This window comes from Dermochelys coriacea, chromosome 24 (assembly GCF_009764565.3).
Source record: "Dermochelys coriacea isolate rDerCor1 chromosome 24, rDerCor1.pri.v4, whole genome shotgun sequence".
NCBI classification, from domain to species: Eukaryota; Metazoa; Chordata; order Testudines; family Dermochelyidae; genus Dermochelys; species Dermochelys coriacea.
Genome location: NC_050091.1, coordinates 11,643,812 through 11,704,759, shown reverse-complemented (window position 1 = coordinate 11,704,759; position 60,948 = coordinate 11,643,812). Strand labels below are relative to the sequence as shown.

Below are 60,948 nucleotides of genomic sequence, written 5' to 3'. Positions count from 1 at the left end.
TTGGAGGCCTTATGTGGGCTACCGAGCCTTGGGCTGGTGGATTTGACATGCCAAATGCCTATTTATCGCTTCCAGCCCATGTTGAAGGTTTAGTTGCACTGGGTGAATTTCACCCAAATGGCATAGGAAGCAGGTTGTGCCCTGAACTATATTTAGCCCCGGTTCCATCCTCTGCAGCAAACCCCTCCACAAGGGAATGCAGCAGGTGGAGCAGACAGTTTTTTACCTGGGGAGACAGATGTGGTTTTGTTTCTAAATTCAGTCCCTAATCACTGACAGTTGTTGGATCATGTGAACAGTTCAGCTTGTATAAATCCACCCCCTCCTTGTGTCCAGCTCAGCCTGGCACCATGGAGATCTTCTTGTTCGCTCTTCTGCTGAGCGCCGCAGGTAACTGCTCTCCCCACTGGCCTCTCCTTTCTCCTTGTTCTAACCCCCCCAGGCTAATTCCCATCCATCCCGTTTGCCTTTCAGCTGCCTCACAGCTGGAGGATGATGATAAGATAATAGGTGGATATGAATGCTTGCCCCACTCCCAGCCCTGGCAGGTCTATTTCACGTATGGCTCAGACTACCGCTGGTGCGGGGGGTCTCTCATCAGTGAGTGGTGGATCATCTCGGCAGCTCATTGCTACAAAACGTGAGTAGACTGGTGCATCAGTAGAGCAGTTCGGGAGAATTCATCCCTGTCCTAGCACAAGGCACAGGCCCCTTTAGGGATGAAGCAAATCTCGGTGGGACCCAGGCCTTGTGGGTGTTACATGGGGGCCTAGGTTGTATTTCCCAAGCAACTGAACCATGGGAAACACTGTGATGCAGTTGCAAAAAAGGCTAATATAATTCTAAGGTGTATTAGCAGGAGTGTTGCATATCAGACAAAGGAGGTCATGGGCCACTTGACTTGGAACTGGGGAGGCCTCAGCTAATGTAATAGGTCCAAAGCTGGGTGCCACACTTTAGGAAAGATGTGGACAAGCTGGAGAGAGTCCAGAGGACAGCAACAAAAATTATTAAAGATTTAGAAAACCTGACTTCTGAGGACAGGCTAAAACAACTGGGCATGTTTAGGTTTGAGAAAAGAAGACTAAGGGAGGAACCTGATAACAGTCTTCAAATATGAAAAGGGGTGTTATAAAGAAGCCAGTGATGAGTTGTTTTTGCTGTCCACTGAAGGTAGGACAAGAAGCAATAGGTGTAATCAGCAGCAAGGTAGATTTATCTTAGATATTATGAAAACCTAACTCTCGGGGCACTGAAACAGGCTCCAAGGGGTGGTGTGGAGTCCCCATCACTGGAAAGTTTAAGAACAGGCCGAACAAACATGTGTCAGGGCTGGTCTAGGGTTACTTGGTCTTGCCTTGGTGCAGGGGGCTGGATGTGATAACTTCTCGAGGTCTCTCCCAGCCCTGCATTTCTATACTCTGTGGCTGTTCCCTGCAGGCCCAGGACCCTGGTGGCTCATCTCGGGGAGCATGACACCAGTGCAGACGAGGGCACTGAGCAGCATATCCAGGTGGCCAAAGCCTTCCGGGTCCCCCAGTACAACCAACACACCATGAATAATGACATCATGCTGGTGAAGTTAGCCCAACCGGCCCGGTTCAGTGCCTACGTGCAGCCCATCCCCATCTCCAGCAGGTGCCCTGTGCCAGGGACGGAGTGCCTGGTTTCTGGCTGGGGGAATCTCCTCACGTCTGGGGGTAAGATACAGTGGAGACAACTTCAGCTCAGGGAGCATCTGCAAGGGGGTGGGGGCCATCAGCAATAATCCTGATTTATACCGTCTCCAATGGGGCTACTCCTGATTTACACTGGCATGGGTGATGGGGGAATCAGGCCCCATCTGACGAGTGCTTCTCTGCCTTTGAATAGTCTGTGCCATTAGATCCCCATTTATCCCCATTCTCTCTCCTCCCCAGTTCAGTACCCAGATGCCCTACAGTGTCTGAATGTGCCCATCCTCTCTGACTCTGCGTGCCGTGCTGCCTACCCTGGTCGCATCACCACAAACATGTTCTGTGCTGGCTACATAGAGGGGGGCAAGGACTCTTGCCAGGTATGGAGGGAGCGGCTGGTTAGGGTTGGGGTGTGTGAGGAGGTTGCCTTTCATTCAGCTACACTGGGGTTCAAAGCGAATGCTGTTTCCTCAGTAATGGCAGGAAATCACTATGCTTGGGATTTGCAAGTGCAAGGATGATGAGCTCTAGGCACGTGTCCGGGGGTATCAGGATTGGGTGATCATGATGTCGTTGGCGTAATTATAGGGTGCACTTGCACGTTTCTGGGATATTTCCTCTCAGTGCAGCCAGGTGTCTGTGTGTGTGGGCGCACGCGAGTGATAGGGTGTTCACATGTGCAGAGGAATATGGCTGCGTTTGTGCAGATAGGTGTGTATGTCAAGGGGTTTGTACACATTACTATTTACAGAAGTGTGTTAGTGTGTGTGCACAGGGGTGTCTGTGTGCTAGTATACATATATGTATTATTAGTGCCTGCAGAAGAGGGTGTTAGTGCATGCACAGGAATATGTATGTGCATGAATATGCATAGGAGGTTATGTCCGTTCCAAAGAGGACACCTTACCCGAGCTTGCAACTCTGCAGAGAGAGGTCACTATCTCTTGCTAGACAATAAATCCACACCAATAGCAATATCTGACCTACAGTTTCTAGGCAAAGCCCTGAAATTCTACTCCAGCCCAGGACCTAGGCACCAAAGAACTCCGACTAACTAACCCCCTAATGTACACAGCCCCTGGGCTGTGTGCTGGCCCCTGTGCCTCAGGCAAGTTGATTCAGTCTCCTAAGCTGCTTTGACTCTGTACGTTCCTGTGATATGATCTGGCACTTCCCACCTTAGCACTTTGCTGGTGCTGGGATGTCCCAGCAAGGGCATGTGTGAAGGAGAAGGATGGGGGGCCTGGGATGGGCAGGTCTTTCCACTGTTACCAACATCACCTGGACCTGGGCTGATAGCCACATCCAGCCCTAGGCGGTGACTCCTACTCACTTGGGCACAGTTCTCTTGACAGATTCTAATGCCATGAAGGAAACTGCACAACACTTTGTTCCCTTCAGGGAGATTCCGGTGGGCCAGTGGTCTGTAATGGAGAGCTGACGGGGGTGGTGTCCTGGGGCATGAAGTGTGCCCAGAAGAACTACCCTGGTGTCTATACCACAGTATGTAACTACGTGTCCTGGATTGAGGAGGTCATTGCCAACAACTGACATGTGCAATCGCAGAATACCTCTCCTGGCAGAGAGGCAGTGTTCAGACCTCCCCTGTCCCGCTTTCCCTGCTGCATAGATAAAAGTGATTGAAACCTTCTCAGTAAAACAAGGGGGCTGCTGTGACGCCAAGAAACCCAGTAAGGAAGACACAAGATGCTTAGGAGAGAAGCATCAGATGCGGATCTGAAATCCCAACTCATCAATAAAACTCAGTTCCTACATCCTGCTGTATTCTTGGCATTTTTAGCCCAGATCAGCGCTTGAATCCCATACTGATATTGTTGTAATTAGATGAATATTATGATAGCAAGCGGATATCTCAGGAGGCCCCTGCTGGGCTCAGTGCTGCACAGACACACAGCGAGTGACACACCCAGCCCAAAAGAGCTTCCAGAGGAAACTGACAAAGCTAGGTCCCCATTCTATAGCTGGGGAATTGAGCTGCAGAGAGATTCAGAAACTTGCCCAAGGGCACACAGGAGCTCTGAGCTATGAATTGGCTGCAGATAGCTGTAGTCCCAGCAGATGCCCCTGCTGCATTGTATGGGGTGAGGGGCTGGGACTCATGGCAAGCAGCCTAGGAGGCTGGCAATCTATAGCATGTCCCTAGTGTGGAAGTCACTGAGAATCTCATCCACTTCAGTAAGACTTTTGCCTGGGTTTTGCCAGGACTCCTGGGTTCTATCCCGTTTCCTCGAGGAGTCATCAGCTCTTCCTTGCAGGAAAAGTGTTGTAAAAGCATTTTACAAATATCAGTCACCACAGATGGCAACCGGGTGTGATGGGTTGGATCACAGAAACCCCCTTGGAGGCTGCCAGTTGATATGCCAAGACTACTTCTGCTCCTGCTTTCCTGCCCTGTCAGCTCAGGACTTCAGTGCCCTGCCTAGTTTGAGCCAGACCCGCTAGCCTGCTGCAAACCTGACCCAGGTCTGAACCACATCCCCTAACAGCTGTAGGCTTAACTGAAAGCAGCTCACAGAAGTGTTCCCTGTCTTTAACACTCAGATACTCACCTCCCAATGGGGTACAAACCCTAAATAAATCCGTTCGCCCTCATAAATTGTTTGCCCTCTATAACACTGACAGAGAGATATGCACAGCTGTTTCCCACCGCCCCGCCCCCCAGGTATTAATACATACTCTGGGTTAATTAATAAGTAAAAAGTGATTTTATTAATACAGAAAGTAGGATTTAAGTGATTCCAAGTAGTAACAGACAGAACAAAGTGAATTACCAAGCAAAATAAAATAAAACACACAAGTCTAAGTCTAATACAGTAATAAAACTGAATACAGATAAAATCTCACCCTTAGAGATGTTTCAATAAGTTTCTTTCACAGACTGGGCACCTTCCTAGTCTGGGCACAATCCTTTTCCCTGGTACAGCCCTTGTTCCAGCTCAGTTGATAGCTAGGGGATTCCTCATGTGGCTCTCCTTTGGTCTGTTCCACCCACTTATATATCTTTTGCATAAGGCAGGAATCCTTTGTCCCTCTGGAGTCCCACCCCTCCTTCTCAATGGAAGATCACCAGGTTAAAGATGGATTCCAGTTCAGGTGACATGATCACATGTCCTGTGAGACCCCAAGCCTTCATTCCTCCCAGCCTGACTCACAGGAAGGCCTGCCTGCAAACAGAGCCATCCACAGTCAATTGTCCTGGTTGATCGGAGCCATCAAGATTCTAAACCACCATTAATGGCCCACGTTTTGCATAATTACAATAGGCCCTCAGAGTTATATTTCATATTTCTAGTTTCAGATACAAGAGTGATCCATTTATACAAATATGATGACCATGCTCAGTAGATTATAAGCTTTGTAATGATACCTTGCAAGAGACCTTTTGCATGAAGCATATTTTAGTTACATTATATTCACACTCATCAGCATACTTTCTTAAAATCATATAGAGTACAACGTCACACTGAGGACAGGTGCATTCAAGAGGGGAGGTGTGTGGAGGAGTGGAGACCCCTAGTGGAGGTGTGAAGTCCCATGCCACAGAACTGCAGCAGCTATGAAAGGTGGCCTTCCCGCAGCTACAGCTCCTGGCTGAGTGCTCCATGAGTATTCACATGCAGACTGTGAGCTCTCAGGGCAGGGACTACCTTGTTATCATACAGCAGGGGCTGGCATAGCAGGGCCTTGTCCCCAGACTAGGGCTTCTTGGCCCTATTGCAAAGCACCTGAAAATAAATGGCTCTGCAGCCGTGGAAGGTGTCCTATGAACACATGGGCATCGCGGTTCCCAGTCTGAATTTCTCCCATGTCCACATGGAGTATTGCCCAACAAGTCTAGGGGAGCCAGAGTGGCTGCACAGGTACATCCGAACCTGAGCACGTTAGTTATGCTGGGGGTCGATGCCCACAACGTCAGCCCATAGACCCTCCCCCCTACGGGAATTCCACCTTCTTCCTCTGCAACAAGACAGAATCCTTCCCCTCTCCCTGCTCACATCTCATCCACACCCTGCTCCAATCACACACCAAGCTCTCTGCCTCTTAGCTGTCTCCACTGCAGTTTCCCACCAATCCTCTGCCCCCCTCCATCCCCTGGGGGGTCAAAGACAGTAGCTGGGCTGTGGAGCAGGCTGAGGGCCGGGAAGATTGGCTGGCATCAGACAGGCTGGGCAGATTGGGTTTATTCATAGATTCATAGATACTAAGGTCAGAAGGGACCATTCTGATCATCTAGTCCGACCTCCTGCACAGCGCAGGCCACAGAATCTCACCCACCCCCCCTACGAAAAACCTCACCTATGTCTGAGCTATTGAAGTCCTCAAATCATGGTTTAAAGACTTCAAGGAGCAGAGAAGCCTCCCTCAAGTGACCCGTGCCCCATGCTACAGAGGAAGGCGAAAAACCTCCAGGGCCTCTCCAATCTGCCCTGGAGGAAAATTCCTTCCCGACCCCAAATATGGCAATCAGCTAAACCCTGAGCATATGGGCAAGATTCACCAGCCAGAAACTACAGAAAATTCTTTCCTGGGTAACTTAGATCCAATCCATCTAATATCCCATCTCAGGGGATTAGTCCTATTTACCCTGAATATTTAAAGATCAATTACTTACCAAAATCCCATTATCCCATCATACCATCTCCCCCATAAACTTATCGAGTAGAATCTTAAAACCAGAGAGATCTTTTGCCCCCACTGCTTCCCTTGGAAGGCTATTCCAAAACTTCACTCCTCTGATGGTTAGAAACCTTCGTCTAATTTCAAGTCTAAACTTCCTGGTGATCAGTATATACCCATTTGTTCTTGTGTCCACATTGGTGCTGAGCTTAAATAATTCCTCTCCCTCTCCTGTATTTATCCCTCTGATATATTTATAGAGAGCAATCATATCTCCCCTCAACCTTCTTTTAGTTAGGCTAAACAAGCCAAGCTCCTTAAGTCTCCTTTCATAAGACAAGTTTTCCATTCCTCGGATCATCCTAGTAGCCCTTCTCTGTACCTGCTCCAGTTTGAATTCATCCTTTTTAAACATGGGAGACCAGAACTGCACACAGTATTCTAGGTGAGGTCTCACCAGTGCCTTGTATAATGGTACTAAAACCTCCTTATCCCTACTGGAAATGCCTCTCCTGATGCATCCCAAAACTGCATTAGCTTTTTTCACAGCCATATCACATTGGCAGTTCATAGTCATCCTATGATCAACCAATACTCCAAGGTCCTTCTCCTCTTCCGTTACTTCTAATTGATGCGTCCCCAACTTATAACTAAAATTCTTGTTATTAATCCCTAAATGCATAACCTTACACTTCTCACTATTAAATTTCATCCTATTACCATTACTCCAGTTTACAAGATCATCCAGATCCTCCTGTATAATATCCCGATCCTTCTCTGAATTGGCAATACCTCCCAGCTTTGTATCATCTGCAAACTTTATTAGCACACTCCCACTTTTTGTGCCAAGGACAGTAATAAAAAGATTAAATAAGATTGGTCCCAAAACCGATCCCTGAGGAACTCCACTGGTAACCTCCCTCCAGCCTGACAGTTCGCCTTTCAGTAGGACCCGTTGCAGTCTCCCCTTTAACCAATTCCTTATCCACCTTTTGATGTTGATATTGATCCCCATCTTCTCCAATTTAACTAATAATTCCCCATGTGGCACGGTATCAAATGCCTTACTGAAATCTAGGTAAATTAGATCCACTGCATTTCCTTTATCTAAAAAATCTGTTACTTTTTCAAAAAAGGAGATTAGGTTGGTTTGGCACGATCTACCTTTTGTAAAACCATGTTGTATTTTGTCCCATTTACCATTGACTTCAATGTCCTTAACTAATTTCTCCTTCAGAATTTTTTCCAGGACCTTGCATACTACAGATGTCAAACTAACTGGCCTGTAGTTACCCGGATCACTTTTTTTTCCTTTCTTAAAAATAGGAACTATATTAGCAATTCTCCAATCATTCGGTACTACTCCTGAGTTTACAGAGTCATTAAAAATTCTTGCTAATGGGCTTGCAATTTCAGGTGCCAATTCCTTTAATATTCTTGGATGAAGATTATCTGGGCCCCCCGATTTAGTCCCATTAAGCTGTTTGAGTTTCGCTTCTACCTCAGATATGGTAATATCTACCTCCATATCCTCATTCCCATTTGTCATGCTACCATTGTCCCTAAGATCCTCTTTAGCCTTATTAAAGACTGAGGCAAAATATTTGTTTAGATATTGGGCCATGCCTAGATTATCCTTAACCTCCGCTCCATCCCCAGTGTTTAGCGGCCTCACTTCTTCTTTCTTAGTTTTCTTCTTATTTATATGGCTATAGAACCTTTTACTATTGGTTTTAATTCCCTTTGCAAGGTCCAACTCTACTCGACTTTTAGCCTGTCTCACTTTATCCCTACATGTTCTGACCTCAATTAGGTAGCTTTCCTTGCTGACCCCTCCCATCTTCCAATCCCTGTATGCTTTCTGCTTCTTCTTAATCACCTCTCTAAGATGCTTGCTCGTCCAACTTGGTCTACAACTCCTTCCTATGAATTTTTTCCCCTTTCTTGGGATACAGGCTTCCGATAGCTTCTGCAACTTTGATTTAAAGTAATCCCAGGCCTCCTCTACCTTTAGATCCATAAGTTCTTCAGTCCAATCCACCTCCCTAACTAATTTCCTTAATTTTTGAAAGTCAGCCCTTTTGAAATCAAAAACTCTAGTTGCAGATTTATTTTTGTTAATCCTTCCATTCAGTTTGAACTGAATTAGCTCATGATCACTTGAGCAAAGATTATGCCCTACAACCATTTCTACTATGAGGTCCTCACTACTCACCAAAATTAAATCTAAAATGGCATCCCCTCTAGTCGGTTCATCAACTACTTGATGAAGGAATCCATCAACTATCACATCTAGGAAAATCTGAGCCCTATTATTATTACTAGCACTGGTCCTCCAGTCTATATCTGGGAAGTTAAAGTCTCCCATGATCATGCAGTTTCCATTAGTATTTACTTTATTAAAAACATTAAAAAGGGCTCTATCCATATCCAAATTAGATCCCGGAGGTCTATAGCACACCCCAAGCACTATCGTAGGAGAGGCTTTACTAGTTTTCTTCCCCAATGTAATTTTTGCCCAGACGGACTCTGTCTTATCCATTGCATCGCTTCTTATTTCTTTACATTCTACCTCATTATTGATATACAATGCTACTCCACCACCTTTACCTTTATTTCTATCTTTCCTAAACAGCACATACGCTTCAATACCTGTAATCTAGTCATGACTACTATTCCACCATGTTTCTGTTATCCCTATAATATCTGGTTTCACTTCTTGCACCAGTAGCTCTAGTTCCTCCGTTTTGTTACCTAGGCTCCTCGCATTGGTGTACAAACATCTTAATTTTTGCTGTTTGGCCTCACTCACATTTTGTACCCTATTAGGCACAGTCATTCTACAGCCAGTATAACCTATTAGACTAGTATCCACACTGCCCTCGCTCCTTATATACATTCTCCTACCCACGGCTGTATCCTTTCTTATTTCGTCTTCTTCCCTCTCAATGCTAAAATCTGACGTGGAGATTACCTGGACATCTCCCAACCATCTCCCCCAAATTCCTAGTTTAAAGCTCTCTTTATCAGTTGTGCCAGCCTTGATCCTAGAAGTCTATTTCCTTCCCTACTCAGATGAAGTCCATCCCGAGAGAACTGTCCTCTGTCCATGAATGCCTCCCAGTGGCCATACATCCCAAAGCCCTCCTTATAGCACCACTGCCTAAGCCATCTGTTGACAGTCAAGATCTCTATCATGCATTCCTACAACTACAATACCCACCTGCTGAAGTGAAGAAACAGATTGACAGAGCCAGAAGAGTACCCAGAAGTCACCTACTACAGGACAGGCCCAACAAAGAAAACAACAGAACGCCACTAGCCATCACCTTCAGCCCCCAACTAAAACCTCTCCAACGCATCATCAAGGATCTACAACCTATCCTGAAGGACGACCCATCACTCTCACAGATCTTGGGAGACAGACCAGTCCTTGCTTACAGACAGCCCCCCAACCTGAAGCAAATACTCACCAGCAACCACACACCACACAACAGAACCACTAACCCAGGAACCTATCCTTGCAACAAAGCCCGTTGCCAACTCTGTCCACATATCTATTCAGGGGATACCATCATAGGGCCTAATCACATCAGCCACACTATCAGAGGCTCCTTCACCTGCGCATCTACCAATGTGATATATGCCATCATGTGCCAGCAATGCCCCTCTGCCATGTACATTGGCCAAACTGGACAGTCTCTACGTAAAAGAATGAATGGACACAAATCAGACGTCAAGAATTATAACATTCAAAAACCAGTTGGAGAACACTTCAATCTCTCTGGTCACTCAATCACAGACCTAAGAGTGGCTATACTTCAACAAAAAAGCTTCAAAAACAGACTCCAATGAGAGACTGCTGAATTGGAATTAATTTGCAAACTGGATACCATTAACTTAGGCTTGAATAGAGACTGGGAATGGATGAGTCATTACACAAAGTAAAACTATTTCCCCATGGTATTTCTCCCTCCCACTCCACCCCCCACTGTTCCTCTGATATTCTTGTTAACTGCTGGAATTAGCCTACCTTGCTTGTGGCACCTTAGAGACTAACAAATTTATTAGAGCATAAGCTTTCGTGAGCTACAGCTCACTTCATCGGATGCATTTAACACAGCTGCTACTCTGAAACCTACCTTGCTTGTCACCATGAAAGGTTTTCCTCCTTTCCCCCCCCGCTGCTGGTGATGGCTTATCTTAAGTGATCACTCTCCTTACAGTGTGTATGATAAACCCATTGTTTCATGTTCTCTGTGTGTGTGTATATAAATCTCTCCTCTGTTTTTTCCACCAAATGCATCCGATGAAGTGAGCTGTAGCTCACGAAAGCTTATGCTCTAATAAATTTGTTAGTCTCTAAGGTGCCACAAGTACTCCTTTTCTTTTTGTTGACAGTCGTAATCTTGTCACACCTTTGTTGCCCTTCTCTAGGAACAGGCAGGATCCCACTAAAAATCACCTGAGCCTCAATTTCCTTAAGCGTCTTCCCCAGCCTAGCATAGTCTCCCTTAATACTTTCCAGCGAGAATCTAGCCGTATCATTTGTTCCCACATGAAGGATAATTAGGGGATTCTTTCCCGCTCCCTTTAGGATCCTTTTCAACCTCAGGTCTACATCCCGTATCTTAGCACCTGGAAGACAGCACACCCTTCTATTCTTTGGATTAGCTCTAGTTACAGGCCTGTCTATTCTTCTCAATAAAGAGTCCCCTATCACATAGACCTGCCTTTTCCTGGTGACAGTGCTATGCTCCAGTCTCTCCCCTGTTCCCTCTGGCTGCAAGTTCTTTCCATTCCTATTTTCCCTTATAATCCTCTTCAACCCATCCTGTATCCTTCCATGGAGAAGTTCTCAGCAGATGGTTATCTTGGTGCAGTCCCCCCTCTGGCACCTCCTCGGTAAACCTGAGAAACCAGCCAGCTGCCACATGACTTCATCCTGAGGGGTTACTTCCCTCTGCACTCTCATGCACTGACCTCAGAGTCAGACTCAGTGCTCACTACATTTGGGGGAGGGGACAGGTTCACAATGGGCCTGAGAATCCCAGCAGGGCAGGGTTCTTCCCACTGCTGGGTAAGAGGAGACTGTTACCAGATTTGCCCGTTACTTTGGGGTATGCTCATTTATTAGGGTTACTCTTCTGGGGTGGGGGGTGTTCTGTAATTCTATTAATGTACTGCTTGTGTCACTTGTGTTTTCATTTGGAGCTCTACTCCCTTCTGCAAGTCCCCTCCCAATGGAGCTATTCTGCAGGACCTAGGGCTGGGTTCCTACACACACACACACACACACACACACACCCCAAGTTTGAATGGACTAGGTCAATCAGCACTTTCAAGCTGACCCTTATATGTCCCTGGACTCAGTGGGATAGGTTGAGCAGCACTTTCAAGCTGCCATCATCATATGTCACAAGTTCAGCACGTCCCTATCCCCACTTTCATGTTACAATTGTACTGGTAATAACCCACTTGATGAGCAAACCCCACAGTATTTTTGGGCGCTACAGGGATCTTTAGCTTAAGAGTAGGTAAGGGAAGCATTGCTGCAGAGTAAATGGGGAAGCTAAAAACACAAAAGAGTAAAAAGAAAAGGAGTACTTGTGGCACCTTAGAGACTAACAAATTTATTAGTCTCTAAGGTGCCACAAGTACTCCTTTTCTTTTTGCAAATACAGACTAACATGGCTGCTACTCTGAAACAAAAGAGTAAAGTTCAGAGAGAGAGAGAGAGAAGCAACCAGCTTAACCATAAAAGTTATTTATTGAATAATAGTGATAACTACACAAGGAGAGCCTAAACAAACAGAACAGTTACATCATTAAAGATTACAAAAGTCATATATAGAAAACTATACCAGATCAAACAAGTCAGGGTTAGAAAGTTATACCTGAGGTAGAAAAGAAAACAGAGAGAGAGAGAAAGACAGGGATCTCACCACTCCATGAAGCTTGAACTGGTCAGGGTTCCCAGGTGATGGTGGTAGCTCAGGGTCCTGAGTGCTGGAGACAGGCAGAGCCCCCAGTACAATCAGTCAGGAGAAGATGAAATCCCAGTGGAACTGATACAGAGTTTGGGTCCATGCATCAGAACACTTACTTGAGCATGGATAGGGTTTTTTGTAGGGAAACAACAACGGTTCAAGGGAGAACACTAGATTTGTTTATGGGTAAACTGATGACTCAAGGGTTTTCTTTAGGCTAGACAATAGGAGCTGATCACTCTTGGCTATGGGTGGTGTTCCTTCCAGGGAGCTCACAATGAAATTAGGCAGCTTCAGTATTTTGGTTATCAATCAAGGATTCATTACTAGAATTGGTCTGATAACTGCTGAGCTGGGTTTGTGCAGGTGTAGGTTCATTAACATCTAAAGCAGAGATCCCCATGATGCAATGCTTCCCTGCTTTTCTGGTCCCAGAGTTCAGTGCAGTTCTTGCGTTGGAATCTCCGTTCTCCATTCTGTATGCTAATGGAGATGCCTCCTTTTCCCATCTTTGATGCAGATGAGGCTAGGGGAGTTGCCTTAATCCTATCACTCTTGTCAGGAGGGGTCTAGGTGTGTCTCCCACCACCCTTCACTGCCCTCTGTAAATCTTTTCACCGATCAGTTTTGGTTCAAGCAGAGGCTGGGGAGGGGGTGTCCTTCATGAGTCAGACAGGCTGGATACTGCGCCCTGGTTCCCCAAGAACACAGATCTGACTGGCCTTGGTGCAGTCCCCCCTCTGGCACCTCCCTGGCACCTCCCTGGTAACCTTGAGAAACCAGCCAGCTGCCACATGCCTCATCCTGGGGTGAAACAGCTGAGAGGTTACTTCCCTCTGCGCTCTCATGCACTGGCCTCAGAGTCAGACCCAGTGCTCACTGCATTTGGGAAAGGAGACAGGTTCACAACGGGCCTGAGAATCCCAGTGCAGCTGGGTTCTTCCCACTGCTGGGTGAGAGGGAGACGGGAATGAGGCAACCTGGCTGGGAACAGCCAGCTATTGTGGGGGAAGCATAGGAGTGAGGAAATACCCAGAAAGCATGATGCAGCTCTGCACCCCTCAAGCATCCGCAGACCTCATATGCAACAGCAACAGACTGACCCTGCTACCCCCACTCCCCAGTGATGCTGATGGGGCCCATGGAGCTAGGGAAGCAGGAGAGTGCACTCAAAAGCTGGCAGACCCAGTGAGGCACCCACAGATCCAGCACCTCTGCCCCTCACACCCAGGTGAGAGCATGGTGAACCTCCCCTCAACAGAGATTAGCCCCAGTTTAGTACTCAAGTGTCAGCCCCAGGATTTGGCAGGGACACAGGCCCTGGTAACCAAGGCCCAGGGACTCGGGTTATTAGCAGACACTTAGGGACCAGGGTTAGTAACTGGTGTGATGTTGTTGACATAATCTGTGAACGTATAGATCATTGTTGCAACCACGGTCTTGTAGTGGCACCAAATCTTGTATAAAGGGGGTCAAATAAGGTGTCTAAGACAAGGTTATGGTTTGCTGGTTATGATTATGCTATCTGTATGTGTGTATCATTTTTGTAGTTAAAGTTATGAATATTGGCTCTATACTGTCTGTATTTCAAACTTATGCTATGCTTCTGGGTGACACCCCAGACAAGTTGGTGTCAGCTCTGTCTAGCCTGCTGGATGGCCCATTAAGGACCATCAGCTATACCATTGACCCACTGAGAGAAGGCAGATAGGCCTTGTGACTCAACAAAGTATGCAGGGACTTGCCCATGTGACTCCAAACTCCATTTTGCTGTAATTTTCCACAGTCAGAACAAAGAGGGGTTCTTATACCTGGAAAAGACTATAAAAGGCTGATGCCTCATCTCCATCTGGTCTTCAATCTTGCTTCTTGCCTCTGGAAGGATTTTGCTACAAATGGAAGCTCTGCACAAAGGACTGATGACCCATCCCAGCTGTGGATGCACTCCAGAGACTTGATTTGAACCTGCAGTTTATTCCATCACTGCAGTCCTTTGGGATCGAGAGAAACTTTTTTCTTTTACTGGGGTATTGGTTTTCATCACCATTTGTCCCCATAACAAGTGGCACTGGTGGTGATACTGGGAAACTGGAGTGTCTAAGGGAATTGCTTGTGTGACTTCTGGTTAGTCAGTGGGGTGAGACCAAAGTCTGCTCCGTTTGGCTCGTTTGATTTGCCTTAAAGGTGGAAAAACCCCAGCCTTGGGCTGTAACTGCCCTGCTTGAAGCAATTTGTCCTGAATTGGCACTCTCGGTTGGGTCCCATCAGAACCAGCATCGTTACAGTGGCATAGTTGGCAGGATCCACAGAACCAGGTCAATTAAGCTTTGGGTCAGAACCCCACGCTATCGAAATTTGAATTTTGATATTGAAAGTTTGGTTGGTTAAAGAGCAGTTGCAATGGGTGAGCAAAGAGCATATGAGGGTCTTGGCAAAAAAGCCCTGGAAGATCTGTGTCCAGAAAAGGGGATAAGCTTTAGAAAGAAAGCTACAGATCAAGAACTGAGAAATCTGTTAATGGCCAGTGATCAGAAGGCAGGAGCACAGCTCTTACCTGATGCTTCAGAAGCTGCAGAAGCAATTGGAATGCAAAAGGCAGCAAGTAAACTGCAACTTGACCATGAACAAAGACTGGCAGAAATTAGATTGCAGGAACTAGAAGCTAAGGCAAAAGAGGAAAGACTTCAACTCCAAGTCAAAAAAGCAATGGAAGAACAGCAGAAATTGTATCCTCTTGAAAGTCCAGTATACAACAATGTTGTTATGTTGTATAACTCTGAGCAGTTGTCTGGGTGTAACCAAATGTATCCCAACACTGCCACCTTTTATGTAAATGCTGTTACTGTGAGTTCAGTAGAGGGTGTCCCATTAAATTGTGCCAATGCTATGTATGGAAGTGGTAGTGGAAACTTCATAGAGAGTGTAAAAGTTAATGGTAAAAGCTGTTTAGGGCAAATTATGGCTTCTAACGTCATTATTGTTAAAGCAGATCTAGTCAAAGAGGAAGACTACTTACCAAATCAGAGTGTGAATGTTGTTGTCCTCTGTGAGTTTACTGTAAATGTGCCTTTAGCCAGAATCCACCTTGAATGGAATGGTACTAAGCATGAAGTTATAGCTGGTGTAAGGAAGTTATTGCCTAAGGATCTTTTGATTGGGGAAAATATTAAAGCTTTGTTCAGTCCAGGTAGCCAGTCACAGGAAAGGAATGATCTTAAACCTGTGTCTATTATGGGCAATGATTTGCCTGGGGAGGGTTTCTCCAAATGTTTGTCTGAGGAAAAGAGCTGTTTGTCTGTGAATGAAGTTTCTGAATGTCTGTCTAATGTCTCTGAAGTGAATCTGGAATTAGATGAAGTACAGAAAGAACTCATTGGTCAGGACAGGTTTCAGAGTAGCAGCCGTGTTAGTCTGTATTCGCAAAAAGAAAAGGAGTACTTGTGGCACCTTAGAGACTAACAAATTTATTAGAGCATAAGCTTTCGTGAGCTACAGCTCACTTCATCGGATGCATTTGGTGGAAAAAACAGAGGAGAGATTTATATACACACACACAAAGAACATGAAACAATGGGTTTATCATACACACTGTAAGGAGAGTGATCACTTAAGATAAGCCATCACCAGCAGCAGGGGGGGGAAAGGAGGAAAACCTTTCATGGTGACAAACAAGGTAGGCTAATTCCAGCAGTTAACAAGAATATCAGAGGAACAGTGGGGGGTGGGGTGGGAGGGAGAAATACCATGGGGAAATAGTTTTACTTTGTGTAATGACTTATCCAGTTTGCAAATTAAGCTATAAATTTGCAAACTGGATACAATTAACTTAGGCTTGAATAGAGACTGGGAATGGATGAGTCATTACACAAAGTAAAACTATTTCCCCATGGTATTTCTCCCTCCCACCCCACCCCCCACTGTTCTTCTGATATTCTTGTTAACTGCTGGAATTAGCCTACCTTGTTTGTCACCATGAAAGGTTTTCCTCCCCCCCCCCCCCTGCTGGTGATGGCTTATCTTAAGTGATCACTCTCCTTACAGTGTGTATGATAAACCCATTGTTTCATGTTCTCTCTGTGTGTGTATATAAATCTCTCCTCTGTTTTTTCCACCAAATGCATCCGATGAAGTGAGCTGTAGCTCACGAAAGCTTATGCTCTAATAAATTTGTTAGTCTCTAAGGTGCCACAAGTACTCCTTTTCTTATTAGTCAGGACAATGTTTCTCAGGAGCAGATTAAAGTGGATGGTCAGTTAAAGCCCTAACTGAGAAAGGAAAGGGTAGATTTTTGATGGGTGATGGATTGTTGGCTAGTACAGTTTGTAAAAGTGAACCTGGAAAGGGTAACTGTGATTTGCTGGAAGTAGCTCAAGGTAGTGAGAAGAGCAGCAGTCTATCTGTGGGGAATGGCAAAGTCCCTCCAGAGGTAAGAAGCAGGATTGAAGACTAGATGGAGATGAGGCATCAGCCTTTTATAGTCTTTTCCAGGTATAAGAATCCCTCTTTGTTCTGACTGTGGAAAATTACAGCAAAATGGAGTTTGGAGTCACATGGGCAAGTCCCTGCATACTTTGCTGAGTCACAAGGCCTAAATCTGCCTTCTCTCAGTGGGTCAATGGTATAGCTGATGGTCCTTAATGGGCCATCGAGCAGGCTAGGCAGAGCTGACACCAATTTGTCTGGAGTGTCACCCAGAAGCATAGCATAAGTTTGAAATACAGACAGTATAGAGCCAATATTCATAACTTTAACTACAAAAATGATACACACATATAGACAGCATAATCATAACAAGCAAACCATAACCTTGTCTTAGATACCTTAATTGATCCACTTTATACAAGATTTGGTGCCACTACAGGACCTTGGTTGCAACAATGATCTATACAGTTCCAGATTATGTCGATAATGTCACACCCCGAACGCAAAATTGATGCAGGAAGGGATGACACAAACATCACTGACTGCATCCCAAGATCTCCCCATCCTTGGTTCTGTCTTACTACAGCTAGTATTGGGTTAGAAGCCGTATCAGTGTATAACAGAAATGGTTTATCAAAGTCAAGTTCAATAACATGAATGAATCTCTTTACAAACTCAAGGTAAAACTTGGTTAGAACAATAGTGGATTGGATCTGCTCTTGCAGCGTGGTTCTTGTATGTCTCATGTGATCTTGCCAAGAGCTAAAGAACATAGCCTGGTGGCCTTAGCTGGGTTGATCTGGAGCTAAGGTGTGAGCTAGACCTCTCCGAGCAAAGGCTACTCTGCTGTTGTTTTTTTAGCCAATGATGCAGCCCCCCAGCCTCTGACCAATCCCAGGAGCACACAAAGTGCTTCAGCAACTCAGATAAATCTAACTTCAATACCTGTGCAAATAGGGGAACAAAGGATTAGGAAATCCATTGGAAAGCCTCTAGAGAATATCAGGATGATAAGCAAAAAGAAAAGGAGTACTTGTGGCACCTTAGAGACTAACACATTTATTAGAGCATAAGCTTTTGTGAGCTACAGCTCACTTCATTGGATGTAGCTCACGAAAGCTTATGCTCTAATAAATTTGTTAGTTTCTAAGGTGCCACAAGTACTCCTTTTCTTTTTGTGAATACAGACTAACACGGCTGCTACTCTGAAACTGTCAGGATGATAAGCAATAGCCAACCGCTTACCAAGGTAAGCCTTGTCATGGAGGTTTTAAGATCAGGCTGGACAAACATTTGCCAAGGAGATCTTGATACACTTAATCCTGCCAGCGTGGGGGATGAACTGGCTCAGTTGTTCTCAACCAGGGGTACCTGTACCAATGTGGGTACCCACAGAGGTCTTCCAGGGGGTACATCAACTCATCTAGATATTTGCCTAGTTTTACAACAGGCTACACATAAAGCACTAGTAAAGTCAGCACAAATTACAATTTCATACAGATGATATATATACACACTATACACTGAAATGTAAGTACAATATTTATATTCCAATTGATTTATTTTGTATGATAAAAATGAGAAAGTAGCCATTTTTCAGTAATAGTGTTCTGTGACACTTTTGCATTTTTATGTCTGATTTTGTAAGCAAGTAGTTTTTAAGTTAAGTGAAACCTGGGAGGTACACAAGACAAATCAGACTCAAATAAGACCCCTAAAAGGGGTACAGTAATCTGGAAAGGTTGAGAGTCACAGGACTAGATGACCTCGAGGTCCCTTTCCAGCCCTACCTTTCTAGGGGTATGTCTACACTACAAAATTAGGTCGAATTTATAGAAGTTGGTTTTGTAGAAAGCGTTTTTATACAGTCGAGTGTGTGTGCCCCCACACAAATGCTCTAAGTGCATGTAGTCGGCGTAGTGTGTCCACAGTACTGAGGCAACCGTTGACTTCCGGAGCTTTGCACTGTGGGTAGCTATCCCACAGTTCCCACAGTCTCTGCCACCCATTTGAATTCTGGGTAGAAATCCCAGTGCCTGATGGGGCTAAAACATTGTCGCGGGTGGTTCTGGGTACATATGGTCAGGTCCCCGTTCCCTACCTACCTCCATAAAAGCAAGGGCAGACAATCATTTTGTGCCTTTTTTCTTGAGTTACCTGTACAGATGCCATACCACGGCAAGCATGGAGCCCACTCAGCTAACCGTCACCGTATGTCTCCTGGGTGCTGGCGGACGTGGTACTGCATTGCTACACAGCAGCAGTTTATTGCCTTTTGGCAGCAGACAGTGCAGTATGACTAGTAGCCATTGTCGACGTAGTCCTGGATGCTCTTTTAACCGGGCGCCTGGGCAAACATGGGAGAGACTCAGCCAGGTCATTTCCCTTGTTTCGTCTCATGGCGATTGAGTCCTACCGGCAGTGCACTGTCTTTTAATCTACAGCCAGCAGAAGATGATGGCCAGCAGTCATACTGCACCGTCTTCTGCTGAGCACCCAGGAGGTGACGATGGCTAGTGGTCGTACTGCACAGTCTGCTGCCAGCAAGATGTATAGATGAAGTGGCTCAAAACAAGAAATAGACCAGATTTGTTTTGTATTCATTTTCTCCTCCCTCCCTCCATCTGTGAAATCAACAGCCTGCTAAACCCAGTTTTGAGTTCTATCCTTGAGGTTTTGAGTTCTATCCTTGAGGCAGCCATTCAGTTTCTCACAAAGCCACCCCCTTTGTTGATTTTAATTCCCTGTAAGCCATGTCATCAGTTGCCCTTCCCTCCGTCAGGGCAACAGCATACAATCATTCTGCGCTTTTTTTCTGTGCAGACGCCATACCATGGCAAGCATGGAGCCCGCTCAGATCACTTTTGCAATTTGGAGCACATTAAACACCACACGCATTATCCAGCATTATATGCAGCACCAGAACCTGGCAAAGCGAAACCGGGGAGTGTGCGATGTCAGCGCGGTTACGAGAGTGATGAGGACATGGACACAGACTTCTCTCAAAGCATGTGCCCTGGCAATGTGGGCATCATGGTGCTAATGGGGCAGGCTCATGCGGTGGAACGCTGATTCTGGGCCCGGGAAACAAGCACAGACTGGTGGGACCGCATAGTGTTGCAGGTCTGGGACGATTCCCAGTGGTTGCAAAACTTTCACATGCGTAAGGGCACTTTCATGGAACTTTGTGACTTGCTTTCCCCTGTCCTGAAGCACAGGAGTACCAAGATGAGAGCAGCCCTCACAGTTGAGAAGCGAGTGGCAATAGCCCTATGGAAGCTTGCAACGCCAGACAGTTACCGGTCAGTCGGGAATCAATTTGGAGTGGGCAAATCTACTGTGGGGGCTGCTGTGATGCAATTAGCCAACGCAATCAAAGATCTGCTGATATCAAGGGTAGTGACCCTGGGAAATGTGCAGGTCATAGTGGATGGCTTTGCTGCAATGGGATTCCCTAACTGTGGTGGGGCCATAGACAGAACCCATATCCCTATCTTGGCACTGGAGCACCAAGCCAGCGAGTACATAAACCGCAAGGGGTACTTTTCAATAGTGCTGCAAGCACTGGTGGATCACAAGGGACGTTTCATCAACATCAACGTGGGATGGCCGGGAAAGGTACATGACGCTCGCATCTTCAGGAACTCTGGTCTGTTTCAAAAGCTGCAGGAAGGGACTTTCTTCCCAGACCAGAAAATAACCGTTGGGGATGTTGAAATGCCTATAGGTATCCTTGGGGAACCAGCCTACCCCTCAATGCCATGGCTCATGAAGCCATACATAGGCAGCCTGGAGAGTAGTCAGGAGCTGTTCAACTACAGGCTGAGCAAGTGCAGAATGGTGGCAGAATGTGCATTTGGACATTTAAAAGCACGCTGGCACAGTTTACTGACTCAGTTAGACCTCAGCAAAACCAATATTCCCACTGTTATTACTGCTTGCTGTGTGCTCCACAATATTTGTAAGAATAAGGGGGAGATGTTTATGGCGGGGTGAGAGGTTGAGGCAAATTGCCTGGCTGCTGGTTACGCACAGCCAGACACCAGGGCGATTAGAAGAGCACAGGAGGGTGCAGTGCGCATCAGAGAAGCTTTCAAAACCAGTTTGATGACTGGCCAGGCTACGGTGTGAAAGTTCTGTTTGTTTCTCCTTGATGAACCCCCCCCCCCGCCCCTTGGTTCACTCTACTTCCCTGTAAGCTAACCACCCTCCCAACCTCCCTTCGATCACCACTTGCAGAGGCAATAAAGTCATTGTTGCTTCACATTCATGCATTCTTTATTAATTCATCACACAAATAGGGGGCTAATTACCAGGGTAGCCCAGGAGGGGTGGTGGAGGAGGGAAGGACAAGGCCACACAGCACTTTAAAAGTTTAAAACTTTAAAACTTATTGAATGCCAGCCTTCTGTTACTTGGGCAATCCTCTGGGGTGGAGTGGCTGGGTGGATGAAAGCCCCTGCACCACATTCTTGGGCGTCTGGGTGAGGAGGCTATGAAACTTGGGGAGGAGGGCGGTTGGTTGCACAGGGGCTGTAGCGGTGGTCTGTGCTCCTGCTGCCTTTCCTGCAGCTCACCCATACACTGGAGCATATTAGTTTGATCCTCCAGCAGCCTCAGCATTGAATCCTGCCTCCTCTCATCATGCTGCCGCCACCTTTCAGCTTCAGCCCTCTCTTCAGCCCGCCACTTACTCTCTTCAGCCCGCCACCTCTCCTCCTGGTCATTTTGTGCTTTCCTGCACTCTGACATTGTCTGCCTCCATGCATTCGTCTGTGCTCTGTCAGTGTGGGAGGACAGCATGAGCTCAGAGAACATTTCATGGCGAGTGCGTTTTTTTCGCCTTCTAATCTTCACTAGCCTCTGGAAAGGAGAAGAGCCTGTGATCCTTGAAACACATGCAGCTGGTGGAGAAAAAAAAAGGAACAGTGGTATTTAAAAAGACACATTTTATAGAACAATGGGTACACTCTTTCACGGTAAACCTTACTGTTAACATTACATACATAGCACATGTGCTTTCATTACAAGGTCACATTTTGCCTCCCCCCACCGCGTGGCTAACAGTGGGGAACATTTCTGTTCAGCCATAGGCAAACAGCCCAGCAGGAATGGGCACCTCTGAATGTCCCCTTAAGAAAAGCACCCTGTTTCAAACAGGTGACCATGAAGGATATCACTGTCCTGAGGATAACACAGAGAGATAAAGAACGGACGTTGTTTGAAAGCCAGCAAATATACACTGCAATGCTTTGTTCTACAGTGATTCCCGAGTATGTGCTACTGGCCTGGAGTGGTAAAGTGTCCTACCATGGTGGATGGAATAAGGCTGCCCTCCCCAGAAACCTTTTGCAAAGGCTTTGGGAGTATATCCAGGAGAGCCACAAATGCCAGGGCAAATTAATCATTAAACATGCTGGCTTTTAAACCTTGTATAGTATTTTAAAAGGTACACTCACCAGAGGTCCCTTCTCCGCCTGGCGGGTCTGGGAGGCAGCCTTGGGTGGGTTCTGGGGGTACTGGCTCCATGTCCAGGGTGAGAAACAGTTCCTGGCTGTCGGGAAAACTGGTTTCTCCGCATGTTTGCTGTGAGCTATCTACAACCTCATCATCATCATCTTCCTCGTCCCCAAAACTTGCTACCGTGTTGCCTCCATCTCCATTGAAGGAGTCAAACAACACGGCTGGGGTAGTGGTGGCTGAACCCCCTAAAATGGCATGCAGCTCATCATATAAGCGGCATGTTTGGGGCTCTGACCCGGAGCGGCCGTTCGCCTCTCTGGTTTTCTGGTAGGCTTGCCTCAGCTCCTTAAGTTTCATGCGGCACTGCTTCAGGTCCCTGTTATGGCCTCTGTCCTTCATGCCCTGGGAGATTTTCACAAATGTTTTGGCATTTCGAAAACTGGAACGTAGCTCTGATAGCATGGATTCCTCTCCCCATACAGTGATCAGATCCTATACCTCCCATTCGGTCCATGCTGGAGCTCTTTTGCTATTCTGGGACTCCATCATGGTCACCTCTGCTGATGAACTCTGCATGGTCACCTGCAGCTTGCCACACTGGCCAAACAGGAAATTGAAATTCAAAAGTTCGCGGGCCTTTTCCTGTCTACCTGGTCAGTACATCTGAGTTGAGAGTGCTGTCCAGAGCGGTCACAATGGAGCACTCTGGGATAGGCCAATACGGTCTAATTGCATCCACAGTACCCCAAATTTGACCTAGCAAAACCGATTTCAGCGCTAATCCCCTTGTCGAGGGTGGAGTAAGGAAATCAATTTTAAGAGCCCTTTAAGTCGAAAAAAAGGGCTTCGTCATGTGACGGGTACAGGGTTAAATTGATTTAATGCTGCTAAATTCGACCTCAACGCCTAGTGTAGACCAGGGCTAGGAGATGTCTGTGTGTGGTTCATGCCCCTACCTCTCTGTGCGACAGGTGAAACCACATTGAGATCTGCATATTCAGTTATGCAAGAACAGCAGTGATACAGGAAAGCAAACAGCATAAGCAAGGAAATAGCATGGCCGAGAGCAGCAGTTCTCAAACTTCATGGCACAATGACCCCCTTCTGACAACAAAAATTACTACACAACCCCATGAGGTGGGGGGACCAAAGCCTGAGCCTGCCTGAGCCCCACTCCCCTGGGTGGGAGGGCCAGAGCGGAATCCCAAGGGCTTCAGCCCCAGGCAGGGGGCCTGTAACCTGAACCCTGCCACCCTTGGCTGAAGGCTTTTGCCCTGGGCGATAGTGCTTGGGCTTTGGCCCCAGCATGCCTAAGCCAGCCTTGGCCACCCCATTAAAATAGGGTCACAACCCACTTTGGGGTCCCGACCCACAGTTTGAGACCCGCTGGCCTAGAGCATTGACTTTCGCACTTTAGCAAGTACAAAACCAGTGCAACATGTCTCAGCACCAAAATGGTACCTCCCGTAGCCCAGTGCCCCCTAATGCCATGCCAGGGTCCTGGGGTCAGCCCTAGCTGCAAGGAGAGAGTGTCCCCGACTCAGACCCACCTTGCTCCCTGCAGTACAGCATCCCGGAGCTCTGGGTGGAGGAATGGGGTCAGCTCCAGGAGGAGAGAGTGCCCCCCTATTGAGCTCCCACCACCCCTAGCACTGAACTTGGGCATTAGTATCGACACTGACTGTGAGAGGAGAGTGCCCCCCTACTGAGGTCCCATCCCACTCCCTGAAGACAGCTGTTAAGAGAGGTCCCTGGAATGCCTGCCATTGTACTGCTCTTATGGTGCATATTGAGGGGTCTGGTATTAGAAAAATAAATCTGGCTAAGAATCAGAAATAAAGAGGTCAGTTGTATTTTAAGGCATTATTCATTGCCCTGTCAGTGGCTCATGTGAAAGTTGCAACTGCTGCCCACATGGAGAAATCCCCAGCAAACAGATTAGTAATAAACTTTCCATAACAGCTCCCCTATAAATACCTGAGGGCTGGGGCTTGTTCTTTCATGTCCAACAGCCTGGATAGAAGTATGACAATGTGGCTTGTGCTGGCGTTGCTTGCGGTGGCAGGTAATTATGTTGTATGCAGCCAGGCTAGCTTGTGGAGCTCGGTAGTGATGAGGGGCTGGGACATAGCTGCAAAATCAGAGTGAAATTAAACAGGCTCCAGCTAAGGGTTAGAATGAAATAAAGTGTAATTTCTGCAGGAGCTAATGCATTAGTAATGGAGCAGCTGAAAGCTCTGGGTTCGCTTGGGCATCTCTGCATTAGGGATGGATGAAGGGCCAGGTCCTCTGTTGTGTCCTGGCTCTGCCCAGCAGGAGTGGAGGCATGTGTTGATTAATATATGCTGGGCTAGTGTTTATATATCTCCCATTATCAATAGATATATATCAGTAAGTATGAAGCACATAAGAATAATATAACAGTAGTTACATAGCCTAGAGTGGCCTATACTTGTTATAGAACCCTGCTCACTTATGCTGAGTGTCCCATAACCCCTTGCATTTACTAAAGAAAGTTTTGGCTTAAGCAAATAGGGAAGCTGTCAAGCCCAGGACAGAAGACAGCTTTACCATAGCACCAGATAGAGAGTTGCTCTTACAGGTCTATACTGGAATGTCCCTAAGGAAAAGGACAAGACATGATCGTTCTACCCTCGTTCAGACCCAGGAGGTGCCTTCATGCCCTTTGGTCCCTGGAATGCAAGTCTTCAGAACAAAGAGATATGGGTAGGACATGGTACCAAGAAAACAAGGTAGAAAGCTGATTAGTTAAATCTAGCTTCAGATGACACACACAGTACCTTGTACTTGTAAACAGGCAGGATATAAAAAGATGGCTTTAGGGGCATAACTTTGTGAGCATACCTTCCGTGTCAGGTAAATGTAACAATGCTGAATGAGATGGCTTCCTGAAGACTGGTATCATATAGAACCTTTTCCCTGTACTATCTTATTACTGGCTTTCAGCAATAAACCTCACTGATCCTAGTTATTTGGTCACTTGAATCTACCTCATAACAAACCAAAGTGTAGTCAAGCAACTGCCTATGCAATTTAACAATCAATGCAGATAAATGGGAACAGAGCAGTGGCCCATTTCCGCACAGGAGAGAACCCTGTCTATCTAACAGTGGTATTTAAAATGACTGTTACCAAAATAAGGCCCCTAATTCAGCAGCATATAGTGCGCAAACCCAATGGGCTGACTCACCTGAGTAAGGTCATATGTATGTACGAGAGTTTGCAGGATCAGGGCCTAAGCAATGAATCCCACAAGCCAAATGGGCATCCTAGACTCGCATGTACACAGTCTGTGCCACCTTGCCAATGCTCACAAGAGTTTAAAGCTCCTGACAACAGACACCTTCCCTCCCCTGCAGATTGTAAACAAGGCTCTTTATCTCTCTAAAAGTTTATCCAAATGACATTGGAGTGTCATTTTCAATGTCTAAAATGCTCCCATGTCACTGGTCATGGCAGAGACTGGTGCAAAAGCCTGGGTTCTATTCACCTGTATGGGATTTATTCACCTTCTGCATTTTGCTCGTCTCAGGCAAGTGGAACAAGGCTCAGCAGTTTCAGTACCTGGCTTCAGTCTGCATGAGTCAAGGCTCTTGTGGTGTGTTTCCAACACAGCAAGAAAATGTAAAAAACCCAAGGAGAGATAGCAGCAGTCCCCCGATCCCACAGTCCGACCTGTATGGAGAGCACTAGCCCACTGGAGTCCCACTGAGAGAAAGTCTGTGTGGATCCCACAGCAGGAGTGGGCCCGTGGGCCCATTAAAGCAACACTCCTGGTTTTAAGAAAAGGAGTACTTGTGGCACCTTAGAGACTAACAAATTTATTAGAGCTGTAGCTCATGAAAGCTTATGCTCTAATAAATTTGTTAGTCTCTAAGGTGCCACAAGTACTCCTTTTCTTTTTGCGAATACAGACTAACACGGCTGCTACTCTGACTCCTGGTTTTAGGTTCTCTAAAGTCCTCCACTTATAAAATTGACACCTGAAGGATTCGACACACTAACAGCATCCACCCTGGTCAGCGCCAGAACTCACCACCAGCTCATCAGACCCAAAGCAGGGACAGGAACAAGAGTCCAGAGCTTTCCCAGCCCCGCAGCATGCATTGCTGCTTCATTACAGATGTCACCCATGTAATCCAGTCAACGCTTTCTCCCCACAGCTGCTGCACCACATGGAGGAGACAAGATTGTCGGGGGATATGAGTGCACCCCCCATTCACAGCCCTGGCAGGTCTCCCTTAACGTTGGGTACCATTTCTGTGGTGGATCCCTCATTACGGACCAGTGGGTGGTGTCAGCTGCCCACTGCTGGTACTAGTAAGTGAGGAACTCAGCGTCTGCGTGTGTGTGTCACTGCGTCTTTATTGCAGTACCAGGGGGGTGGGAGATGGCTGAGATTAGAGGGGCTGGTGGGGCCTGTCCAGAGGGGCTCTGAGCCACCGTTTGTTTCCCAGCCCCAACTCCATGCAGGTGATCCTGGGAGATCACAACATTCAGGTCTTTGAACATACCGAGCACCTGATGCGCATCGAGACCATTGTGTGGCACCCCAGCTATGACTACCAGACAATGGACCACGACATCATGCTCATCAAGTTGGCCCACCCTGTCCAGACTGATGCCTATGTCCAGCCCGTTCCCCTGCCAACCGCCTGCCCAGCTGCTGGCACTTCCTGTGTGGTGTCAGGATGGGGCAATATCCTCAGTGACGGTGGTGAGTTTAGCCCTCTCTCTGTCTCAGGGGCTCCCAGGCTGCTCAACACCATCATCTGCTGATAACATGGTACACAATGTTGCCAAGCATTTGTGGACGTCCCTGCCCAGAGAACTCCTAGTCCAAGCACAGACATGGAGAGGCAGGGTTGGGGGGAGGTACAGCAAACAGGGATTTTATACAAGTGGGGCACCGTGACCTGGCCTGCCAAACCCCACTGGAGCTCCCTTCCACAACCCTAGTGATGAGCTCTGAGCCCATCTCTGTGCACCCTCCGCCCTTATTGACACTGTCCGGACCTGGCCAGCTGGCACAGCCCAGAGGTTAATGTCCGCTGAGGCTGGCTGAGAACTGGTGCTTGAAATGGCGACAGGTGCATGGAGTTAGCACAAGGCACTTGTTCACATACCTGAGAAAACAAAGGCCGGACACAAGGCTATGGGTATTGCCAACAGTAACTAAACCATCCTCACATGTGCCCCTTCCCCAGCCCACAGGGAACCCAACCCCATTTGATAGAGGGGGAACTAAGCCAGAGCCCCTCCAGAGCTGTGGAGAGAGCCCAGGAGTCCTGACTCCCCTGCCCCACACACACCCTACTCTAACACACTAGCCCCTATTCCTCTTTCAGAGCCAGGATAGGACCCAGGAGTCCTGGTTCCCAGCCCCCCTGCTCTAATCCACTAGACCCCACACCCTCCCAGAGTTGGGGAGGGAACCCAGAAGTCCTGACTCCCAGGCCCACCCTGCTCTAACCCACTAGCCCCTACTCCCCTCCCAGAGCCAGGGAGAGAATCCAGGCACGCTCACGCCCACTTTCACATTCAGAGTATTCTGCCTCCCTGACTAGTGTTGAGGATAGCGATTTTATCCCTCCAGGGTGCAGCATGGGAAGGAGGAGAATGCCTAGTGCTAACAAATCCCCTCTACCTTTCAGTGTTTAGCCCATACAACCTGCAGTGCGTCAACATCCCCATCCTCAGCAACGCGGAGTGCGAGGGCTCCTACCCTGGGATGATCACCAGCACCATGCTGTGCGCTGGCTACCTGGAGGGAGGCAAGGATGCATGCCAGGTGAGGGCTAATGGCCACGGCCCTGTCAGGCTGTTAGAGAGACTCTAGCCCTCCTGCCAGCAAACAGGGGGAAGGACCTGGGGAATGCATGCAGTATAAGGGACTGGGGAGGTACGGTGACTTTAACTGCCCGTTAATTTGCTGGCATCTCCCTCCTCTCAACTTACACACAGGGAGACTCTGGTGGTCCACTGGTTTGCAACGGGGAGCTGCAGGGCATTGTGTCCTGGGGGATCGGCTGTGCCCAGAAGGACCAACCCGGTGTCTACACCAAAGTCTGCTCCCTGCTGTCCTGGATCGAAAGCACCATGGCTGCCAACTAGTTCAGACAGAATGCTTCATGTCTGGGAACATGTACACTCTCACTGCTCCACTGGACCCAGACGAGAGGAAGAGGGAGGGCATCTCAATGTGGGTTGGTGCAATACCACTGTAATGCATAGCCAGGGCAAGTGCAAGAGGTGGTAATAAATCCAGCTGACCCCACAAGTTATTCCTGTTTGTGTTGTGCTCTGGGTCCCGACGATTACAGGCTCAGCTAATTAATAATAATTAACATAGCAACTAGCCGTTTTAATGCCAGAAGAGACCTAGTCCGATCCCTGGAACAGCACAAGCCAGAGAATCTTTCCCAGCGACTCCTGCACTATAGGGAAATGTTCTGCCCTCTTTGTGCCCCCTTTTTATTCAGTGCTTCTCAAACAGTCCCCGAACCTGCAATCAGATCCGAAGGCACAGAAGGTCATCAGGGCCTGACCACACAGATCTTGCTGCACATTCAGTGCCACACAGTCACATCAGTAACTCACCCAGCGCCGCATGTTTGCACCGTCTGTATTAAAGGGCACTGGTTTAAAAGTGTGCTGGGGCTGGGTGCTAGGTGCCGACCCCCACCCTCAGACACTGCACACATATACCCTGAGAGGTAAATTTCAGAGTGGTCCTTGTGGCACCTTAGAGACTAACAAATTTATTTGGGCAGAAGTTAAGTTCCTTTCCACCAGCCCCCATCAGAGTATTAAGGCTTTCAAGACAGATTGTGGAAACACAGGAAAGGCGCTTAGTGGGGTTGGGTGTTTCTGTGCGGTGCACCACTGTACAATTTTGGGTTTACACTCCCGAGGGGATGTGCACTTGAATACTGGGCAATTCCCGAGCTGAGTCTTCCCACGCAGAGCTGATTTCAGTGTCTGTCTTTCTGAAGCTGGGTGTGTCCCTACCTGGCTGGAGGAGGCTTGAGGGCCTGGCTCAGCAGGAAAGGGTGAGGGAGCTGAGGCTGGTGGAACAGGAGGGCTCAGTTGTATCCCAGTATATCAGGTAGCACCCTGGAAGGTGGGGGGCTACCTGTCACAACAACAGCATAAGAATGGCCATAATGGGTGTGACCATGTCTCAGTGGGTCACAACTGAGGATGCCAAATTCAGGACGAACTGCTGAGAAATAGGGCAGATACACCCCAAGACTGGTGGCTATTCCCCCATAGGATATACCAAACCAGCAACAAAAGTAAACTTCTGTTTCACCACATGGGCTAACACGAAGTAATAAAAGCAGATTCCTTGGGCATCCCAGTCCTTGTATTAGCACTGAAAACACTGGATTTAAACGTGAATGGTTCCTTTCAACTAGTCTAATCAATTAAAGGCTCCACTGATCCCAAAGGACCAGCCATAAACCCAGGTCAATATATAACTTAGATCTTACCCAAAAATCACATTGTTGCCAATTCTTTAGTCTCTAAAACTAAAGGTTCATTCATATAAAGAAAGAAAGAAAGAAAGTAAGGTGAGAGTTAAAATTGGTTAAAGGAATCAAATACATACAGTAATTGCAAAGTTCTTGGTTCAGGCCTGTAGCAGTGATGGAATAAACTGCTGGCTTAGGTCAAGTCTCTGGCTGATTCCAAATCATTGGAAGGTCCTCAGTCCATTGGTTAGAATGCTACCATTAGTATAAATTCATAGTCCAGGGGCTGGAGCATGATAGAGGCAAAATGGAGGGGTTTCCAGGACATTTATATCCTCTGCCATGTGGAGGGAAACCTACTGTTTAAAAAAAAAACCTCAGCATTGCTAGTGGAGAATCACAGGTGACCAGATAGTGTTTTGAGTCACATGGACAAGTCACATGTTCATGCCCAGTTTTGCTCAGTCATTGCAGGAAACCATTACTTATACTCCAGATAGCATGTTTGCTGACCAGCCACTCAGTGTCGATGGGCATCTCCCATGGTCCATTGTGAGATAAGTGTCCTTTTGATGGGCCACTCAATTTGCATAGTCTCTCAAAGATGGACTGGCTAACTACCTTGTTAGTTATCCCAGGAACAAACATTTGAAATACAGGTATAGAGTGAATATTCATAACTTCAAAAACAAAAATGATACATGTATATAGATAGCATAATCATAACCAGCAAATCATAACCTTGTCATAGACATCTTACATGCCACATTTTCTACAAGATTTGCTGAAAATATATAATAGCGGTTGCAACAATGATCTATATAGTGTGACAGGGTCAGGCTAGATGGCTACAAGAGAGTGGTTGAAGGTAGATACATTAGTCAGATTAAGCAAGTCCCTTTTCTCTGGTTAAGATAACAGGGACTATTCCAGAACACTCAGGAACTTGCTAGAACCAATTAAGGACACCTGGAGCCAATTGGGAAGCTGCTAGAATCTATTAAGGCTAATCAGGGCACCTGGTTTAAAAAGGACCTCACTTCAGTCAGTGAGGTGTGTGTGTGAGGAGCTGGGAGCAAGAGGTACTAGGAGCTGAGAGTGAGAAGGTGTACTGCTGGAGGACTGAGGAGTACAAGCATTATCAGACATGAGGAGGAAGGTCCTGTGGTGAGGATAAAGAAGGTGTTGGGAGGAGGCCATGGGGAAGTAGCCCAGGGAGTTGTAGCTGTCACACAGCTGTTATAGGAGACTGTCTAGATAGCTGCGATCCACAGGGCCCTGGGCTGGAACCCAGAGTAGAGGGCGGGCCCGGGTTCCCCCCAACTCCTGATTCAACATAGGAGGTGTTGACCTGGACTGTGGGTTCCACCAGAGAACTCTGGCCTGTTCCCTCACCCACTTGGTGAATCAGAAGAGACTGCGGGAATTGTTCTCCTTCCTTTTCCCCATGCTGGCCAGTGATGAGGGTAGCTGAGTGACTGGCAGGTTTGAGCCACGAAAGTGGCCAATATGGGGGCTGCCGTGAACCTCTGAGGCGAGAAAATCTGCCAATAAGCGCAGGACCTACCAAGGCAGAGGAGGAACTTTGTCACAATAGCCATGACCATAATGGGTCAGACCAATGGTCCATCTGGCCCAGTATTCTGGTCTTCCGATAATGGCCAATGCCAGATGCCCCGGAGGGAACGAACAGAACAGGCAATCATGAAGTGATCCATCCCATGTCGTCCAATCCCAGCTTCTGGCAATCAAAGGCTAGGGACACCCAGAGCATGGAGTTGCATCCCTGATCAGCTCTGTTAATAGCCACTGATGGACTGATCTTCCAGGAGTTTATCTAATTCTTTTTTTGAACCCAATTATACTTTTGGCATGCACAACATCCTCTGGCAATAAGTTCCACTGGTTGACTGTGCATTGAGTGAAGAAGTACTTCCTTTTGCTTGTTTTAAACTTGCTGCTTATTAATTTCATTGGGTGACTCCTGGTTCTTGTGTTATGTGGGGTAAACAACACCTCCTTATTTGCTTTCCCCACACCATTTATCTATCATATTCCCCCATTAGTTGTCTCTTTTCTAGGCTGAAAAGTCCCTGTCTTTTTAATCTCTCCTCATATGGAATCTGTTCCATACCTTTTCTCATTTTTGTTGCCCTTTTCTGTATCTTTTCCCATTCTAATATATCTTTTTTTGAGATGGGGTGACCAGAACTGCATGCAGTATTCAAGGTGTGGGCATATCATGGATTTAAATAGTGGCATTAGGACATTTTCTATCTTATTATCTATCCCAGGGAGCTGCAACCGGAAATCTGCTGGTGAGCCGGGACAGTTTGTTTACCGGCAGTGTCTCCAGGTTCGGCTGATTGCAGCTCCCCATTCACACTGGCAAGGCACATAGAGCACTTGGACTCCCTGGCTGGAGCGCTCCTGGTACTCCACCTCCGCGAGAGGAATAATGGCTGTTGCGTATTGGCTGAGATGCCCCAGAGTCAGTGTGAAAGAGGAATTAAGTTACTGCGCTGTGATTGACCTCCATAAATGTCCCATAATCCCCTTAAACCAAGTGGTCACTCTTCCCTTTGTGGTGAAACCAATGCGGAAGTGCGTTTCAAAGCTCTGTTTCAGACAGTGGCTGCTTATCTGATCGGACAAACATTTACTGTTTGCTTTGAATGAGTGAATGAGTAAGTGAGGGGCGGGGGCAAATGACTACAAGGCCTATGCAAAGTGTCTAGAGATGAGAGTATACCTGCCATTCCCTGCATTCTCGAGAGATTAACTGCCCAGCTGTTCTGCTCTGCAGACTCAGCTACCCTGTCTTCCCTCTGAACCTGAGACACAGACTGTTCACTCACAGAATCTACAGGCTTGGCTACACTTGCACTTTATACCACGATAAAGCCGCCCAGAGCGCTTTACCTTACCTTACAATGAATCATGTTCTAAAGTATGACTGACTTCTTGTGATGAAGCGGGACTGTTCTTAATGTTTCCTCTGAATATTGTGGGGGTGCCTCAGTTTCCCCTATGCAGTTCTTAAGTCTCTAGGTGGTGGGATAAGGGTTTATGATCCTTGCAGAGCCCTAGAGGGCAGGTGTATGCAGGGGTCTGGACACAGAGAATGGCCAACACCCTGTTTCCTGGCAACTGATGGCCTGGCCCTTCCCCCCTGCAAGGTGAGAGGTAAAGGGTTGGAGAACAAAGGAATCTGGTGGCCTCCTGGCCCGGGACAGGGACAAAGCCCAGAGGAAGAGGGGCTGGAGAGAGTTTGTTTGGGACTGGCTGGGTACATGGAGTGAAGTGCAGATGGGATTGTCTGGCTCACTGCCCCCCAAAATGGACCCGGGTGAGGGGTCCTGTTCTCTGTACCTACAAGCTGGTTTAGACCATGTTCCTGTCATCTAATAAACCTTCTGTTTTACTGGCTGGCTGAGAGTCCCATCTGACTGCGAAGTTGGGGGGCAGGACCCTCTGGCTTCCCCAGGATCCCGCCTGGGCGGACTCGCTGTGGGAAGCGCACGGAGGGGCAGAGGATGCTGAATGCTCCGAGGTCAGACCCAGGAAGGTGGAAGCTGTGTGAGCTGAGTGTCCTGCAGACAGGCTGCTCCCAGAAAGGAGACTTCCCCAGAGTCCTGACTGGCTTCATAGGGAGCAGTTCCAGAGCATCGCCCGGGGACTCCGTGACACTTGTTTGTTTCTGATTCTTAGCCAGATTTATTTTTCTAATAGTAGACACCTCAATATGCACCATAGGAGCGGTCCAATAGCAGGTGTCTGGACTTCTGGATACCTTTCCTAACAGTTGGCCTTAGTAAAAACCCAGGTTGCTACAGGGAGTGGGATGGGAGCTTAGTAGAGATGCTCTTCCCTTGCAGTCAATGCCCAAGTGCAGTGTTAGGGGTTGCTGTGCTACAGTCAGTGGGTTGGAGTCTAGTAGGGGGAGCTCTCCTCATTCAGTCAGTGCTGGCCCCAGTACCCCGTTGTGGCACTAGGGGGCGCTGTATTGCACAGAGCAAGGTGGGGATGTGAAGGGGGGGCACTTTCCCCTCACAGTCAGTGCTGGCCCCAGTACCCATCATGGCAGTAGGAGGCGCTGTAGGGCAGGGAACAAGGTGGGAATGTAGATGGGGGCACTCTTCTGTTGCAGTCAGTGTGGGCCCCAATATCTCAGTGTGGGAATAGGGGGCACTGTGCTGCTGGAGGTATCATTTTCGGGCTGGGACATGTTACCCTGGCCGTCGATTCTGTGGTTGCTGAAGACCCATGCTATCAGCTGTGACAGGTTGCTGTTAAGCCCCCTGTCCTGGCAAATCCCAATAAGCTTTGAGAGGGGAATGCAGTATGCACCTGGAGGAAGTTGTGAGAACGGCAGGGTTGTTCCCTCATGGCTCCCTTCCTGTAGGAGGTCTTGCCAAGACCATGCCTGCACTGGGCCATTGGGGACCTTGGCTCTTCTCCAGTACAGACAGGGCTACGGAGCAGGGGAAGCTCCTTACTGGCTGGCTGCTTAGACTGCGAGCTCTGGCCCAGGGTCTGTCTCCTGTGTGTACAGCAAGGAGTGTGATGGGGCCCCGACCCCAGACTCAGAAAGTCAGCCATGCCCATGTTACAGTAACCTGAGCCCGTTGTACTCTCCTGCTGCCTTGAGCAGAGCTGTCCCAGCAGTAAATTACAGTCCATCTTTCCTAGTGTTTAACTAGCAGTGCTATTGGCAGTGAGGGACTGTACCTCTCCTCCTCATGAGCTAGGAGACAGGAGCTGGACTGCTGGGAGAGCAGGATGTGCTGGCAAGGGGCCACTTGTCCCAGTTGAGTGTGGAGCAACAGACATTCCTATTCCCCCTCCCCAGCACCGTCTCTGCGTCTGACCCGTGTGTGTGGAGGTATGGAAGAGGGAATTTGGGTGGATGGAGTGGGATGGAGGAGCTGCATGTGTGTGGAAGGGGGCTTGGGTTGGAGGGATGTGTGTCTAGGGAGAGGGGTGGTCATGTTGTCTGTGTGGAGGGATGGGAAGATTGGCAGGAGGAGGAGGGGGGATAGGTAGACGGGTGGGATGGGATGGAGGCTTGGGGAGATGAGGAGGGGGCTAGGTAGATGGGTGGGGTTGAATGGGGATGGGGGATGAGGAGGGGGCTAGGTAGATGGGTGGGGTTGAATGGGGATGGGGGGATGAGGAGGGGGATAGGTAGGTTGGTGGGAAGAGATGGGGGATGGAGGCTTGAGGAGGCAGGATAGATAGATGGGTGGGAGGGATGGGGCGGGGGGATGAGGAGGGGGATAGGTAGGATGGGATGGGGGGTGGGGGGTAGGTAGGTTGATGGGAAGGGATGGGGAGGGGGAATAGATAGATTGGTGGGAAAGGAGGGGGGTGGGGGGATGAGGAGGATGTCATGGAGTGTGTGGGAGTCAGGGCCCTGCACCCCCCACTTCCTGCGATTCACTGAGACTCTCAGCCAACCAGTAAAACAGAGGTTTATTAGATGACAGGAACACAGCCCAAAACAGAGCTTGTAGGTACAGAAACCAGGACCCCTCTGTCCGGTCCATCTGAGGGGGCAGGGAGCCCAGACCCCCACTGCTGGACTGCCCGCCTCTTCCCCAGCCAGCTCGAAAACTGAAACCCCCTCCCACCATCTCACCCAGCCACACCCCAGCTCCTCCTCCAGCCTTTGTCTAGCTTCCCGGGCAGAAGGTGTCACCTGGCCCCAGCCCCGTCCTAGGCTAGGTTACAGGCTCAAGTATCATCCCCAGGGGTGAAAGTAAGTCGAGTGACTTACCGGTATGCTGGGGCCAGCGCTGGCCCCCAGAAGGGGCGGGGCCTAGAGTGGAAGGGGTGGGGCTGAGGGGGTCAGAGCCAGCCCCAGCCCACCTGTAAGGTAAGTGCCCCCCCTTCTCTTCTTCCTCCTTCTCTCCCTCCCCCACTGGGGTAGCAGCAGCAGTCTGGGGCTCTGGGGGCTATTTAAAGGGCCTGCGGGTCCCCTGCTTCTACTGCCCCAGCCCTTTAAATAGCCCCTGGAGTCCTGGGGTAGCAGTGGCGGGGCTCTGGTAGCTATTTAAAGGGCTGGGGTGGTAGAAGCAGGGGAGCCCTGGGCTCTTTAAATAGCGGCTGGAGCCCTGCAGCTGCTACCCCAGGGCTCCAGCAGCGGGGCTCTGAGGCAATTTAAAGGCCTGGGGCTCCAGCCACTGCTGGGAGCCCCAGGCCCTTTAAATTGCCCCCAGGGAAGCCGGGCTGCCACAGTATGGTGCACCAGCTCTTGCCAGTATGCCGTACCGGTGCGTACCGGCTTATTTTCATCTCTGATCATCCCTCAAGTGAACTCCCACCACCAATGCAGACAGTACCAGTAAAACTCCCACACAACATTACCAGGTCAGTACTTCCCACTCCCTACTCCGTCACATCTCCCCTCCCTTCGAGGCTGAACTGAGCGGGGTCAATCTAATCAGTGACCTGGGGAAGTTCAGGCCCCCCTCTCTGGGACAACGCGTCAGCTATCACATTGGCACTTCGCTTCACATGGACCGCGTCCATGTTGTAATCCTGCAGGAGCAGGCTCCACATCAGGAGCTTGGCATTAGCTTCTTTCATCTGGTGTAGCTAGGTCAGGGGAGAGTGGTTGGTGTACACAGTGAAGTGTATCCCAAACAGATATGTCTCTAGTTTCTTAAGGGCCCATACCATAGGCAGGCATTCCTTCTCGATGGCTGCATAGTTTTGCTCCTGACGTAAGAACTTCTTGCTCAAGTACATGATGGGGTGTCTCTCCCCCTTTTCATCAGCCTGCATTAACACCGCACCCAGCCCCGTGTCTGAGGCATCTGTGAACACCATAAAGGCCTTGTCAAAGTCTGGATTTATCAGAATTGGGGCACTTACCAGAGCCTCCTTCAGCGCACAGAGAGCCCTCTGGCATTGCTCGGTCCAGACCACCTTGTCTTGCTTCCCTTTCTTGCATATGTAAGCAGAATCAGGATGAGCTCCACCCTAACATCTGGTGGTGACTTGTGGCAAGTTGAGGAAAAGAACTTCAGGGGCTGATCTCATTTGCATAGGCACACCCACCCCGCCTAGCATGAGCCCATAGCTGCCCAAATGGTCACTTTGGCTGCTGTGGGATCCCCAGTTTCTCTGTTATTGGGGCAGGAAGAATAAATTGTTGTTATCCTGACTATTTTCAGAGTAGCAGCCGTGTTAGTCTGTATTTGCAAAAAGAAAAGGAGTACTTGTGGCACCTTAGAGACTAACAAATTTATTAGAGCATAAGCTTTCGTGAGCTACAGCTCACTTATAAATTTGTTAGTCTCTAAGGTGCCACAAGTACTCCTTTTCTTTATCCTGACTATGTGAATCAAGGAGAATGGAACTGTACTTGGCCTTTTGTTATGATGGAGGGACTCACCATCTTCTCAGGAGCACTTACTAGGCAAGGGACATGGGTTCCAAATGCAGTGACTGGAGAGATGCTGGGGACAGAATACTGGGGGGTATTGGTCCCCTGGTGAGGGTTTTACATGTTAATTGCACTTTTGTTTTACTGTGGAATGTTAGAGCTAATTTTGATTCTATTAGGAGTCTAGGTACAGGTTGCTGAGCTGAATTTACTTTGGGCCAATGATGCACCAGCACTGAGGATCTCCTACTACAAGCTGAAATCACAAAAGAGTTAAGATTACTAAAAGCTGAAATCACTGAGTATTGTGTTAAGTACTGGAGGAGCCTGAAGATATATTGTGGAGCAGCAGTTTGTGGGATGGCTGGCAGAGCGGTGTGGCTGGAGCAGCTCATGGGTGGGGCCTGGCAGAGCAGAGTGATTTGTGGGATGGCTGGTGGAGTGGAGTGGAGCGGTGGGGCAATTGGCTTTGGACCACACATAAGGTGCCCCTTAACCCTCCCGTTTCCACCCACGTTCGGAGGTAAAACTCTGCAGATAAACTTTCGAACTTTGGGGCTGCACTGACCAGGGGCAGAGACTTTCGGGTTGTTGGACTTTTGGGACTTCGGGTGACTTTTGGGTTGCTGGACTCAAGAACCAAAGGGAAAGGACACAGCCCAATTTGCTTGGGATGGGTTTTGCTCATGGGTTTTGTTATGAATCCTGTTGGTGGTGGTTCCCCAACAAAATGCCACATTGTTTCTCTCTGTTATTAATAGGCTTTTGCTACTCTCAGACTCTGTGCTTGCAAGAGGGGAAGTATTGCCTCTTAGAGGCGCCCAGCAGGGGTGGTATATATTTGTCCCAGGTCACTGGGTCGGGGCTCGAGTTGATTTTGCATTGTGTTATTGGAATGGAACCCTTAGATACTGAACCCAGCCCTTGTTGCTGCCAACTCTGATGGGCAGAAGGGTTACACATAACTCAGTGATGGGGGTGGCTATCGAGCTAAAGTGTGGCACAAATCTTTGATAATACCCAGCCATCAAAAAAGGGCTTGGATGTGCTTTTTGGTTTGGGGAGAGGGCCAGTCTCTGATTGCCTCCACCTTGGCTGGTTCTGGCTTTAGGCAGCCGCTCCCCACCCGGTGACCCAGGTAAGATACTTCAGCCATGCCCACCTTGCACTTCTCAGCTTTTATAGTCAGCCCAGCCTCCTGGAGTTGGTCCAGCACTTGTTTAACCTGGGACACATGGTCCTCCCAGGTCTGGCTAAAGACACAGATGTCATCGATATATGCCACCGCAAAATTCTCCATCCCCCTCAGTAGCTGATCCACCAGGCGCTGGAAGGTGGCCAGCGCTCTCTTGAGGCTGAAAGGCAGGGTCAGGAACTCATAGAGCCCCAGAGGGGTGATAAAGGCCGATTTCAGCCTGGCATCTGCATTCAGCGGCACTTGCCAGTAGCTCTTTGTAAGATCCATGGTGGTAAGGTACCAAGCTCCTCCCAGCTTCTCTAGGAGCCCGTTAGGCCTGGGCATGGGGTAGGCATCAGATACAGTGATGGCACTGAGCTTCCGATAGTCCACACAGAACCGGATCAACCCGTTCTTTTTGGGGACCAGCACCACAGGTGAGGCCCAAGGGCTGGAAGATGGCTGGATCACCCCCAAAGCTAGCATGTTACGCACCTCTCTTTCCAGGTTCTGAGCATTTTCCCTGTGACTCGTAAGGGGGAGCATCTTATCGGTCGGTGCGATCCTGTCTGCACCCAGTGAACAGTCAGATTAGTGAGTCCAAGCTGGTTGGAAAACAGCTGTCAGTACACATGCAGCACCCCTCTGATCTCAGGTTGCTGGGCTGGGCTGATCAGAGAGGAGAATTGGTTCCAGGGAGGAGCCAGCTCCTGTCTCAGGGAATAGATCTACTAAAGGGTCATGTCCTTGCTCCTCCCAATGTCCACACGCAGCCAACACCACATTCCCCCTGTCATAATATGGCTTCATCATATTAACATGGTACATCCGGTGGCAGTGTGCCTGGTTAGACAGCTCCACCACATAGTTTACCTCACTTAGTTGCTTGACAACCTTGAAAGGGCCTTCCCAGGCGGCTTGTAGTTAGTTCTCATCCCTGTGAGAAGAAACAATCACTTGGTATCTGGTGGCATAGGCGCGGGCCCACGCTGTGTGGTCATACCAGATCTTCTGCTTCCTCTGGGCTCTGGCCAGATTCTCCTTGGCTAAGCCCCATGAGCTCAGCAAGTCTTTCTTGGAAGATCAAGACATACTCCACCACTGATTCTTCATCGGGAAAGGCCTTCCCCTCCCATTCATCTCTCATCAGGTCCAAGGGCCCCCTTATCCTTCTTCCATATAACAGTTCAAAAGGCGAAAACCCGGTAGACTCCTGGGGCACTTCCCTGTACGCGAACAGCAGGTGAGGTAAATACTTGTCCCAATCGTGCAGGTGCTGGCTCATAAAGGTTTTCAGCATCATCTTTAGAGTTCCATTGAACCTCTCCACCAGCCCATTGGACTGGGGTGATATGCTGAGGCCCAGATGTGCTGGACCCTATATTTCTCCCACAAGCAGTGGAGCGGGGCTGACATGAAGTTGGATCCTTGGTCTGTCAAGACGTCCTTGGGGAACCCCACTTGGCTGAAAATGGTCAGCAATGCATTTTGCCATGGTGTCTGCTTTGACAGAAGACAAGGCCACTGCCTCGGGGTAGCGAAATCTACCACCATCAGAATGCATTTTTTTCCCCAACCAGGTCGTCTTGCTGAGAGGCTCCACTATGTCCACAGCCAGCTTCTGAAAAGGCTCCTCTATAATGGGCAGAAGTCTCAAAGCTGCTTTCCCCTTGTCCTGGGCCTTCCCCACCCTCTGACAGGGGTCACAGGATCAGCAATACTGCTGGAAAGTGGTAAAGACCCCAGGCCAATAAAAGCCTCTGCCGGGTGCGCCAGATTCCCTGGTGCCCTGAGAGGGGGATGTCATGGGCCAGGTACAGCAGCTTTGGGCGATAATTCTGGGGGACCACCAGTTGTCTCCGGATCCCCCATAACTCCACTTCCCCTGGGGGATCCCATTCTCAGTACAGGAATCCCTTCTCCCACAGGAACCTCTCCTAGCAACCTTTCCCTAAGGTCTGTGCCGCACTGAGGCCAGCCAGGTCCTTGAGCTTCCGCAAGGAAGGATCTTTCTGTAACTCGGCCTGGAACTTGGCGGTTGGGGAAGGGATGGGAACTTGCTCCCTCTCACTGGCTGAGTCTGAAGCTGTCACCCCATGAGCCTTTTCCCTGGGCACTCTCTCCCCACCGGGGTAGGGTCCTGTATCTCCGGTGAGGTACTCTCCACGATGTCAGGGTGTAGTGCCCTCGCTGGCTCTGGCTACGGGTCACAACTAGGACATTCTGGGGGTTGCTTGGCCAGTCCTCTAGGTCACCCCCCATCAACACCTCAATGGGCAAATGATGGCTCACCCCTACATCCTTGGGGCCCTTCTTGGCCCCCCATTTCAAATGTACAGTTGCCACGGGCACCTTGAATGGGATCCCACCCACACCCGTCAGGGTCAGGTAGGTATTGGGCACCACCCGATCTGGGACCACCACCTAAGGCCGGGAGCATCATCTCAGCGCCGGTGTCATAGTATCCATTGACCTTCCTCCCATCGACCTCCAGGGGAACAAGGCACTCACTCCACAAGGACAGCCCTGTGCCCACCCTGTAAATTGAGACCTTGAGTCCAGACCATCCAGCCCCCCACAGGAGCTGGCCTGGGGCACTCCTCTCTTCTGAGCAGTTGGACCAGCCCCTTCTGCCTGGGAAGCCTGCCTCTCCTCCAGCTGGGTCCCTATCCAGTTAACCCTGTGCTGGTTCGGTTTGCTCAGTCTGTCCTTGGGCTTGGAGCATTGGGTCCATATGTGGCCTCTTTGGCCACAGTAATAGCAGCTCATGTCCCGTTGGTCCCCTTGAGCCAGGCAGTTGGTTCTGATGCCGATTGTTCCCTTTGGGAGGCAATTCTCCACATTCCCCCTTTGGGGAGTCCCAGGGTGTTTCTTTCTCTGCATCATGGTAGGCTTATTCTTTTGGGACTCCTCCTTTCCACCCCCTGACTGGCTGTCCACAAACTTGTCAGCCAGACCTGCCCTCTGCAGGTCCTCTGGCTTTTTGTCCACCAACCACAGCCTCAGGTCGGATGGGCAGTGTTCATACAGGTGCTCCAGTACAATCAGTTTAACCATGTCTTCCTTAGTCTGGGCCCCATCCACCCACTTGTGAACATAACCCTCCATTCGGAGGATCAGTTCCAGATATGTGACCTCAGGGGTTTATTCTGACTCTGGAACTCTTTCTGGTATGCCTCGGGAGTCATCCCAAATTTGTGTAGCAGGGCTTTTTTGAACAGTTCATAGTCCCTGCCTCCACCACTTCCATTTGGCTGTATATCCCTACGGCTTTGGTGTCCAGTAAGGGGATGAGAAACCGGAGCCTGTCTGCAGGGTCAACCCTGTGCAGCTCACAGGCCTTCTCAAAGACAATCAGGAATTCATCTATGTCCTCCCCTTCCTTAAACTTGGACAGGATGCGCTTATCAAAGCTCCATGCAATCCTGGGTCCCCCCCCTCACTCAACGCAGCAGGGGGCTCTCTGCTTCTCAGCCTTGCCAACTCCAGTTCATGCTTCTGCTGTTTCTCCCAATCTTCCAGCTCTTTCAGTTTTATCTCCCTCTCCCATTCCAGCCACCTCAGGTCCAGTGATGGGGAGCTCCACCGTAAGTGTCCAGTAAGGGGCTGGCCACAAGAGTCACGGTGCCCCTGGGGTTCACCAGGCTCCTTCCAGCCCCTCCCATAGCCATAGGTAGGAGAGGCCTCGGAGCACTCTCGGCAGCAGTCTGACCCCTCCCAGCCAGGATAGACACCAGTGCCCACGCTGAAGCTGTCGGGCTGCTCCCCTCAGAGACAGGGATTGGCTCTTCTGAGCAATCTTCCTCCTCCAGCTGGGCAATCAGCTGTTCTTTGGTGAGCTTCCCAATGCGCAGACCTCTCTGCTTGCATGGCTCGACCAGGTCCCTCTTAAGGCGATGGTTATACATCTTCTCGCTGTTCCCAAGTGGCTGTGGAGTCACAGGCCTGTGTGCTCTCAGCTCCCCATGGTTTCCAGGAAGAACCCCTACTGTGCCAGCCCTTATCCAGGTCACCACCTCTCTCCCAGGGTCAAGCCGCAGACTCCTGTTCCCCTGGAACCGCTCACAAGGGGGACCCCATTCCCACAACAGTCCTTCTTTCCCAGGTCAAGCCGCAGACTCCTCCACCCTGGAACTGCTCACCACAATCCCCAGGGGACCCCATTACTTCAACAGTCCTTCTTGTTGGTCACACCCTCCCAGAGGTTGAGTAGCTTCTCCTTCCCCCAAAACCGCTCCTCTCTGAGCCTTCAGCATGCCTGGTCCTCATTAATCCCCCTTCATTTTACTGCTCCCCAGTCACTTACTGCAGGAAGTGTCATCCACGGTGTGCAGTACATCCCACCTCTCCCACCAGTTATCATGGAGTGTGTGGGAGTCAGGGCCCTGCACCCCCCACTTCCTGTGATTCACTGAGACTCTCAGCCAGTGAGTAAAACAGAAGGTTTATTAGATGACAGGAACACAGCCCAAAACAGAGCTTGTAGGTACAGAAACCAGGACCCCTCAGTCCAGGACATCTTGGGTGGCAGGGAGCCCAGACCCCGGTGCTGGACCTCCCTCCGTTTCCCCAGCCAGCTTGAAAACTGAAACCCCCTCCCGCAGTCTCACCCAAGCACACACCCCGGCTCCTCTTCCAGCCTTTGTCCAGTTTCCCAGGCAAAAGGTGTCACCTGGCCCCAACTAAAAGTTCCCAGAAGGAGGTAAAGCCAGACCTTACACTGGAGTCTCATTCTCTGTGGATTAGAATTGTGGAGGTTATAGCAGCACTTCATGCACAGCTTCTGGGATGTCCTTTTCTGCAAAGAATCCAAACATTATTATTTATGTAAACCGTTCAATTTGCGAAATATGTACCCATTTCAGTTTTCCATCTTTTTCAATGCGGTATACCAATGGGCTAAGGTGGTCCACTATGGAGTAAGAACCTATCCACTTTGATTCCAGTGAGCTGTCCCTTTTTCCCATGTTAAGGTACATGACTTGGTCCCCTGTTTCCCACAGGGCTGCCTTTGTGGGTCTTTGTTTCTGAATTTTGTTGTTCATGTGATCGATGGCCTGATTAACCCGATACTGGAGGGTGGTTTTATCTTGTAACTGTTTGAGCCATTGAAAATAATCATGCTGGGTTTCAGAGTAGCAGCCGTTTTAGTCTGTGTCCGCAAAAAGAAGAGGAGTACTTGTGGCACCTTAGAGACTAACAAATGGGTTATATTAGAGCTCTCTTCTTGACCCTGTACCAGGTAACTAGGATCAATCACTAGGCGCGTTGATGTCCAAACAGACTAAGGACAAAAATTCAACCCTTCCAAATTCTATTACTGCTGCGGATGGCAGCCAAAATCAGAGGCAGTTTATCCAGCCAGTCTTTCCTTAATAGCGCGGTTCATTCACTTGACTTGGCCTGGGGACTGAGGCTGGTATGGTATATGGAGCTTTTGTTTAATTCCCAAGGTTTGTATCATTGTTGTAAAAAATTTCTCCTACAAAGGCTCCCCCATTGTCAGAATCTATTTCAGGGGTGCCATACCTACATACTACCTCATTAAAAAACTTTTTGGCCACTACCCTGGTGCCATTATCCTTAGTAGGAACTGCCTCCACCCATCCTGAAAAGGAATCAATTATCACCAATAAATACTGGAATCCTTCCTTACTCCTATCAATAAAATCAATTTGAACCTTGTACCATATCCCAAGCCTTCATTGGTGCATCATGGGTTGCCAGTGTGGAGGATGAGCCTTGTCCTGAGCGCACCGCACACAATTTCGCATCCATGTTTTAACATCTTCCATACACTCCCATTCTGCTACTTGCTTTAGTCTTCTTAAAGTCCCTACCACTCCATGCATCAACTGATGGACTACATTAAGTAACTCTTGTCTTTCTATTATTCCTGGAACTCAGTTAGGGTGGGTTGTAGTGCCATCTGTTGGCTCAGATGTGTCAGCACAGATTTTCCTTTTCTGACCTCTGGTTACAACAGCTGTGTCATGCTGTTGGGCTATTGTATTTATTGTATTTAAATGCATCCGATGAAGTGAGCTGTAGCTCACGAAAGCTTATGCTCTAATAAATTTGTTAGTCTCTAAGGTGCCACAAGTACTCCTTTTCTTTTTGTATTTACCTGGTTATTCCAGGTGGCTTCCATACCCGTTCCTTTATTGTGTGCCTTTACATGTCACACCTTTAACTGTTTAGAGTTCTTCGTTACCCACTGGTAAATCGATTTCCATTCCTCTGAATATGCAATATCCTTTCCATCTGCTGCTTTCCACTTGTTCCGATATCAATCATGTATCCAAAACTGTATCCCCTTCACACAAAAATCGCTGCCAGCATAAATATACATGGGCCATGGAGAATTTTCATATTGCCTTTAAACCTGATAAATTGCATGGAACTTGGCATGCTGAACCAATCCATAGTCTAAATGTCCCTGAATGACTTCCTCTTGTAAGTTAACGGCAGCGTATTTTACACATCTTTCCCCTTTTACTACCATTGCATTCCCATCAGTAAACCAGATGTGCTTTTCTTGACCCACGGTATCTAATTCTTCCAGTGGGGGTGCCTCTACCAGGGCAATTCTTTGCTCCAGATTTCAGAGTAGCAGTCGTGTTAGTCTGTATTCGCAAAAAGAAAAGGAGTACTTGTGGCACCTTAGAGACTAACAAATTTATTTGAGCATAAGCTTTTGTGAGCTTTTGGATGAAGTGAGCTGTAGCTCACGAAAGCTTATGCTCAAATAAATTTGTTAGTCTCTAAGGTGCCACAAGTACTCCTTTTCTCTTTGCTCCAGAGTGACCTCTGGACATTCATGTCAGTTTCCTTTTTCACTAAGGGCATGTGTTAGCATGTCCAGCTTGGACACTCTTTCTGTGGTCACCCCCTGTTAACTAAAATAAGCATTCATTGAGCCGTTCGGGTTTTTGAGACTTTACCTCCCATTGATCTCCCTGACAAAATGTACTTGAGAGGAGTGTGGGTGCTTTGGATAGTAATAGGGGCCATTCCTTTGAGGGGCTCAAAAGATTGTACTGCCCAGACAGCTGCTAAACACTCACGTTCACATGGATCAAAATTTATTTCTGCTCCTTGTAATTTCCTGGATTCATTTGCTCCTGGCACTAGCTTTCCCTCTTCATTATTTTGTAATAGTGTGGCAGCCAAGGCCATGTTATTGGCTGCCAAACGAATAACAAAAGGCTGTGATTCATCAGGGAAACACAGGGCTGGGGCTGTGAGAACCTTCTGTTTAACAGGGTTAAAGCAGAGTCCAGCCCTTTTTCCCCCTTCCCATTCTGTATTTTTCTTTAGCTGTTTCCACAATGGGTGAGTTATTTCCACATATTTATAAATGTGTGGTCTAAGAAAATTAAATCCTCCTAACAGTACTCTTAAAGAGTGGGTGACGGTAGGGGCCAGCATTTCTACCAGTGCCCTTACCTTCCTCTGATCTATCTGTCTCCCTTCTTGTCCAACGACTATGCCCAGGTATAAAGAAAAGGAGTACTTGTGGCACCTTAGAGACTAACAAATTTATTAGAGCATAAGCTTTCGTGAGCTACAGCTCACTTCATCGGATGCATTCCCAGGTATGTAACCTAAGGTAGCACCAACAGAGCCTTGTCTAAGGCTACTTTAAACCCCGTTTCCTGAATTAGTGCCAAAACTTTTTTCATTACTGTTTGAGATTGTGCCTCAATTTCCCTTTTTTATACAGAAGACCAAGTTTGTAATGCTTTTTTTTTCTGCTGTGCTAAGCTTTAAGTTTATTGACAGATAATAGCTGAGAAACATCATTACCATATGACCTTAAAGGTAACATTAAGTTTATCCCAATGTTTAATATTAACATCAAATCTATTACAAGTATCTTGTTATCCCATGTTTTTTATTTAGAAAATTTGTTTTGGAGGCCAGTGTGTTCAATGTTCTCTTGAAATTCTTTGTATAGGCTTTTAAATTTAATTATATCCTTGGGGTTTAGGTGAATTAAAAGGTAGGGGTGTCATGCATATAAGCAGACTCCTTTTGTACCTGTCTTCAGATTTCAGCACTTCATACACACAAAAATAACCTACTTAGGGTTAACCTGTCCCTCTCTTATTCTTTAGTTTGACTCCTTTGTGCTGCCATTTATGGGCAGTCCTTTTCTTCCTCTATCAATTAGGTAATTTCCATTAACACAGAGGCTTTCTGGCTTGCTTTTCGATCCAAAGCCATCAGCACCTCAGACTCTGTCTTAAAAGGGATACAAGCAACTTCCACCAGAGTTTTGATTTCTTTCCACTCAGGTGTTGGTGAAAGTTTTACCTATGGGGCATATGCTGCTGGTATTATGGTGGGCCCCTATAGGATACATCTGCCCTTTGTTCTTGCTGCTTTGAATGTGAAAACTCGGTGTGTTTCAGTTCTTGTCCTGTTTAAAACATCTCTGGAGCATTGCACAGTCATTTTGGCTTTGCAGTGCACATCTGTTGCCTTCTCATTCTGGCTGTAAGTGATGGGCCATACATCGTAGAATCACAGAATATCAGGGTTGGGAGGGACCTCAGGAGGTCATCTAGTCCAACCCCCTGCTCAAAGCAGGACCAATCACCAACTAAATCATCCCAGCCAGGGCTTTGTCAAGCCTGACCTTAAAAACCTCTAAGGAAGGAGATTCCACCACCACCCTAGGTAACCCATTCCAGTGCTTCACCACCCTCCTAGTGAAAAAGTTTCTCCTAATATCCACTGAGAGCAGTCTAGATCCATCCTCTTGGGAACCCCCTTTGAGGTAGTTGAAAGCCGCTATCAAATCCCCCCTCATTCTTCTCTACTGCAGACTAAATAATCCCACTTTCCTCAGCCTCTCCTCATAAGTCATGTGCTCCAGCCCCCTAATCATTTTTGTTGCCCGCCGCTGGACTCTTTCCAATCTTTCCACATCCTTCTTGTAATGTGGGGCCCAAACTGGACACAGTACTCCAGATGAGGCCTCACAAATGCCAAATAAAGGGGAATGATCACGCCACTCGATCTGCTGGCAATGCTCCTACTTATACAGCCCAAAATGCCATTAGCCTTCTTGGCAACAACGGCACACTCTTGACTCATATCCATCTTCTCGTCCACTCTAACCCCTAGGTCCTTTTCTGCAGAACTATTGCCTAGCCAAATGGTCCCTAGTCTGTAGCAGTGCATGGGATTCTTCCATCGTAAGTGCAGGACTCTGCACTTGTCCTTGTTGAACATGACTTGAGATTTATTTTGGTCCAATCCTCTAATTTGTCTAGGTTCCTCTGTATCCTATTCCTATATCCAAGGCCCCAAGGCTGCCTTTATCAGCTTCAAATGAGTAATGATCAGTCTCACTCACTGCGCAGCAGGAACGTGTCTTCACTTACTATTAAACACATTAGGGTCAGGTTTGAAGAATTTAGCCTGGAAGTCAGCCCCCAAACTCCCGGTCAGCTCTATTAGCATTCCCCAAAGGTTAAATATCACACTGGGGCAAATGTGTCTAATACAACCCCCACCCCACCCCCGGTCAGAGTCTGGCCTCTGTGGCCATTGCTCCGACGACACCATCTGACTTCCTGGGTGAATGGCCATTACTAATGCCATTAACCCCCCTGGTTCAGAAATGATACATTAGGATTCCAGCATTCTTTCTCCCAGTGACTTTGTACAATTCAGACCAATGAATAGCTGTGTCACCTCTACCCTCTGACCTGGGGTGCCCTTTACGTTGCTTGGTTGCTGTAGCCTCCAGCCCAGACTGCTCACAAACAGCCTCCAACCTGCAAGTCACTCCCAGCTATGTCTGCATGCTGCAGTCAGCCAACCACCCCGGGCTCTCACCAGCCTTGGTTATAATACCAGATCCCAACCCACTCTCAGATTTTCCTCTAGAAATCTTGGTCCTGTACTGCTCAGCCCTCTCCTGGACATTGCAAGTATGTTAAGTCTTTTATTTCTTTAATATAATCAGATGCCAGCATATTATTTCAGAGTTCTTCAGACACTTACATTTACAGCCACAGGATTAGATAAATCAGTAAAAGAAATCTATTAACTATACAGAGAGATTGTAAGTGAATACAAGTCATGAGGCATAAAAGTCAAAAATGGTTATAAGAAAAATAAAGATAAAAAATGCAACTGGTGCCTCACGTAACAAACTATGTTAAATTCAAAGCAAAGTTTTTCTCACCACATATCCTCAACACTCTTACTGACCAAACTTCTTGGACCATGACCCCTTCTTCTGTTTAATGGCTTCTTCCTTTGTCCCTTCTTGTGCAACGAATCAATGGACAGAGAGGGAGGAGGAGGTGTTTTGTGGTGTTTGTCCCTCTTTTTAAAGTGTCAGCCCCCTTCTTGGAAAACCATTTCCAGCTGAGATTCAGAAGAGCGTGCCCATATGTAAGGATGTTCCCTGCTGGTTTTCCACCTGCTTGAACTCCCTTTGTCTCCCTTTGTGCTCGATGATTCTGTTTACTGCTTATATGCAAATTAAGCACAGCCCACATTCCTTTGTTTGAGGCAAACCTCAGTTTGGTACACATGTTAATAACCTCATACAGGGAAATCTTAACTTCACATCCAAGGTTGCCACATACGTTTTATCAGGACAATACTGACCAGCAAATTACGAGTTTTCAAATGATATCTTACAAGACATACCTTGTACAAATATTATTACAATAGTGTATAGGGCATGGGCGTGGGGTACATTCTGTTACAGACCCGCAGCTTGTGACAAATTTATAGACAGTAAATTGAGCTCTGGAAGATACTTACCTCAGAGAAATCATCATACACTGTGGTGAGGCCCATGTTTCCAATGGACTTGATTCTGCTGCTGGCCAGACCCTTCCTGATCATGAACTGAAACTAAAGGTGAGACCCATAGCAAAATGCAGAACTGGCCAGGAAGTAATCTTGTCGCTAATAGAAAAGCTTCTGGTGATGAAAGAACTGTTTGTGTTAGGGAAGGAAACTACTGATAGGTAGAACCATGAGGCTGGGTGCAGACTAGCAGAGCCTCCCTATCGCAAAGATTTTAGGGAATGCCTTCTGTCCCCCACAACTTTCACCAGAATCTGTGTGTCTGGTCAGTGATTAAATCTCTGGTCCATGTGGGTGAGGCTGATTCCCAGAGTCCTGGATGCCCCATGACTGTTCTAATGAAGGAATCTGTTTTTTCCACCAAACTGGAAGGAGGATGTCTGCTTGGGGAATAAGATTTTTTTGGAGGAAGGGGAGGGGACAGGAAAGCTTTAATTTGCGAGGCTGTACTAGGTGGAGAGGGAGGAAAGATTTGGTCTGGGGCGTCTGTGCTTGGAGGTGGCATGTGTTGAACAACAGACCATAAGCTGTTCTCCTCAAGAAGCAGCCCTTTGTGCAGTCTGATACACTCTGGGAGCCCTGCTGCTGTGGTGGCAATGGGAGCTGCAGCTGTGATTCCTGACTCTGTGTATCTCTGATGTGCTGCCAGCAGTTGTTTGTCTTTCTTGTCTGAATGGGGCAGGCACCTCCATTGCAGGGTTATGGAGCTAGAGGCATGGGCCACCTGGCTGTCTTTAGGGCACATAAGGAAAGACTTGACCTTACTGATGATCATTCAATAGCAAAAAAGAGGAGGACTTGTGGCACCTTAGAGACTAACAAATTTATTTGAGCATAAGCTTTTGGGAGCTACAGCTCACTTCATCGGATGCATTCAGTGGAAAATACAGTGGGGAGATTTATATACCCAGAGAACATAAAACAATGGGTGTTACCATACACACTGTAACCAGAGTGATCACTTAAGGTGAGCTATTACCAGCTGGAGAGCGGCAGAGGAAAAAACCTTTTGTAGTGGTAATCAAGGTGGGCCATTTCCAGCAGTTGACAAAAAAGTGTAAGGAACAGTGGGGGGTGGGGATGGAGGGAAATAAACATGGGGAAATAGTTTTACTTTGTGTAATGACCCATCCACTCCTAGTCTCTATTCAAGCCTAAGTTAATTGTATCCAGTTTGCAAATTAATTCCAATTCAGCAGTCTCTCATTGGAGTCTGTTTTTGAAGGTTTTTTACTGAAGAATTGCAACTTTTAGGTCTGTAATCGAGTGACCAGAGAGATTGAAGTGTTCTTCGGCTGGTTTTTGAATGTTATAATTCTTGACGTCAGATTTGTGTCCATTCATTCTTTTACGTAGAGACTGTCCAGTTTGACCAATGTACATGGTAGAGGGGCATTGCTGGCACATGATGGCATATATCACATTGGTAGATGCACAGGTGAATGAGCCTCTGATAGTGTGGCTGATGTGATTAGGCCCTATGATGGTGTCCCCTGAATAGATATGTGGACACACTTGGCAACGGGCTTTGTTGCAAGGACAGGTTCCTGGGTTAGTGGTTCTGTTTGGTGTGTGGTTGCTGGTGAGTATTTGCATCAGGTTGGGGGGCTGTCTGTAAGCAAGGACCGGCCTGTCTCCCAAGATCTGTGAGAGTGATGGGTCGTCCTTTAGGATAGGGTGTAGATCCTTGATGATGCGTTGGAGAGGTTTTAGTTGGGGGCTGAAGGTGATGGCTAGTGACGTTCTGTTATTTTCTTTGCTGGGCCTGTCCTGTAGTAAGTGACTTCTGGGTACTCTTCTGGCTCTGTCAATCTGTTTCTTCACTTCAGCAGGTGGGTATTGTAGGAATGCTCGATAGAGATCTTGTAGGTGTTTGTCTCTGTCTGAGGGGTTGGAGCAAATGTGGTTGTATCGTAGACCTTGGCTGTAGACAATGGATCGTGTGGTGTGGTCTGGATGAAAGCTGGAGGCATGTAGGTAGGAATAGCGGTCAGTAGGTTTCTGGTATAGGATGATGTTTATGTGACTATCACTTATTAGCACCATAGCGTCCAGGAAGTGGATCTCTTGTGTGGACTGGTCCAGGCTGAGGTTGATGGTGGGATGGAAATTGTTGAAATCATGGTGGAATTCCTCAAGGGCCTCTTTTCCATGGGTCCAGATGATGAAGATGTCATCAATGTAGCACAAGTAGAGGAGGGGCATTAGGGGACGAGAGCTGAGGAAGTGTTGTTCTAAGTCAGCCATAAAAATGTTGGCATACTGTGGGGCCATGCGGGTACCCATAGCAGTGCTGCTGATTTGAAGGTATACATTGTCCCCAAATGTGAAATAGTTATGGGTGAGGACAAAGTCACAAAGTTCAGCCACCAGGTTAGCCGTGACAGTATCGGGGATACTGTTCCTGACGGCTTGTAGTCCATCTTTGTGTGGAATGTTGGTGTAGAGGCTTCTACATCCATAGTGGCTAGGATGGTGTTTTTAGGAAGATCACCAATGGACTGTAGTTTCCTCAGGAAATCGGTGGTGTCTCGAAGATAGCTGGGAGTGCTGGTAACGAAGGGCCTGAGGAGGGAGTCTACATAGCCAGACAATCCTGCTGTCAGGGTGCCAATGCCTGAGATGATGGGGTGTCCAGGATTTCCAGGTTTATGGATCTTGGGTAGCAGATAGAATACCCCAGGTCAGAGTTCCAGGGGTGTGTCTGTGTGGATTTGTCCTTGTGCTTTTTCAGGGAGTTTCTTGAGCAAATGCTGTAGTTTCTTTTGGTAACCCTCAATGGGATCAGAGGGTAATGGCTTGTAGAAAGTGGTGTTGGAGAGCTGTCCAGCAGCCTCTTGTTCATATTCCAACCTATTCATGATGACAGCACCTCCTTTGTCAGCCTTTGATTATGATGTCAGAGTTGTTTCTGAGGCTGTGGATTATTGTGTTCTGCATGGCTGAGGTTATGGGGAAAGTGATGCTGCTTTTCCACAATTTCAGCCCGTGCATGTGGCAGAAGCGCTCTATGTAGAAGTCCAGTCTGTTGTTTTGACCTTCAGGAAGAGTCCACCCAGAATCCTTCTTTTTGTAGTCTTGGTAGGAAGTCTCTGTGGGTTAGCAAGGGAGCAAGTCCCAAAATGGGATTTGCAGCGTGCTGCCACTGGAGGCCGGTAGCGGGAATTCCTCAGCCATCAGTGTAATATCACTCACTATTGACTGAACTTGGCTTTGCCTCAGTGTGTGTCAGTTTAATTGTCAAAAATGCCAGCCTGAACACCGAGCAGCACTGATTCTGAAACTGTGGTGTGCTTTTGTTTTACAAGCAATCAGCCCTGAGTGCACTGTCCTTGTCAGCATGTCCCATGTAAGGCACATCATCCTTGCTGTGCACAGATCCACTTTCCTCCCTGTGGGACAATGCAGCACTAGGCTGGGTAGATCTAGGGCTGGATCAATTTGGGATTTAATAATTTGGGTTATGGAAGTGCCTCGAGGGTCCCAGTACCAATTGAGGACCCCCTACTGCACTGGGCACCACATAGATGCTGAGATTGAAGAGGGGAAGGGGAAATTGCACGGGGTGTTGCACAAACCCCTGATGAGATTGGGCCCACATTGTGCCAAGCACCGTACAAACACTGAGACTGGGGACAGGTTTCAGAGTAGCAGCCGTGTTAGTCTGTATTTGCAAAAAGAAAAGGAGTACTTGTGGCACCTTAGAGACTAACAAATTTATTCGAGCATAAGCTTTCGTGAGCTACAGCTCACTTCATCGGATGCATTTGTTGGAAAAAGACTGGGGAGGAGGGCATTGCATATTGCTGTTTGGCCTCCAGCACAGATCGGGGTCCCGTTGTGCTGGGTGCTGCACAGACACAGAGTGAGACAGTCCCTGCCCCAAAGAGCTTGCAAAGATTTGTGCATGTGAATATTGTTACTTGTATGCATTGCTGGGTTTGGTGGGAAAGCCCATTGGGGACACTGCTTGCACATCATAGTGAGTGTGTTAAGCTCAGTATAAAGAGCCCATTAGGGATGTGTCGGGTTCAGCAAGAAGGTCCCCTTGGGGATGCTGCTGGCGAGTTGCTGGGGATGTGCTGGGATTGGTGGGAAGGCCCCATTGGAGATGCTGCTTATGTGTCATCAAGGCCATGTTGGGATCAGTGGAAAGGCCCTGTTTGGGACATGGTAGGTTGCGTGGGAAGAGCCCCGCCACAGAGGTGGCAGGCTGGGCAGGAATGGCCCATTGAGGATGCTGCTCACACATGAGGCAGTTGCAGTGAGTTTGTCAGGATGGAGTCCTTTGGGGACGCTGCTCATGTACATACGTCTTTTCCAGGTTGGACCTTATCTTGGGGAACTCAGTAGGAATTAGGACGAGGCACCAGCCTGAGGATCTCCATGCCCTGTGTAGTCTGCTGGGCCATCGCAGGCTTCCCGTAGTGTCCAGGTACTGCACGTGTCCCAGGTGGAGAGTGAGCAGTCAGTTGCATCCACGTCCCTGGCCTGTAGGTGAAATCCTGGTCCCTAGTCTACATGGGATGTCACTTCTCTGCCCTGCACTCACTTCCCCTCAAGCTGATATATAGTGGTTTTTCTCTTTCTCTGCTGCCATTTCCCCACTAATTCCTGTTTCAGCGTTTACCCCTGAAGAGAACGTGGAGTGATAACCCACTCCTCTCCCTTCCCCCCACGCCAGGCTTGGTCCTTTGTTGACAGGTTTAAACCGTGGGAGAGGAAATGTTCATGCTGATATGGTCACAAAGTGACCGTCTCACTGGTCTCTGGGGGAAATGTGAGGCACACAGGCGGGGAGTTAACTATAGAACAGTCAGCTAGTTGTGGCTGGCGTGGTCAGCTAGTTGGCTCTTGCTAGCTTGCATGAGCTGTGTTACATCAGTTTTCAGGATGCTTCCTGGAGCAAATGTCGCTTGTGAACGATTTAGCGATAATGTGCTGGAGCATGTTTGAGTCTTCGCTGGCTTCACTTGTCACTTTCTGCCACCGTCCTGCCTACCAGGGAAGGTACAAAGCTGTCAGGAGCCTGCTGTCTGTTTCTGCAGATGCACGAGCTCAGGGGCTGTTGGTCCCCATACCACACTCCAGGGGTGGTGGGCATGGATCATGTGATTAATGTTACCAAGGTGGGGAAGAGGGTGCCCACACTCCTCCCTGTCTCATCAGCTTGGCGCCCCAGCTGGCTGCGCTGCCACTCTCCTATGAAGTCACAAACTGGTCACCCAGAGGGACTGTCAAAAGCTCAGGGGAGAATGTCATATGGACCCCTCCCCCTGCCCCCAACCTGTCTCAGTATTCTGTGCCCCATGGACCCTGCTTCCCACCTGACACTCGTCTCTGGGTCCTGTGCCTTGCAGACCTCACTCCCACCCATACCCACTTCTGGGTCCTGTGCCCTACAGACCCCGCTCACCCCACCATGTCTCACAGCCCATGGACCCCTGTTTGCCCCACAGACCCAGCCGTTGGCTCCAGCATGCACTGCTCAGCCAGGCTGCCCATGGTTTATTTTGACATTTTTAATGAATCTGTTTAAAACTTCAATTAAAAACCTGAAACAAACCATAAAGTTCCTGCTGTTACCTACCAAAATGGCTGCTGTCCTGATGGGCTTCTCCCTCGGTGCCATCTGTGGTTTTGAGTCTCAAAGCATGCCTGTCAGTAATGCACTTTGACATGTGCAGCACATACTGATGTACTATAGAAACCTCTCTGGAGCGGACAGTGGTTTCCTCTCTCTGCAGAGCACTGCAGGCACCTAGGAGACATGATAGATAATATGGCTTGGGGACTGGCAGTGCCTGATGCGGCCCATAAGATGGTGCTAAAGTAGCCCAGAAAAGGAGGCCTGTCTCTGATCCCTGCCTGCCATAAAGGGGTTAACACTGGGGCTAATCCTGGCTCTTGCTGGCTCTCTTCAGGAGCAATTTGGGAATTGAGGAATATCTGGCCAGAGTTCGTGCTGGTTCCTGAGCAGGGGAAGAACTGGGGAGACAAGCTGCAGCTCAGGGTCACTGCTCCCTCTGACTTTCTTGGCTAAAGTTGCCCCCCATTGATACCACAGCTCAGCATTGTTCCTGATAGCACAGCTGGGAGTGTGGGTTAAGACAGCTCCAGGGGGCTGCCAGTGTTTTAGCCACTCTGTCACCTGGACCTACCCAGTACGGGAGGGAGGTCTGCCAGCCAAAGTAAAGGCGCAAACTCTTGTTTCTATTCCAACAGCACAGAGGTGTAACATGCAGACTCCATACTCTGCAATAACCCCTAAGTGGGAAACAGGATAACTCACTCTTTCCTGCCTGAAAGCATCTATAGACCATTGCTCCTTACATTGCTCAGCCAAGTTGGGTTGGTAAATTGTTTGTTTTCTAAAACACATCTCTCTCTCAGATGAGAATGGTTATTAATTTTTATTAGGAATAAAATGCACAAGAAAATATAAACCTCTGTGAAAGTGCACCATAAGAGCCATATGAAATAACCTTTTCAAGCAGGAGCAAATGCTACAAAGCGCTAGACTATAAAGTGATTGCCCCTGGTAGGAGAGGAGATCCCTTCTGGGCTTTGGGTGGCTGCGGAGTTTCTTATGCTGCTTTACTCCACTGATCTCCTTACATTGCTAATGTGTCTGTGTTCATGCTATTGCAACATCATATTCTCCTGGAGTGTTCCTGCATCCTTGAGAGATGCAGAGTCCCTGACACTTGCCATTCCTGGATCCTTTCCTCACAGCTGGAGAAGTTTTCACAGAATGGCAGCCCTGAGTCATCTTTGTCTGCCCATAGGGTATCCTTCCTAAGACTGGGCAAACAGCCAGTGAGAATCATCCCTGTTCACCCCAGGGGTGGGCAGGAGGGAGTCACCAGCAGGGGCTCCTTTGCTCAGCACAGGCTGAAGCCTGTTTGCATTTGTCAATGAAATACAAACACAGTCTGAACTGGGAGCAAAGTCACTGTTGCCTGGGCTAGAAGCTGATGTTTCTACTCAGAGTACTGCTGGGGGCCTGTGCAGAGTAACCCTGCCTCATGGGACGAGGGAGAGAGAAGGGAATGGTGCAGGGTGTTCTCTCAATAACGCTCAGTTTGGCTAGAGAATACAGACTAGTCTCGCAGCAAAAATCTTCACTTAACTGTTAATGCAGGAGGGCAATTGCTGGGAGCAGAGCAGTCTGGGGAGGCTGCGCCAAGACACCTTGATCGGGGGACTGGAGGGGGGGCACAAATGCAGAAAGTGTTATGGCTCCACAGAGCTCACCTTCTCAGACAGGATGGGTCTAACGCACCAGGGGCTGTCTCACTACCAAGCAACATGGGGATTGCCCCTTGCAATTATTTGGGTGTGCGTGTTGGGGGCAGTGGGGAGTGGGAGATGGGGGAGATGAGTGTTTGGGGGAGGTGTGGAGCTGTGAGGAGTGTGTGTGTTTGGGGGAGGTTATGTAAGGCTGGGTGTGTGTTTGGTTGTGAGTATCTCAGCAAGTACTTGAACTGGAAGAGGACATTGGCTGGTGGAGCAGAGACTGTTTTTTTTTTTCTGTGTTTGTACAGTGCCTTGCTTGATGCTGGCCTTATCCATGATTAGATGCTACGGTCAGCAAAATAATGGGGCTATCATTGTAAGCATAAGGGGTGCAGAGAGCAGGGAGAGTGTTTGGAGGAGTGAGCACTGGGCTGAGAGTCAGGGACTCTGATCCAAGCAGAGCCGGCTCATGGTTTTTTGCTGCCCCAAGCGCAAAAAAGATAAAAATAAAACAGAGTGCTGCCGAAGCAAAAAAAAAAAAAAAAAAAAAAAAGGGACAGAGTGCCGTACCTTGAAAAGTGCCGCCCCAAGAATGTCCTTGATTTGCTGGTGCCTAGAGCCGGCCCTGGATCCAAGTGCTGGTTTTTGGGGAGGTCAGTGAGTCCCTTTGTTGTGTGCAGCCAGTATGTACCGGGGCTGTTGCATTGCAGCATTGGCTTGCCCTGCTGCAGGACCTGGCCCCGTCTGTTCCAGCCAGACTAATGTCCTCAGTAGGAAACCTCCAGACTCTCTTGTTATGATGATCTGAAGCCCCTGAAAATGCAGCCGCGCTGCATTGACTGAAACGGCTCAGCACTTGGCACCTGGTAACTGACTTAGGGGAAAGAACGGACCCATGGCCTGCTTGGAAACCATGTGTACAACCTCTGGCACCTGCACCTACGATCCACAGAGATTCGACGATTGCACCAGCCTGTCAGAAATCTGTTACCGTTTCTTCCCAGCTCATTCTGAGTCTCACAGCTCCTGGACACCTGCTTGTGGTGAGCTGCACAGGAGGCTGGGTAACCACAGGTGTCTGGCTGTGTCTGGCTATGATTATAGTGACTGCTTGTCTCCCCTTCCCTGCCCCTTGGGGAGCGTTTCACCCCTTGCCACCCTTCTCCCCTTCCTTGCCCCTTGGGAAAGGGTTTGCCCCTTGCAGCCCCATCTCCCCTTCCTTGCCCCCTTGGGGAGCTGTTTGCCCCTTGCAGCCTCAGCTCCCCCACACCCCTTTGGGGAGGGGTTCTCCCCTTGCAGCCCCAGATCCCCCCTAGAGCCCCGAGTAGGAGGCCACAGTGGTCTCCGACCAGGTGGAATCCTTGCGCTGGCTCGGTGTCTGTACGTGTCTGTGCAGGAACTCATGACTCACACAGCCCATATGGCCCAGCAGTTCCAGAAACTTGTTGCGGAACTTGATGCCAATAAAGGCATAGAGCAGGGGGTTGAGGCAGCAGTGGAAGTAGCCTAGGCTGGCAGTGATAGACATGGTGATGTCGAGGCTGGTCTCCCTGCCACAGTCCCGCCTCACCACGTGCAGGTCGATCAGCGTGTTTGCCAGCAGGGCCAGGTGGTAGGGTGTCCAGCACACAAAGAAAACGACCACCACCGTCAGGATGACTCGCATGGCCTTGTGCTTGTGGAAGCCATGGGAGCGCAGCAGAGTGTGGATAATGCAGATGTAGCAGTACAGCATGGCTGCCAGGGGCAGGAAGAAGCCCAACATGTGGTAGCAGATGTGCAGGGCTGTTTTCCAGCGCAGGGAGGTGTTGATGGAAAAGTTATGGGAGCACAAAGTGATGTTGAGGCGATAGTCCTTCTTGACTTCCAGGTACAGGAAATCTGGCATGGTCAAGAGGATGCAGATGCCCCAGACCACCAGGCAGCTGGCCACCATCAGATGAGACTTGTTCCTCTTGTACATGTGCACAGCGTGGACGATGGAGAGGTACCGGTCGAAGCTGATGCATACCAGGAAGAAGATGCTGGAGTAGAAATTGATCTTGAAGATGGAGCCGACCAGCTTGCAGGTACCCGTGCTGAAGACCCAGCCGTGCACAGCCTGCACTGCCCAGAAGGGGAGTGTCACCACCAGCAGTACGTCAGCAAGTGCCAGGTTGAGGATGAACACGTCGGTCCCAGCCAGGGACCTCTTGCACTGCAGTAGCACAGCCATCACCATGCAGTTCCCACATAGCCCCAGTGGGAACAGCAGGCTGTAGAGGACTGGCAGGAAGACCCTGTCAAAGGCCTGGATACTCTTGGAGGTGCAGGGTGGCACAGAGCAGCAGGTGTCACTCCCGTTGTAGTAGTCAGGGGAGAAGCTGGTGTTCTCCATCAGGTAGAACAAATCATCTCCACTGAAGATAACCTAGACAGCAAAGGGGACGTGAAAAATCAAAGGGTTATTCTCACTCTGCACCCTTGGTTACTCTGTTACTGGATGGGGGTGTCTTGGGCTACCTCCAGCAGCTCTCTTCTCTGCAGCTGGTCTGCGAGGGATAGGACCCTTTAGGGCTGCAGCCTTTGGGATACTTCAGCTTATTCCCTGGGAAAAAGTGAAATCTGCAGTGCTCCTGGTGTACAAGTACCAATTAACATTATCTGTGCAGTGAGGTCCAATTGATCAGACAGTGGACTGGGAGCAGGACTCCTGGGTTCTATTTCCAGTCTGCTATTGACTTTCTGCTGGACCTTGGGCAAATCAAATCCCCCTCTGTCAGCTTCTGCTTCCCCTACTGCCCTTTCCCTGCCTTGCTGTGAAGCTTGTAAGTTCTTTGGGGCAGCAACCATCTCACTCGGTGCAGTGCCTGGTTGGCACCATCTCTGTCAGGGCCTCTTGCTGCTACCATAACATTACCCCTGTCAGTGTAAGAATCCCACTTGCAGTGTTTGGGGAATGAACTATTTACAGAGAGATGTTTGCATTCAGTCTCAGGTGTGTGCCCAGTGAGGTGTTCAAATTACATGCTGGATGTAATGACACAAAGCATGTTATTGTGTTTATTATTTTTCTAGCGCCACAGAGCCTGCAGGGGATGGGGAGGCCTGTAATGTAATTCTAATTATGTGACTAGTGTGGAAGGGGGTAAGAATTGCTTGGGTGGGGGTTGGGGAAAGGGTTACAGGGAGAGAGGGTTAAGGGGCTGTAAACTCAGGGGCCAGTCCTACTCTCAGTGGGAGTTTGGCCAGTGGTGTCGCTGGGAGTTGGATGGGTTCCTTGAGACAGGGTTAAGTGTTTTTCTGATGGAACAGTTGCTATCAAAAATGCAGTTTCATTGAAATCTAAAGGTGTCACAGGAACCTGTTGATTTCCAGGAATTATTTTTGACAGGAAAAAATCTAAATATTTTGTTTTGACTTTTGAATTAAAATATTACATAGGCATATAATATTTAATATGTTAATATCATACAAACCATGCTGACAGTCCCAAATGGATTTTTTCCTAATTTTTATTTAATAAGAAATGTTGACATTTCAGCTTTTGGTTCAGATTCAGAATGGAAATTTTTTTCAAAAAGTCAGAAGGTTCTGCAAAATGGAAATTCTGGTTGCAAAGGTGTTGGAAAACCAGCCCCCTGGGAGCATCTAAATGCTGTCCACTTCAAGTTGGTTGCATTGTGTGCACGCATCAGGGGCAGTGCAGGGCATAATCTGTGCTGTTGCCTTGTGTTTGTCTAAACGAGGTGGTATTTTCTTTTCTATAGACACAAAGAGATGTTGGCACCCAGCATTCCCAGTGAGAGCAGGACAGAATTCTCTCCCATTGCCCCATCTCCAGTTGAGATCTGGGGAGAGTTTCCACCCCTGCCCCGGTGAGAGCCAGGCAGTTCTTTCCCCACTAGCTGCTCTCTTGCCCCGCTGGGAATTGCTGGGTGCAGAGCACTTCGGAAAATCTGACCCCAGATGTTTGTTTTTTCTCTCGGCTGGTGAGGTTGGTTCTCACAGACGCTGCTCCGGCACATGGTGTGAAAACCAGCACCTTGTACTCTTCCTCAGGATTAGTCAAGTCTGCATTGACTTTGATGGCTCAGATCCCAGCGATTTAACTTCTCAGAATGACACTTCCTCTTAAAGCCGAGTCACTGAGGGAAGCAATTGTTAATGATGGGACCAGGTCCTGGATGTTCTCTGTAGCCAAGCTCTCCTCCTTCAGGGTGCTGTTTGTCACTGACCTTTGCGTCCCAGAACTGTACACTCCATTCCCCTCTAAATCACCCCATGTCAGTAACATGGAGCCTTGAATGCTTCCCTGCATGCACATTTGGTTTCAGCGGGAGAGGCAATGTCCTTATTAGCCACACACTTCAACAAATTCCCTCTTTAACTGCTTGACCCCCGAGCCTCCAGGCACCCTTCAGACCATCCCTGGACTGGATTAACTATTATTATCTTGACACAGCCTGATATCTGACCCAAATCAGCAGATCTCTTTACTGCCCCCCACTCCCATGGAGATGCTGCTCAGTCCTGCTCCCCCCCGCCATGGTTTGAGTTCAGTCCTAGCTGTCTCTCCTGTCTGATGAGTAAAAAGAAAAGGAGTACTTGTGGCACCTTAGAGACTAAC

At 48.4% G+C, this 60,948-nt stretch overlaps 3 protein-coding genes and 2 long non-coding RNA genes across 5 annotated transcripts in view; 2 read left to right on the top strand and 3 right to left on the bottom strand.

The window, feature by feature from the left end:
• Window positions 1–350: 350 nt before the first annotated feature.
• LOC119847626 (trypsin-like) lies at window positions 351–3,227 on the top strand. The gene is made up of 5 exons (XM_038382558.1): window positions 351–390; window positions 475–640; window positions 1,441–1,700; window positions 1,920–2,056; window positions 3,078–3,227. The coding sequence occupies exons 1-5, from the start codon at window positions 351–353 to the stop codon at window positions 3,225–3,227; spliced, it is 753 nt and encodes a 250-aa protein (XP_038238486.1).
• Window positions 3,228–4,970: 1,743 nt separating this feature from the next.
• Window positions 4,971–7,156, bottom strand: LOC122457404. Its single transcript, XR_006276929.1, has 3 exons — window positions 7,144–7,156; window positions 7,000–7,005; window positions 4,971–5,160 (listed from the first exon to the last, which is right to left on the bottom strand). It is a non-coding gene; the product is annotated as an uncharacterized LOC122457404 (long non-coding RNA).
• Window positions 7,157–24,214: 17,058 nt separating this feature from the next.
• LOC119847627 (anionic trypsin-1-like) lies at window positions 24,215–28,387 on the top strand. The gene is made up of 5 exons (XM_038382559.2): window positions 24,215–24,254; window positions 26,374–26,530; window positions 26,668–26,927; window positions 27,865–28,001; window positions 28,175–28,387. The coding sequence occupies exons 1-5, from the start codon at window positions 24,215–24,217 to the stop codon at window positions 28,322–28,324; spliced, it is 744 nt and encodes a 247-aa protein (XP_038238487.1). The 3' UTR covers window positions 28,325–28,387.
• Window positions 28,388–32,405: 4,018 nt separating this feature from the next.
• Window positions 32,406–34,525, bottom strand: LOC122457406. Its single transcript, XR_006276931.1, has 3 exons — window positions 34,516–34,525; window positions 34,136–34,140; window positions 32,406–32,541 (listed from the first exon to the last, which is right to left on the bottom strand). It is a non-coding gene; the product is annotated as an uncharacterized LOC122457406 (long non-coding RNA).
• Window positions 34,526–54,285: 19,760 nt separating this feature from the next.
• Window positions 54,286–60,948, bottom strand: part of CXCR3 (C-X-C motif chemokine receptor 3) — an 8,718-nt gene continuing 2,055 nt past the window's right edge. Inside the window, exon 2 of the mRNA XM_038382553.2 lies at window positions 54,286–58,749. Coding sequence (XP_038238481.1) covers window positions 57,652–58,749 — 1,098 coding nt within the window. The 3' untranslated portion in view covers window positions 54,286–57,651. The remainder of the gene's footprint in view (window positions 58,750–60,948) is intronic.

What these genes read in the sequence shown, in the direction of transcription:
- LOC119847626 (XM_038382558.1), top strand. Translation starts at nt 351, where the DNA reads ATGGAGATCTTCTTGTTCGCTCTTCTGCTGAGCGCCGCAG. An exon ending in GAATCTCCTCACGTCTGGGG is followed by an intron (nt 1,701 to 1,919) that starts GTAAGATACAGT and finishes TCTCCTCCCCAG; the next exon opens with TTCAGTACCCAGATGCCCTA. An exon ending in GGGGCAAGGACTCTTGCCAG is followed by an intron (nt 2,057 to 3,077) that starts GTATGGAGGGAG and finishes TGTTCCCTTCAG; the next exon opens with GGAGATTCCGGTGGGCCAGT.
- LOC119847627 (XM_038382559.2), top strand. Translation starts at nt 24,215, where the DNA reads ATGACAATGTGGCTTGTGCTGGCGTTGCTTGCGGTGGCAG. An exon ending in CAATATCCTCAGTGACGGTG is followed by an intron (nt 26,928 to 27,864) that starts GTGAGTTTAGCC and finishes TCTACCTTTCAG; the next exon opens with TGTTTAGCCCATACAACCTG. An exon ending in GAGGCAAGGATGCATGCCAG is followed by an intron (nt 28,002 to 28,174) that starts GTGAGGGCTAAT and finishes ACTTACACACAG; the next exon opens with GGAGACTCTGGTGGTCCACT.